Here is a 71,632-nt window from a genome sequence, read left to right on the forward strand (position 1 = left end):
AAGAATGCTCAAACTACCGCACAATTGCACTCATCTCACATGCTGGTAAAGTAATGCTCAAAATTCTTCAAGCCAGGCTTCAACAGTATGTGAACCGTGAAGTTCCAGATGTTCAAGCTGGATTTAGAAAAGGCAGAGGAACCAGAGATCAAATTGCCAACATCCAGTGGCTCATCGAGAAAGCAAAAGAGTTCCAGAAAAACATCTATTTCTGCTTTACTGACTATGCCAAAGCCTTTGACTGTGTGGATCACAACAAACTGTGGAAAATTCTGAAAGAGATGGGAATACCAGACCACCTGACCTGCCTCTTGAGAAATCTGTATGCAGGTCAGGAAGCAACAGTTAGAACTGGGCATGGAACAACAGACTGGTTCCAAATAGGAAAAGGAGTACATCAAGGCTGTATATTGTCACCCTGCTTATTTAACTTATATGCAGAGTACATCATGAGAAACACTGGGCTGGAAGAACCACAAGCTAGAATTAAGATTGCTGGGAGAAATATCAATAACCTCAGATATGCAGATGACACCACCCTTATGGCAGAAAGTGAAAAAGAACTAAAGAGCCTCTTGAGGAGAGTGAAAAAGTTGGCTTAAAGCTCAACATTCAGAAAACTAAGATCATGGCATCTGGTCCCATCACTTCATGGCAAATAGATGGGGAAACAATGGAAACAGTGGCAGACTTTATTTTTAGGGGCTGCAAACTCACTGAAGATGGTGACTGCAACCATGAAATTAAAAGATGCTTACTCCTTGGGAGAAAAGTTATGACCAACCTAGACAGCATATTAAAAAGCAGAGATATTACTTTGCCAACAAAGGTCCATCTAGTCAAGGCTATGGTTTTTCCAGTGGTCGTGTATGGATGTGAGAGTTGGACTGTGAAGAAAGCTGAGTGCCGAAGAATTGATGCTTTTGAACTGTGATGTTGGAGAAGACTCTTGAGAGTCCCTTGGACTGCAAGATCCAACCAATCCATCCTAAAGGAGATCAGTCCTGAGTGTTCATTGGAAGGACTGATGTTGAAGCTGAAACTCCAATACTTTGGTCACCTGATGTGAGGAGCTGACTCATTTGAAAAGACTTTGATGCTGGGGAAGATTGAAGTTGGGAGGAGAAGGGGACGACAGAGGATGAGATGGTTGGATGGCATCACTGACTCAGTGGACATGAGTTTGGGTAAATTCTGGGAGTTGGTGATGGACAAGGAAGCCTGGCATGCTGTAGTCCATGGGGGTCGCAAAGAGTCAGACCCGACTGAGCGACTGAACTGAACTGAACTGTGGGGTCTCTGGGTCCTGGTGCACACAAGGTTTGTTTGAGCCTTCCGAATGTCTCTGGTAGGTATGGGGTTTGTTTCTGAATGCAATTTTGCCCCACCTACCATCTTGCTGGGGTGTCTCCTTTGCCCTTGGACATGGGGTATCTTTTTTAGTGGGATCCTACATTCTCTTGTCGATTGTTCAACGGTGAGTTGTAATTTTGGAGTTCTCGCAGAAGATGAATGCACATCTGTGCCTTCTACTGTGTCATCTTGGAGTCTTCTGAGTCCATCTTGGAGTAAGTACTTGGTGATGACCGTTTTTAAGATGATGGTGATGTGATGTTGATGACCATGACCAACGCCAAGTTATTCATCTTGGCAGATGCACTGTGGCCTCCAAGTGGTTAATATTAAGCAATTCTATTCAACAAGTAGCCTGTCTAGTTTCCTGGCAGCTAGATATTAGGGCCGTGAAGAAGACGGTATTGATGTGTGCTGTGGGGTGGGAGCGGCTGGTCCTGAGTGTCTTCATGTTGTCCATGTAAGTTTGCCTTTGCTATCATTCATGGTGAAGACCTCTGGGGAGCTCCAACCCACTAGGGTGGTCAAGCCTTGGAGAGCATCCAGAGTGACTTTGCAGAAAAGATTTCAAAGACCCTCTGCAGCTCAGCAGAGTCAGAATTAGTGGTGCTGTAGATGAGGCAGAGACCCCAGTCAGACTCCTACAGTCTCACCAAAGTATGTTTCTTTCATCCAACAGTAGAATCTCCCAGCCCAGTGGGTTCATTTTGGAAGTGAATCCAGTGGGTAGGTCTTGTCTGCCATGCAGTTGCTATTATTGAATAAAATTGCCACAATGATGATAAGTCAACTTCTCATCTTCTTTGGTGCCACTTCATGGTACCGAGGATGGGAGTACCAGGAGGGAGTCCCCACCTGAGGAGTGAGGCAAAACCCAAGCCTGGAGGTCAATCCCTAGGAGATCCCAGGACAGACAAATCATTGGATGTCTGTAAGGGGGCTGTGAATGAGAACTGTCCCTCAGCCTGGACCACAATGCCACAAACCCTTTAAAGATGGCTACAAAGGGAATTTTTTAAATCTCAAGGTTATTATATAATTTTAAAAGTTTAATATCATGTACAATAAAACCATAGATTATTAATATTTAAATGCCGACCATTTTCCTTTTAAAGTATCTAGGAGAGAGAGAATGAGAGAGAGAGAGAGGAGGAGAGAGAGAAAGAGGCAAAGATAGAGACCAAAGCAGGGAGAGAGAAAGCTTTCAAATATCATTTAACGCCTAAATGTCACAGGCTTAAAAAATTCAACAGAATTCTCATGAATTCTTTCCCACAGGGGGCTACCCTTTAAACAATGACCTTTCAAAAACCCCAAGCAAACAAACAGCCCTGATTCTGATGACGTGTGTTCTTTTTCAGCCTGGACATTCTGCTGTTGACAGGATGAATTTCATCAACCCAAATGGGCAGTGTTCGGGGTGGTAGATCATGGGATCTAACAGATTCTTATGAACTACATCTGTCTGGAGTAATTGAGTTCCTGGTTCTTTCAAGATAAGATGATTTAAATAATTGTCTTTCCCTCTGGTTGTAAAAATTCCATCCTGCCCTTCTAGCTATTGTGATTTATCTGAAGACTCTAGGGGGAGGCAGGGTTGGAGTCCAGAGTAAGCCATAGGAAAATATATTAATTACATTGCAGGTGTCACTTCCCCAAAGATCTCAAAAAATGGCTCAAAAGGCAGTGTTTTGCTGTGAAAAAAAAGATAAAAAGGCATGGTACTTGAAAATCTGAAGGCCTGGCTTGCTTTGGCATCACTAATAAGCTCCCAGAGGGAGCTACAGAGTGGCCAGACAGAGAAGTCTTTCAGGTAATTGCAGATCTTTTCAAGGCTACTGGAGATAGTAACCCTATTGAGAAAACAAGTAGTAAGAACGCTGCTTAAAATAAGAACTTTGGACAGTTGCAGGGACTTCCCTCGTGGTCCAGTGGTTAAGAATCCAACTTGCCATGCGGTGAACTCAAGTTCAATCCCTGGTCAGGGAACTAAGAGCCCACATTCTGCAAAGTAATTCAGCCGACATGCCACAACTACCGAGCCCATGCCCCCCGGAACCAGTGCCCACAATGAAAGATCCCACGTGCCGCAACCAGCATCCTACACAACCAAAAATCAAACAAATATTAAAAAAAAAATTGCATACTCAGAGACTGATTAATCTCTATAATTAATATTAAATATGTTTATATATGGAAGTGACCTTCCCAACTCAGACCGGTGTAGAATCAGACCACTTTGTGCCAAGTTCAGCAGATCCTACAAATTTACACACAGAAATCCTTTTCCTAGCTAAGGGGTTCACAAGCTGCTGTTTAGGAGGACTGGAACTTAAGTATCTGAATTTTGCTCTGTATGGTATGATTACAATTCTATTCTCAGTCCTTTGCCAATCCTCAAATACAGCAACCCTTTCAGGTATTAAGAGAAAGGTAAGCTCTGTAAATAGTTGTCCCTACCGTCTTCCATTCCTTTCTTCCATCCTCTCTTGAACCCATTCTAATAAACTTTCAAAGCCCCCAGGAATCAGTGATAAATCCAGTGGCCAAGTCTCATGCTCTCTGAACTTTCAAAAGCATTGACTTGGTAGATCACCCCCTTCCTTCCTGAAATACTTTCTCCGCTTAGCTTCCAGGGACCACAGTCTCCTGGTTTTTCTATTGCTCCCCCACCCCACCCGCTTCCCCCATTCCTCCTTAGTGTGCTTTCCTGGTTTCTTTTAACCTTCTTGACATTTAAACTGCGGAGAATGCCAGGGCTCAGCCAATAGACCTTGTCTCTGCTTTGCCTACATCCAGTCCTTGGTGATTGAATCCGATGTAATGGTTTTAACAACCATCTCTAGGTTGATGCATAAGAAATCACCGTTTTAGGCCTTACGTGGTGGTCCAGTGGTTAAGACTCGGTGCTTCCAATGTAAGGGATGCGGGTTCAATACCTGGTCAGGGAACTAAGATCCCACATGTCATGCAGCCAAATAGTAGCAAATAAATAAAAGTAGCAAAAAACTGTTTTAAAATAATAATAAATCTATAGTTCAATAAAATAAATCACCATTTTATAGGTCCAAGTGGTTGAATATTGATACTTCCATATCATTAAACCTAATAACTCCCATCACCACCCATGAACTCCAGATATCGTTACCTATCTGTGTATGGGGCTTGATAGTTTCTGTAAATGTCCAAGATACATTATAAGCATAACACTCTTGCTTACTTCTGTTAAGGACAATTCCACTGTTTTGAGTTGTTCAGCTAAAAATCCTTGAGTCCTTTGTTCCTCTGACAACCAACAACGAATCCACCTGCAAATCCTTTTGATCGAACTTCAAAATATATCCAACGCTGACAACATCTGTCGTCCCCTCCACAAGCTGGCTCAGGGTGTTACAATCTCTCACCTGGCTCATGCTATGTTTTCTAAGTGGTATCCTTGCCCTTTCCTTGCCTGCTATAGAAGTATGGGAACTCTTGTTAAAACACAATTTTGATCATGTCAATTCTTTGCTCAAAACCTCTGACTTAGAGTCAAAGTCCTTGCAATGGCTTCCCAGTCTCTGTAGAGACCTAGCTGCTGTTTTCTCCCTGGACTTAACCTTGAACCTCTCCCTCTCACCCTTTCCAGGCACACTGGTTCCTTGTTCTCCTGGACAAGCTTCTGCCTTAGGACCTTTGCACTGGTTAGTTTTTCTGCCTGGAATGCTTCTTCCCTGGATAGCTATATGGTTCACTGTATGGAAATAGAGATATTTCCACTACCTACTGCTATGTGTCTGTCTGTGTGCCAAGTGCTACGGATACAGTGACAGAAAAGCTATACAGTTCCTACCCTTGTGGAGCTTTTGCTTAATGGGGGAGACAGATACTAACCAAATAATCACACAAGCACGCATAAGTGGAGTTCAGATGAGTGCTGTAAAAGAGAGATACTCCTGCAATGAGAGCTTCACGGAAGACTTCTCAGAGGAGGTGATACCTGAGCAGGAAAGATGGAGACACATGGTTCTCTTGGTGTGTTGATTGGTGCAGATATGGGCATGTGACTCTTGCTGGGCCAATGACTGTTGCCAGGCCTCCATGCCCCGGGGGTTTTCTAACAGGATATGGGAGAAAGTGATCCCTTTTCTGATAGGAAGCTGAGCCTTTGGCTGTGACCCAGAGCTGCTGGTGGCTACATCTTTGTGGTGGGAAAGATGATTCCTTTCCTGCTGGTAGAAAGAATCAAGACCACATTCGAAATAACTTAGATGGGCTGGATGGAGAGCTCTGACAGCTGGGGAGGCTGCTGGTCCAGTGTCCCCAAATACAGCTCTCTCCCTGGGTTATAGGGGACATTAAGCTAGTGGGGCAGCAGGAGAAGGGGACAACAGAAGATGAGATGGTTGGACGGCATCCCCAACTCGATGGACGTGAGTTTGGGCAAACTCTGGGAGTTGGTGATGGACAGGGAGGCCTGGCGTGTTGCAGTCCATGGGGTCGACAAGAGTCAGACATGACTGAGTGAACTGAACTAAAGTTAGTGGGGCATTTTTAGCAAGTTCAGTTTAGGAGTTTCTGTCCCTTGGGATGTGGGCATCCTGACAAATCCTTTTCTCTCCCTAAGAGGAACAGAGGGGCGAGACTCTGGGAGGAAGAGCCCAGCTTGACAAGATCTGGGGCCTCCTTCAGGTCCTCTCCTCCTCCTCGGCATCTGGGGTCTCTTCCTCACCAGGGCTGGGCCAGGAGGGAGGAAGGTCTGGCTTCTGGGGGATTTGAGGAAGGCCCTCACAATGAACATGGACAGAGCTGAACCAGGCTAGGCCTCAGTTGCTTTTTCAAGAGTTCTTACCTTTTCTAAAAGGGGCAGTTAAGGTCTAGAGAAAAAAAACTCTCTGAGCCCAAGATTAAATACTTATCACATCATCTGTGGGTACCAACCCGCAGTGAACAAATGAACCTCCCCGAGCCTATAGCCTGGCCTCAAGCCCACAGTGGGCCCTTCAACCCGCCTTCAACAAACCATCCATTGCCTACACTCTGGTGGGAAAAGGTTAAATAACTCCCACATCTGAATTTCACTCTAGATTTCCTCTGGGTGGGGGAGAACCTAATTATAAAAATGTCCCATGTTTCACTAGACATGGAGAGACATTAGAGGAAACCAAGATAATGGAGAAGTCTTTCCAAATAATCCATTTTAAAAAATTAGGGGTGGAATTGCAATGTACAGATTAACTTCCTTTTAAAATGGAGCTGAATTTCAAAAGTAGAAAGGAGAACCGAGCCAGTCAATTTTAGCAGAAGCTAAAGAAACACTGGGCTGGAAGTAGCAGAAGCTGGAATCAAGATTGCCGGGAGAAATACCAATAACCTCAGATATGCAGATGACACCACCCTTATGGCAGCAAGTGAAGAGGAACTAAAAAGCCTCTTGATGAAAGTGAAAGTGGAGAGTGAAAAAGTTGGCTTAAAACTCAACATTCATAAAACGAAGATCATGGCATCTGGTCCCATCACTTCATGGCAAATAGATGGGGAAACAGTGGAAACAGTGGCAGACTTTATTTTTTTGGGCTCCAAACTCACTGCAGATGGTGACTGCAGCCATGAAATTAAAAGACACTTACTCCTTGGACGCTTACTCCAACCTAGATAGCATATTCAAAAGCAGAGACATTACTTTGCCAACTAAGGTCCATCTAGTCAAGGCTATGGTTTTTCCAGTGGTCATGTATGGATGTGAGAGTTGGACTGTGAAGAAGGCTGAGCGCCAAAGAACTGATGCTTTTGAACTGCGGTGTTGGAGAAGACTCTTGAGAGTCCCTTGGACTGCAAGGAGATCCAACCAGTCCATTTTGAAGGAGATCAGCCCTGGGATTTCTTTGGAAGGAATGATGCTAAAGCTGAAACTCCAGTACTTTGGCCACCTCATGTGAAGAGTTGACTCATTGGAAAAGACTCTGATGCTGGGAGGGACTGGGGGCAGGAGGAGAAGGGGACGACAGAGGATGAGATGGCTGGATGGCATCACTGACTCGATGGACATGAGTCTGAGTGAACTCCGGGAGTTGGTGATGGACAGGGAGGCCTGGTGTGCTGCGATTCATGGGGTCGCAAAGAGTCAGACACGACTGAGTGACTGAACTGAACTGAACTGAAAGGATCTGAAAACAACATGAATATTCTGGATGCCATCTACAGCAGGAAATGGAGAGAAGTCTAAAAGCCAACAATTAATATTAGAGAAGTCACTTTTAAAAAATATGCAAGTATTTGAAACAAGAATATTTTGTCTTGTATTTTCCAAAAAAAAAAAAAAAAAAAATACTTATCACAAAATGTTTCCTTTTTCTTTCTTATCTCTTACTGTAAACCCTTCCTGGTATAAAATGTGAGAAGCTCTAGGGTAAAAACCAAGTCTTTCTTTGTCTCCTCAGGTCATCAGTTCCCCTCCTTGGAGACAGTTTCTCATTAATCCTTGCAGAGGGATTTTATACAGACAAGTGACTACATAAATCTGAGTGTCTCTGTTTCCACACAGCTTCCTGCTATGCACACTCTTCTGTCTCTAACTCTTAGTACTTACTGTATATTGGATATTGTTTCATATAAGTGTGCAGTAAAGCTGCCTCATTCTTCTCATAAGTCCCAGAACATTCCATTGGATAGAGGTAGATGTGCCTAACCATCTTCCCAATTAATGGATTATTTCCATTACCAACGCTTTCCTGAGTTGTCAAAAGGTGATACGCATATCTTTCAGTCTGTGTACCAGGCTCTCTGTAGAGTAAATGGAGGATGTTTTCCCTTTAATTTTCATTTTGTCCTTTTCTGGATCTGCAATACACTCTCTTAGTCCAGAGAGAGGGTGTAATTAGAAGCAGATCATAGAACAAAATATGGGCAAAGTCAGAACCGGGGCTTCCCAGGTGGCACTAGAGGTAAAGAACCTGCCTGCCAATTCGGGAGATCCAAGAGATGGGGGTTGGACCCCTGGGTTAGAAAGATCCCCTGGAGAAGGGAATGGCAACCCACTCCAGTATTCTTGCCTGGAGAATTCCACGGATGGAGGAGCCTGGTGGGCTCCAGTCTGTGGGTTTGCAAAGATCAGACATGACTGAAGCACGCAGCACGCACACAAAGTCAGAATTAGAACTCAGACACTGGATCTCCTCGTCCACCCAGCATGGCCCTGCCCACCTCCACGTGCCCACCCCCATCACCAGCTCTCCAGCGAAGCAGGTAACAGTTGCTGAGCTGGGGAAGGTGTGGGAGTGGGGCTGGGGTGGAGGGTGATTACACTTCAAGCTATTGATAAGACGGCACCAAGGGAGGACTTTATCCAGGGTGTTTAGGACCTGGGGAAGGAAAGGCTGAAGCTGCAGGGCCCAGAAAAGGAACTTAGAAGTGAAAACCAAAGGCAACTATCCATTTTTCTCTTTTTCTATTTTAGCAGAACTTTTAACTGGGTTTATAGACATGGGAGGAAGGGGAGGGTGGGATGAATTGCGAGATTTGCTGTTATTGTTCAGCGACTAAGTCATGTCCAACTCTTTGCAACCTCATGAACCGCAGCAAACCAGGCTTCTCTGTCCTCCACTAGCTCCCGGTATTTGCTCAAATTCATGTCCATCGAGTCGGTGATGCTATCTAACCATCTCATCCTTTGCCACCCACTTCCTTTGCCTTCAATCTTTCCCAGCACGTGTAAAATAGATAGTTAATGGGAAGCTGCTTTGTAGCACAGGGAGCTCAGCTTGGTGCTCTGTGAGAACCCCACCTAGAGGACTGGGATGGAGGGGGGGTGTCTAAAAGGGAGGAGACACATCTAAACATATAGCTGACTCACTTCATTGTGCAGCAGAAACTTCACAAGATTGTAAATCAAATATGCTCCAATTAAAAAAAGAAAACAACTAGTGTGCAAAAGCTGGGGACGTTTTAGGTTTCTTTGTGCAGCTGAATTGAAACTTACCTGATGCCGAAGGCGGGCATGGTTGAGTGTGTTGAGTCTTTATGATTCTGACAATGGATTTGTCCTGGGCTACCTGAGCTCCGTTTGCTAGATGCCTTGGTCAGAGTGTAAATGGAGCCATGAGAGTGCTGTGGGCGGGCCCAAGGAGTCAGGAGCCCCAGTCCTCAGCTGTCTCTGTGGTTGCCAATACGTTAGGTGGATTTATGCAAAGAATTCCCTTTCCCCGGGTCTCAGTTTCCTTATATCCAGAAAATGAGAAGTTTGAATCAGAAAATTTCTAAAAGTCCCTTCCAGCTGTGATGCTCAGAGCTCTGACCCAGATGTTTGATGGGATCTCCCTCTCTTCCCAGCTCTCTCTTCTGAACTCCCCACGGCATTTTAGTGGTCTCACCCCTAAACCACGGTCAGATTTCAACCTTTGTCTCTCTTCCTCTTGAAGTCCTCTGAGGTCAGACTCTCGGGCTTTTTCCTGTCATCCCCTTGTCTAGCTTCTAGAATAGCACCTTGGGTATGATGCGTGCTCATATACCTTGTCAAATAGATGACTTGTGGGTACAGACATGTTCTGGTTCAAGATAGAATGGAGACCAAAGTGTAGACAAAGGTCTGACCATGAAAGAAACACTGTGGGACTCTCATGTGGTTGGTCTGACAGCACTGCCTCCAATGACATATGGGTTCATGGGGGTCCTTGTGTAAAGGGAAGTGTTTGGGGAGATTTAGGAGTTTGGTGGCTGACTTTATTTTTCTGGGCTCCAAAATCACTGCAGATGGTGACTGCAGCCATGAAATTAAAAGATGCTTACTCCTTGGAAGGAAAGTTATAACCAACCTAGACAGCATATTAAAAAGCATAGACATTACTTTGCCAACAAAGGTCCGTCTAGTCAAGGCTATGGTTTTTCCAGTGGTCATGTATGGATGTGAGAGTTGGACTATAAAGAAAGCCTAGCACAGAAGAATTGATGCTTTTGAACTGTGGTGTTAGAGAAGAATCTTGAGAGTCCCTTGGACCACAAGGAGATCCAACCAGTCCATTCTAAAGGAGATCAGTCCTGGGTGTTCATTGGAAGGACTGATGTTGAAGCTGAAACTCCCATACTTTGGCCACCTGATGTAAGAGCTGACTCATTGGAAAACACTCTGATGCTGGGAAAGATTGAGGACAGGAGGAGAAGGGGACGACAGAGGATGAGATGGTTGGATAGCATCACCGACTCAATGGACATGGGTTTGGGTGGACTCCGGGAGTTGGTGATGGACAGGAAGGCCTGGCGTGCTGTGGTTCATGGGGTTACAAAGACAGGACTGAGCGACTGAACTGAACTGAACTGAACTGAAGAGTTTGGTATTAATAGATACACACTCAGTTCAGTCCAGTCACTCAGTCATGTTTGACTCTTTGCAACCTCATGGACTGCAGCATGCCAGGCCTCCCTGTCCATCACCAACTCCCAGAGTTCACGCAGACTCACGTCCATCGAGTCAGTGATGCCATCCAGCCATCTCATCCTCTGTCATCCCCTTCTCCTCTGCCCCCAATCCCTCCCAGCATCAGAGTCTTTTCCAATGAGTCAACTCTTCGCATGAGGTAGCCAAAGTACTGGAGTTTCAGCTTCAGCATCATTCCCTCCAAAGAAATCCCAGGGCTGATTTCCTTCAGAATGGACTGGTTGGATCTCCTTGCAGTCCAAGGGACTCTCAAGAGTCTTCTCCAACACCACAGTTCAAAACCATCAATTCTTTGGCGCTCAGCCTTCTTCACAGTCTAAGTCTCACATCCATACATGACCACAGGAAAAACCATAGCCTTGACTAGACAGACCTTTGTTATTATTATTATTAAAAGAATCTGAAAAAGAATATATGTATATAACTGAATATTTTGTTGTACACCTGAAATTAACACAGCATTGTAAGTCAACTATGCCTGTGTGTGCATGATAAGTCACTTCAGTCACGTCCAACTCTTTGCAACCCTATGGACCGTAACCCACCTGGCTCCTCTCTTCCTGGGATTCTCTAGGCAAGAATACTGGGGCAAGTTTCCATGCTCTCCTTCAGGGGATCTTCCCAACCCAGGGATCAAACCTGTGTCTCTTGCATCTCCTGCCTTGGCAGGTAGATTCATTACCACTAGCACCACAATTAAATTTTCTTTTTCTTAGAGAAAAGAAAGAGTGTATGGTATTCAAATCAGATGGGCCACTCTGTCCCTGTGCCAGCTGGTGGCCTTTGATGAACTTCTTTACACATTAGTGCAAGGAACCTTCTCCTGGGAGAATGTCAATACCTGCTCTCCAGGTTGCTGCCTTGATGAAGAGGCTGATGTCAAGCTTTTATTGCAGCCTCTGGCACATGACAGGGCCTTGGGGAAAGTCCATTCCCTTTCTTCCTATATCCCAAAGCATCCTTGCAACATCTTGTTGGGGGAGAAAAAGGACCCAGAGGCAAAGACCAGAGCTGCTTGCTTTCTCCAGGGGAGGGCTGTGCTCAGTCGTGTCCATCTCTGCAACCCCAAGGACTGTAGCCCGCCAGGCTCCTCTGTTCACGGTGATCCTCCAGGCAAGAATACTGGAGTGGGTTGCCATGCCCTCCTCCAAGGGATCTTCCCAACCCAGGGATCGAGCCCAGGTCTCCCGCATTGCAGGTGGATTCTTTACAGTCTGAACCACCAGGGAAGGGGAGGGTTACTACTACTACTGCTAAGTCGCTTCAGTCATGTCCGACTCTGTGCGACCCCATAGATGGCAGCCCACCAGGCTCCCCCATCCTTGGGATTCTCCAGGCAAGAACACTGGAGTGGGTTGCCATTTCCTTCTCCAATGCATGAAAGTGAAAAGTGAAAGTGAAGTCGCTCAGTCGTGTCCAACTCTTAGTGACCCCACGGACTGCAGCCTACCAGGCTCCTCCGTCCATGGGATCTTCCAGGCAAGAGTACTGGAGTGGGGTGCCATTGCCTTCTCTGAGGGGAGGGTTAGGGTCATGAGTAATCCCTAGAAGGAACCTTCCTGATTCACCTTTGGTTTGCACCTCTACTGGACCTTTTGCAGTTCCCTCTCATACCATGATCTCATGCTTCAACACACCAGCAGACAGAAGAAATTGCATTTAAGATGATCTGGCTGCTAGATCACAGATATGAAGTTCATTCTGGGTCATCTACTTCCTCCTGTTAGATTACCTGCCTTTCTGTCACCGGCGTGGGCGTGTGTGGACCCAGCCAGATGCACGAGCCAGGAGCAAGTAGCATCCAGGGCCAGGAGGTCACATACCTGGCTCCTCCACTGACAGCCCCTGGGGCAGGGGTCTGCACCAGGAATCCTGGGTCCTTGACCAAGGCTGGGGAGTGAGACCAGCCACCACTGGGGATGGGGTGGGGACCCGGGGTAGGGGGGGACTTCCAAGGGGAGAATGAATGACTATTTCTCAGTTACTGTATGGCTCTGAAGTATCAGTAGAGCCCCACACAGCTAGGGTCTGATATCTAGCTGACTATTTACCAGCTGTGTGGTGTGGCCAAGTCCCATAACCTCTCTGCGCTGTTCCCTTCTCTGCAAATGGGGATGAAAGCAGTCATGTGGCAGGGTTGTTGTAAAGATGAATGAAATAACACGCACCCTGGCGTGTCCCAGCAGGTACTATCCTTACAGCTGCATTCTCTCCTTCCAGCTGCTCAGTGAGATAGCTTTTATCATCCCATTTCAGAGATGAGAAAATAAAGGCTCAGTACTGTACAGCACATGGAACTCTGCTGAATGATATGTGGCAGCGTGGGTGGGGGAGGGTGTTTGGGGGAGAATGGACACAGGTGTGTATGTATGGCTGACTTCCTTCATTGTTCACCAGAAACTACACCAACATTATTAATCGACTATGAAAGTGAAAGTGAAGTCGGGCAGTCGAGTCCGACTCTTTGCGCCCCCGTGGACTGTACCCCACCATGCTCCTCTGTCCGTGTTAATCGACTATACCCCAATACAAAAAGAAAAAAAAAGTTCCAAAAAAAAAAAAGAAAGGCTCAGGAAATGTGTCTTGCCTACAGCCACACAGCTGGAACATTATCCCAGATCTTTCATGCCCCATCCCCCCCATCCCAATCCATTGTGGTTTCACTTTGTTCCGGCGGAAACTGGCAGCGAGCAGGGGCCCAGGAGCCGAGGTCTACCCCACCTTCCCCTGCCCCAGCCCTGCTTCCCTCCGAGCTGCACCCACGCAGGGATTCCCGGCTCCACCCTGGTGCTAATTTCAGCGGCATCCCTGCTCCACCCTGTTGCTAATTTCAGCGGCATCCCCGCTCCACCTTGTTGCTGATTTGTCTCTGCGGTTTGGCCCTCCCCCGCTTCACCTTCCTGTGAAGTCCTCCTCCGGCCCCACCTCCTAGCCAGGGCCAAAGGAGGGAGATACCATTGAATTCCCCCCCCTGGAGTGGGGGTTCTTTGCTGAGGCCTTCTCTCTTTCCTTTCCAGTGGTTTATTCCTTCTTATCGTCATCCCTCCCACTTAAGAGCTTTGTGGCCATCCCTTTCTCCTAGTAGGGAGACCAGAAAGAGAAGGAGCAGAGTGGGCGAGCAGCTTCCCCCGGGTTTACACAGTGGGAAGCAGGCTGCCTTACGCAGAAGGTGACAGAATGGGATAAAGACCCCTGATCCCGCGCCCACTCATCTTTGCTCTGTGCCTATGAGAAGCTCTCTCTGTGGCTGGGGAAATGCCCACTTTGGTCTGGCAGGAGGGTTTGGATCTTTCTGGGCATCTACACTTTCTTCCACGCCCCTTCCCCTCTCCTCCTCAAGGCCCACAGATCATCAGTCTAGTCCACCACAGGGAAATTCCAGGCCCTGCCTCCTGGTCTCTGGCCCTCTCTTAACCATGCTCAGTTCGGTTCAGTTCAGTCGCTCAGTTGTGTCCGACTCTTTGCAACCCCATGAATCACAGGACGCCAGGCCTCCCTGTCCATCACCAACTCCCGGAGTTCACTCAAACTCATGTCCATTGAGTCGGTGATGCCATCCAGCCATCTCATCCTCTGTCGTCCCCTTCTCCTCCTGCCTACAATCCGTCCCAGCATCAGAGTCTTTTCTAATAAGTCAACTCTTCGCATGAGGTGGCCAAAGTATTGGAGTTTCAGCTTCAGCATCAGTCCTTCCAATGAACACCCAGGACTGATCTCCTTTAGGATGGACTGGTTGGATCTCCTTGCAGTCCAAGGGACTCTCAAGAGTCTTCTCCAACACCACAGTTTAAAAGCATCAATTCTTCAGCACTCAGCTTTCTTCACAGTCCAATTCTCACATCCACACATGACCACGGGAAAAACCATAGCCTTGACTAGACGGACCTTTGTTGGCAAAGTAATATCTCTGCTTTTCAATATGCTATCTAGGTTGGTCATAACTTTCCTTCCAAGGAGTGTCTTTTAATCTCATGGCTGCAATCAATTTTGGAGCCCCCAAAAATAAAGTCTGACACTGTTTCCTCTGTTTCCACAGTTTCCACTGTTTCCCCATCTATTTGCCATGAAGTGATGGGACCAGATGCCATGATCTTCGTTTTCTGAATGTTGAGCTTTAAGCCAACTTTTTCACTCTCCACTTTCACTTTCATCAAGAGGCTTTTGAGTTCCTCTTCACTTTCTGCCATCAGGGTGGTGTCATCTGCATATCTGAGGTTATTGATATTTCTCCCGGCAATCTTGATTCCAGCTTGTGCTTCTTCCAGCCCAGCGTTCCTCATGATGTACTCTTCATATAATGGGCCACCATTACCTGCGCCGACGGCAGCATCACCATCCTCGTTCTAGAATGAAGGTGCTGATGTTCGGAGACGTCTAGTAACTTGCCCAAGGTCACACCGTGGGTAAGGTAGACAGCCTGGCTCTGAACTCAGGTCTTTAGCCCCCAAGCCCGGGGCTCTCTCCACTGCAGCTGACACCGAGTGGGGGACAGCCGGGCTTTCTCCAACTCCCCCGAGGAGTGGCTTTTCTGGAGAAGAACACAAGCACTGGAGCAGTGGAGCGCTGGCCCTGCACTAGGCTTGGCTTGAGCCCCTTCATTCCTCATGACCCCCTATGTGGTGGGTACCACAATCTCTGTGGTTTACAGCTGGGGAAACTGAGGCTCAGAGAGATGGGCAAATGGTCCAAATTAACATAACTAGTAGTTGGCAGACGTGTGAACTCGAACCCAGGCCTGACAGCCCCAGTCCTTAAGCGGGGTGCTGAGACTGACATCGGTCGCTCAGCCGTGTCCAGCTCTTTGTGACCCCATGGACTGCAGCCCAGCAGGCTCCTCTGTTGATAGAATTCTCCAGGCAAGAATACTAGAGTGGGTAGCTGTTATCTTCTCCAGGGGATCCTCCTGACCCAGGGATTGAACCCAGGTCTCCTGCATCACAGGCAGATTCTTTACCATCTGAGTCACCTAGAAGCCCTGCCTAGAAAGAAATGCATGAGTCTGAGAGAGCTGTAGGTCTGAGTCTGAAGCCTGGCTCTGCCACGTCTAGCTGGTGCCGTCTCTCTTCCCGGGCCTGCTAGATAGGCAACGGGGGTGCTACCCCGCAGTGTGGGGTTGTGTTGACACGAGAGACATCCAGAGGTAAAACTCATGACAAAGTTCTGGCCCTGGGCACGGGCTAGGGGTTTAGCCAACTCGAGTTCCTTTCTTCTCTTTCTAGGCTTCAGCGAGGGCTCATTGGCCTCAGACCACGGAAGAAGGATCTTGAGTGAAAGTGAAGAGGATGTTCTACTGATGTTGGAGCTGGTTCCTCCCCAGCGCCAGGCAGCTTGCTCTTTTCATCTTCCTGGACCTCGCTCCCAGGGGGCAATGGGAGACCCTGTGCCCTGGGTCTCCCTCTCTCTTTTCCAGCCTGAATTATAATCTTCTCGCCTCCTTGGCCACCCTGGCATCCTCTTTGAACCTCCCTAGCACACTACCTGTGAGTTTCCACCATGGAAAGGCCTTTCTGCCTAAACTCCTATCTGCTTCCTGTGGTTAATACTGGGGCAGCTTCTCTGATGGGAACATTTGTCTGAGTCACTGTCCCCTCCCCAGGGCCCACTGACTCAGCATTGCCTTCCCTTCCTGTCCCCATCCCCTACCAAGGCGACCTGCTCCCTGCTCTGCTCTGACCATGGACTCCTCCTTCACCAGACGCCTCTGAGAGAAGGCGGGGCTCAGTTTCAAGACCCCAGTCCTCCTGAGCATCTGCCCTGAGCCAGGCTTTGTGCTAAGCATTTTCCTTACATCATCTTATTTGACTCTCAAAACCTCACTCTGTGGTCACCATCAGTTAGGGACTGTTTCCTCTTAGAGGTTCAGGGAGGTTAAGGAATTTACCCCAAATCACATAACCAGGTAGAGCCACTACACAAACCCATGTCTGGCTGACTCCTGAACCCAGGTTCTTAAACACACTGTCCTACCTCAACTAAGCCCCAGTGCAGCCAAATAAATCAATCAATAAATAAGTATTTTTAAAAACACAAAACACACTGTCCTGTGTGATATTTGGTTCCGAAGCAGAGGGAAAGACAAATAGGAATCCTTCTGCCTGGGAGAATTTGAACGCCTCCTTGCTCACTCAACTTGGGGGGAAACTTTGACTCCTGGACACCCACTTAGAGGCCAGAAATTGCCCTGGGGTTTCCCAAAGACCAGAGAGGCCACCATGTGTGGGTGGGAGAAGCTGTGAATCTCCAGGGGCCAGCAGGGTTCTCAATGCCTGGAGTTCTCAGTGGTTTGGGGCAGGGTGGGGAGAGTTCTCAGCTCATCTGAGGTCTGGGTTTCCTGGACTGGGCTCTTCATTCCCTAGCAGGCCTTCACAGAGGGCCCTGCCCAAACTCGCACTCTGCCATCAGGGCCTTCTGGGTATCGCAGGAGATACACATGGCAGCAAGCATCAGCACGGCTGGCGGAGGAAGGCTCTGGAGAAGGGCAGGGACCCACACTCCCCCAGGCCTAGTGTAGTGTGATGGAGGGTGAAAGAATGCTTGGTTCATATCTGGGCTCTACTGCTTCTGATCTGGGGGACCTCCAGCAAATTTCTCTGAGCCTTGGTTTTGCCATCATGAAATGGGGCTAATCCCATCTATTTCACTGGGGTGTGGTGAGTGTTAAATAAGGTGGGTTTTAAAGCACCGAGAGGTATCAGAGGCTACTCCCTCTTTCCATCCCCACCTTGTCCTGTCATCAAACTAACACCTGCAGGAACGACCTTTCCAGCAGCCAGGGTTGCTGTCAAAGTCAATGCCTTGACCCTCAGGTTAGACAGTAGCCCTGGGCTCTGTTCTTTTGTCCTGATCAGAGGGTTTTAGATAAGAGACTGAGGACTGGGGGCCACTCACACACCCTCTTCTTGAAAACAAAGTGAAAGAAAACAAAAAACCCCAAACCCCAAAAAGGTGAGCGATGCAAGGTCTGCTGATGGAGATTCAGAAACATTAAATCCAAACGATACCACTTAACCCTCAACTGGAAGGCTTACAGGATGGATTCAGAACACAGATTCTAGAGCAGACTACCCAGGTTTGCTTCTTGGCTTCATGATGTTCAAGCTGAATGAAATTAAGCATGCTTCTTAAAGTCCAATATCCTTTTATGGGTGCTTCCCAGGTGGCTCAGTGGTAAAGTATCTGCCTGCCAATAGTGGTGACGCAGGTTCAATCCCTGGTTTGAGAAGATCCCTTGGAGTAGGAAATGGCACCCCACTCCAGTATTCTTACTTGGAAAATCTTATGGACAGGGGAACCTGATGGGCTACAGTCCACAGGGCCACGAAGGTTGGATATGACTGAGCCTCTAAGCACACAAGCACATCCTTTCATTGAGTCTTGTATTCCTCATCTGTAGAGCAGGGATTCCAACTAGTACTATTAGGGTCTTCCCCATGGAGAACACATGAGGACAAAATGAAATAAGATGTGTCAGGATTTAAGCACAGAACCTGGAGTAAGGGAAGCTCTCAATAAACATTAGCTGGTTTGTGACTACTTGGAAACTGCGCCTTAGAGTGTAGCAGTGTTAGCCAGACTCTGGAGTCATCTAGATGCATGGTTTTCACCCAGGGGGCTCCAGGGTATGTGGACATATTCCAGGAGCTCCTTGTCAGAGTCAGAGATGGGGAGTGGGCAACCCACCCATCTTCAACCTCTGCCCCAATCTGTTTCATAGTTTGGGGTTCCCTGTGAAAATAGTTTGGATAAAAGTGTGCATGTGTGTGTGTGTACGTGTGTTGCTGGGGTTGGCGGGTGGCAGTGGGGAAGTACTATTGGTTTTTTAGAAGTCTGAAATCTGCAGATTTGTCCCAGTGATTTCTAGCTCCCTCCACCACATGAGAACTTTGGCTATCTTTTCATCATAGGCCCCGTGGTTTGAAGAGTTTGGTCTACCTCCAAACTGCATGTATTCAGCAATGTGAGATTCAGTGTGAGGTTTTTTAGCTCTGGTCAAGGCAAAATTTTAGAAAGACCTTTGGCAAACTTACAGTTCAGAACCTTCACTGTCTGTTTCAGGGTCTGAGAAGAGACTGGGTCCCTGGATCTGGGACCTGGATCCATCCCCTTCACTCCTTTTCCTACAGGGGACCGTGTCTTGTGAGCGCTTTCGGTGAGCATCATCTTATTTAACTTTCACAAGCATCCTTTATTCTGATCTCCATTTTAGATTCAGAGAACAGAGGCATGGGTGGGTATTGGTGGTGGTGGTATGTGGTCTGCCCAGTATTGCTCATTTGAGAAACATTTTTCAAAGCCCCAGCCCACTGAAGCTTTATCTGTTTTCTGTATGAAAATTAGAGCCTTGTAGGATCCATCTACTCTTTTCCCAAATGGTCCCAACTCTCCTAAACATTTTATTGCTATTTGGAATTTGCTAATTTGTTCCCTATGTTAGCAAAGCTATGCAAGAAGGCATAGATGAAAAATGTGTGTTAAGTCATGATTGGTCTATGTTTGATTTTGATCCTTACATTCACGTCCATGATCCTACACTACAGTTTACACACTTGAGCGTATTCCAAGGAATGTGTGCTCAGAAACTCAACGTTTGCAGCAGACCCCAAGACATATACACTCCACAACACATGTGTTCTTTGAATTATAAACATGGAAGAAGATGCACAGAGATGGTCAGATACTCAGACACATACATGTATCCAGACACACAAAACCATATCCACACAGCATGCACACATATACACAGACACCCCGTGTGTGTGTGCTCAGTCGTGTCTGACTCTGCAACTCTACGGACTGTAGCCACTGTAGCCCTCTGTCCATGGGATTTCCCAGGCAAGAATATTAGAGTGGGTTGTTATTTCCTTCTCCAGGGGATCTTGCTGACCCGGGAATCGAACCTGCATCTCCTGCATTGCAGATGGATTCTTTTATCACTGAGCCAACAGGGAAGCCCACACGGACACGCCAATTGAAATGAATTCTCTTTCAAAGCCAGTTTGACAAGATGTCTTTGGAAAGAAGAAGGGATGTAGGATTTACAAGTAAGGAAAATGGCAACAATAATAGGGTAAACTTACATTCTCAATAAATTGGCAAAAAAAAAAAAAGGCAGAAGGGAAGTGGGATAACGGTACCCAATGCTGAGGACTACCTTTTATAAAACAAGCGTCTTTATACATTACCACCAACAAAGAAATTACTACTTCTTTTTAGAAACATCTTTCCTATTGCTCCAGTAGTCAGATGCGTTGAGACTCTTTTCCTGTAACTCCACTTCTAGGGAGTTACTCTAAAGAAAAACATCAACAAAAAGAAAATGCGCTTATAGAAAAGTAGTCACAACATTATTATTTAGGAAACACTGGTAGCCAGATAAATACCTTCAATCAAATCATATGTCAGTTTCAGGGAATATTTTCTAGCCATCATAATGGCAATTATGAGGACGAGGGGGCATCACAGAAAATAGTTATGATAAAGCCAGTGAAAAAAAGAAAAAAGAACACAAAATTGGGAATCCCTGTGACTGGGATGGGATGAAGATTTGTCTATAAAAAATTAACAAAAGTGAAATATGAACAGTACTTTGAGGAAGATATGACTGTTATTGACTTGGTTTTTTATTTTTGTTTACTTTAAAGTTCTATATAAAGATTTTGGTTCCCAAAGCTATCTGGAATGTAAAAGATAAACCTAAGGTAAGCCAGCCTGATACCTGCAGTAGAGATTTAACCTATTTGCAGATAATGGACCTTCAGCAATTCATCTATGAGGGGCTGTATACCCGACGTATGTATCTCTCAGAATGTCACATGTACATTGGAACTGGTAATCCTCCCAGCCTCAAAGTGCCATTTAAGAGTGTCCATGGTGCTTCACAGGCCCAAGTTCCACTCTGTTATTCTTCTAAGCCCCGGATTGATTATTTTCAGGTAATATATTTAATACCAATATCTGACTTTGCAGCTAATCTTCCCAGCTTGGAAGCTCTTGATCCTTGGAGATAAAACTCAGTTGGTGGAAAAAGTTATCCAGCAGGGCCAGAGACCAAGAAATGCCAGGCCTTTCCATGAACTAGTTCTGTGACCTTTGGCCAAACTTGCTAGAGTCCACTGAGAATTGACCAAGTTGGGTGCCCTACATCAGTGATTCTCAAACCTCAGGGGCACCAGAATCACCTGGAGGGGGTTTCTTGTTGATACAGAGATTACTGGGCCTCACCTCCCGTGATAAGACTCAGTGAGGGACTTGCCTGGTGGTCCAGTGGTCAACAACCTGCCTGCCAAAGCAGAGGACACAGATTAGATCCCTGGTCTGGGAATGTCCCACGTGCCACAGGACAACTAAGCCTGTGTGCCGCAACTATTGAGCCCATGCTCTAGAGTCTGTGCTCTGCAGCAAGAGAAGTCACTGCAATGAGGAGCTCACACAGGCAACTGGACAGTAGCCCTCACTCACTGCAACTAGAGAGAGCCCGTGTGCAGTAACAGGCTCCACGCATCAAAATAGATAAATAATGGATTAAGAAAAAGACTCATAAGACTGGAGTGAGGCCAAAGAATTTGCATTTCCAGGTTCCCTAGTGATGCTGAGGCCGCTGATCTAGTATGGAGGGCCACTGCTCTGTGCATATTCTGCTCAAAATATCCTTGCAAATGAAGTACCTTAAATATTACCTCCACAAACAAAGAGCACAGAAAAGTTGGATGACTTGAAAAGTCATTTAGCCTTCTTGGTATAATAAGATTACCTCCTTCCAGAACTAAAATATAGAATGAATGTGACAATCAAGGTATTAGTCATTTGCTGGGATGTGAATACCAACACACACACACACACACACACACACACACCTCTCCTCTATTATGGAGACTCATTGCCAGAGTGCTTTCTTCTTTAAATATGAACCATCTCCAGGTGTCAGGGTCCTGCCTGTTTTGGGTGTTTTCTTTTTTTTTAATTTGATGAGAATGAATTGACTCACATGGTCAACTTGGACTTAGAAGCTGCACGGTTTCTGCTGTGACCAGGAATCCTCAGCAAAGTGATAGCATGCACTGCCTGTGACTTTGCAGACCAAGGGTTTGTGGTCTCAGGCTTATCAATGTATCCTCCACGCTGCCTGGGTGAGCTGGGTGCTGGCAGCTGCAGAAGCTGCTGCTTTGTAGCTATGGACCAGCCGTCCATCTCTGTGCATCTCAGCTGTAGTATGGGGAAAACAACACCGACCTTCATCGGGTAATGGTGAGGGTTCATTGAGCACGTGTAAAGAGCACAGGCTGGTACCCACCAGAGAGCTTCCTGGAACTTGATGAAATGGCTCCAAATTTGACAAATAAGAATAAAAGGGTGAGCATAGCCAGAACACTTCTGGCTGAAACACACACACACACACACACACACACACACACACACACAGAGGGGGGACTTTACTTAACCAAATACCATGACTTATTATGGTCCGTGCAGTAATAAGCTATGAAGAGAAAGCCTAGAAACAGAACCATGTAGGTCTGATTCAATGGTATGTGATGTGAGGTTCACGTGTCACCTCAGTTCAAGAATTAGGCCTGGAAAATTGGCAGTCGATAAAGAAGAAAAAAATTAAATCAGATCCTCACATTATACCATATACAGAAATCAACTCCAGATGACTACATGTTAAAAATAAGTCCTTGAAAATTTTAATAGAAAACCTTAATAGAAATGTCTTTTGAACTTTGGAGAAGGGAAAGATTTCTTAAACATAAGATACAAAAATGTTGACTCTCAGAGAAAAGAGTGATATATTTTTCTGTATTAAAATTGAGTTTTATTTCTTAGACAACTTGAAAATAAGCTACAAATCGGAGACTGTATTGCAGTAAACACCCTAACAAAAGATTATATAAGAATGTATCAAACGCTCTTTCACATCTGTGAGAGATTATATTCTCATTCAGAATGATTCAGAATATATTGGCTTACATCATTGGCTTTGGTCTTGGCCATATAACTTCCTTGAGTCAACAGAGTGTAAGTAGTTAGGACATGTGTCATAGCTTAGGGGAAGGTTTAAAAGCATTGCATGTCTCTTTTTCCTGCATCTTCCAACATATCCTGCTGCTGCTGCTGCTAAGTCACGTCAGTCGTGTCCGACTCTGTGTGACCCCATAGACAGCGGCCCACCAGGCTCCCGTCCCTGGGATTCTCCAGGCAAGCATACTGGAGTGGGTTGCCATTTCCTTCTCCAGTGCAGGAAAGTGAAAAGTGAAAGTGAAGTAGCTCAGTCGTGTCAGACTCTTTGCGACCCCATGGACTGTAGCCTACCAGGCTCCTTCATCCATGGAATTTCCCAGGCAAGAGCCTTCTTCCCAACATATCCTAAACTACAACTATTCCTTTAGCCTGGGCCTAGAAGTGGGAAGACATGGAGCAAGGAGCTGACCCACAGTTTGGAGCAGAGATGCAATTGACCTGCAGACTTAAGAACAAAAGAAAATACTCCTTGTTATAAGCCACTGTTTGAGGGAGTTGGGGGATTGTTTGTTACTGTAGCGAAAGCTGATCGATATAGAAACTTAGTACCTAGAAGTAGGATGCTGTGCTAACTAAAGAATGGAATGTGTAGTTTTGGTTTGGGGGCTGAATGGCAGACAATGAGGTAATTATTATAGGGGGCTGGAAAACTATGAAGCTATGTAATGCAGTAGTGAGACATTTGGGAAAATGGTCACATGTGATCATTTGGAATGCAGGAAATATACCTGCTGAATTCATGGCTTTGGGAGAAGAAATTTTGAGACAGAATGTTGTTTGTGTGAGTTACTTGTTCCTAACTACATTTCATCAGATACTAGAGGTGACAGCAGATAAGACTGGCGCATTTGCAAGCAGAATTGAGAGAGAACATAGTAAGTCTTGAAATTCTAGAGTTTTCAGAGTGGACAGGTGCAAACATCTGTCATTTCAACTTCTGCAGCCTGCAAAATATCCTCAAAATAGAAACCAGCTTTAGGGGCAAATTTCAAAACAAAAGTATGACCTGGGGTCAAGACCAAATCAAATGCATGACTGTTATTCCATCTGTTAACACCTCTGAGAGGATTTAGATAGTCCCAGGGAATGGACAAGATGGCACAGTGGTAAAGGATCCACCTGCCAATGCAGGAGACGCAAGAGATGTGGGTTCGATCCCTGGGTCAGGGAGATCCCCTGAAGCAGGAAATGGCGACACACTCTGGTATGCTTTCCTGGAAAATTGCATGGACAGAGGAACCTGGTAGGCTACAGTCCATGGGGTCCCAAAGAGTCGGACACAACAGAGCGACTGAGCACACACACACACAGGAAATGGACAACCTCATTTCTTGGAAAAGAGACTGAATCTCATGAGTCCTGATAGCGTTCAAATACTTAGAGTTATATCTAGAGAAAAACAGAGAGGTGTGTCTCAAAGCACATTGTGGCTTCATACACTTCACAGAAAGTTTTTGATTGTTCCATCGCTAGAAGTGCTGCTGGTCTGAATTAAATAAGACTGACTCTTTAGGACATAAAACGGTCTTGAACTCTGGCCTTTACAGGCAGGAAGCACACTGATGGCACTGATAAGAAAAACAAAGATACCCAGAAGAAAAATAGTGACAAACAGGAACAGATATTACACCAAAAAAGGAAACACTTACGACTGATGGACAAGCAAAGACAGTTTAGCTTCATTAGGTCAGGGCAATGCAAACCCAAAGCACAAAGAGATCTCAATTCAAAACAATTTGGCTGGCCCAAATGGGAAACTCAGTGGATACCTAGCGCTGGAGAGAACGTGGATCTACATGATCTCTTACACATGGCTATTTTCATGCAGCTACTTTAGAAAATGATTGAAGCTATCTCATAACAGTGACTATCCTAAAGCAGCAATTCCATTTTTATATATATATGGAGTAAAAGTCTTGTCTATACAAAGATGTTCATAGCTGCACTGTTTACAATAGCAAAGATCTGGGAAAACCCTCAAATGCCCTTAAGAGAGAGTGAATGAATAAATAATGCGTTTAACCAATACATTTAACAATGTATTTAACATTTAACCAATCATTTTAACAGCAGTTAAAATGAACTGCGGTGCACACTCTATAAAATGGATGTATATTATCAAAACATTTTTGGCCAAAAAGTAAGTCCCTACAACTATAAATAGTATAAATAGTATGGTACACTTTTTTTGTAAAGCACAAATATACATAACTTAGACACACATATCGATGAAAAATAAACGAGAGTTTAGGATGTTGGTTACCTTGGACTGAAGGAGTCAGGGAAAATTGTATAGAGGAAAATATGGTTAGAAGCAGGTTATTGTCAAGGTGCTAGCTTTTGTTCTGAGTAGTGATTCATATGGAGAAGGAAATGGCACCCCACTCCAGTACTCTTGCCTGGAAAATCCCATGGACGGAGGAGCCTGGCGGGCTGTAGTCCATGGGGTCTCAAAGTGTCGGACACGACTGAGTGACTTCACTTCATTGTGTTATCAGAAAGAACTGCAACTTAAAAAAGAGATTGTTTTGAATACTTTTCAAAAATATTTTATTTTTTTGCCTTCTTTATAGTATTTTATCTACTTTTTATGTTTAGGTATGATGGGTCTTCGCTGCTGTGCAGGCTTTTCTCTCATTGTGGAGGATGGAGGCTGCTGTCTAGATGCGGTGTCCAGGCTTCTCACTGCAGTGGCTTCTGTTGTCACAGGGCGCAGGGTCTACACGAGGGGGCTTCAGGAGTTGCAGCTCCCGGGCTCTAGAGCACAGGCCTCAATAGTTGTGGTGTAGAGGCTTAGTTGCTCTGCGCCATGTGGGATCTTCCCTGATCAAGGATCGCACCCATGTCTCCTGCATTGGCAGGTGGATTCTCTACCGCTGAGCCACCGGGGAAGCCCCTGTTTTGTGTTTAATTGACGTACTGTTGATTTACAATGTTGTGTTAGTTTCAAGTGTACAGAAAAGTGATTCAGTTATAAATATATACGTATATATGATTGTTTGTTCTAAAATCATAGACTATTAGAGTTAAAAGCACCCTTAGAAAGAAACAGTTCTATATTTCCCAAATGAAGAAACCAAGGACCAGATCGGAGGAGTGACTGTTCCAAGTTACACAATTCTTGCATGGCACAACCCAGCCTGCTCCTCTTGTAATCCTCCTACTTCAGGGCTCATGCTCAAGCCGAGGCTTTTTCTTTTCTCACTCTCCCCCACGTCTAACCCAGCCATTGTTCTGTTCTGCTCTGCTATGACACTCCTGGGTCCATCCCCCTTGCACAGCCCCTCCTGCCACCGAAAGCCTCCATTATCTCTCCCCCTAGACTTCTGCTAGTGCCTCCTGTCTGGTCTTCCTACATTCTCTTTTGCTCTCCAAATAACCTATTTCCCGTGCAACTGAGAGAAGGATCTTCTTTTGTTAAAAAAAAAAAAAAAAAAAAAGTCAGTTCTTATCTCTAACTGACTTTCTCAACTGTCTTCCCAAAACACCTAGAATAAAATTCAAATTCATCACAGCTTCCCAGCTTCACCCGAACTGGTCTCTGCTTTCCTCTCAGGCTTCACTTCCTATCATTCCACCCCCACCCAAGTTTTATGTACCACTCTCACTGACCTTCCTTCTGGAACATTCTAGATGGGTCTCTGCATGTCACAGGTGCTGCCAGTATCCAGCTTACATCCTTCAGCTAGGCTTTTCCATCTTAGTGCACACAAGCTGACTTCAGCCATGGAAGACAGCTCTGTCCATGAGCAGCCAAGGACAGCAGTGGCAGGGAGCAGGTCTCACCAGTGACAGACGGCAACCGGAGGATAAATACCCCGACTCCCCTGCTCTTAGGGGAGATAATTCAGCTGTGTGCCCTACACTGCATCTCCAAGAGCCCTGGGGAGTCAGCCCCGCCACTCAAAGTAGCTTGCCTGATAACATGCTCTTTATTAAGTCCTTGTTTTGCTCTCTGGTTCCCTTATTCATCTTTCCTGCACTTCCCAAATACGTTACTTTCTTCAAATCTCTGTCTTAGGTCCTATTCAAGGGTCATGTTAAGATACCACGTTAGATCTTTGCACTCCCCATTCTCTCTGCCTCGAATATTCTACCCCTCCAAGTCCCAGCTCAAATGCCAACTCTTTAATTCCCCCTCTTGTCATATCTCTTTGTTATGTGTCTTCACTGACTTATCCTATTTGAAATTATCTTGTTTATATAATTAGCTGAAAAATTATGTCTCTCCCAGGGGATTAGCTCTACAAGGCAAATGTCTTGAGTATCTTGGTTCCCAGCACAGGGGGAGGGTCTGGCACATAGTAGGCTCCCTTGAAATATTTGTTGACTTAGTTAATGAGTAGTTTTTGCCAGGAGGGATGTCAAACACAGCATCAAGGGTAAGATTTACAGTAGCTGTTTGAGCTTATGCATTTCTAATTGGCAAGCAAATGGTTGGCGTGTAAATGGATACTGCTATTGTGTTTGAGTGGTTGATTCTCTTTAGTGGGTTTAATCTGCTTCCAACTACTCTAAAGTGTTTGCAATTGCTGTGCTAATTACGAATCCTGATAAACTCTCCATTAAAGTCTATCTTCTAAGTACCTTCAACACAATAATACTGTTAGAAGGAATTATATATGGTTGGCAGTCAGAGAGCCATATTTATTTAGTAACGGTCTTAAACTCAACTTGCCTTTCCATTGATGTACCTGGATAAGTGAAACTAGACTACGTTTACCTGCTTGCTTATTTATGCAGGGGAGATCTTGGCAGAGGCTTGCCCTAGGGGAGAGAGATGTGGAGGCCAGAAAGAAACTCCATGTGCAGTCCTTCGGAGAAAACTCAATTCTTATGTGGCCTTGGTCCATCTCATGCTCGCCTGGCACGAACACAAGGCAAGCAGCCATTTGGATTCATAGGGCCCAACCCTTTGCTGGGGGCATTTGGGGGCAGACCAGGGTGTGTATGTGGTATTAATAATAATCTCTATGTTTTTATTTCCTCATTTGTAAAATTGATTTATAGCAACCACTTCATACCTTATTGTGAGGCTCAAATTAACAGAGTGTAAAGAACCAAGGAAGCTATAAATAGCTGTGAACACATGAAGACCTATTGTTGTAATTGGCAGCCACTGATTCCTATTTGGAGACGGTTCTGTCTGTGAAGCATGTCCCCGCTTATCTCTTGTTTATAGAAAAGCTTTAGTCTCCCCGGCCTCCACTGAGTACCAAAGGCTGGCTCAGGAATTACTGACTGGAAGAATATGAACATGTAGTAACAAAAGACAGTAATTGGGCCAAGAGAACAGGTAATAATTTAAACAACAGATCAACTATATAGTAGAATTACATAATCTTTATTTCCTCCCTGATGGACTTAGGTAACAGTGTCTGACTCATATTCCTGATTTGTCTTACAGATACTAAAACCCCCACTAGATGGAAGGAGATAACTTCATGATAACAATGAACACAGAGCCCCAAGATTGGTTGGAATTGGCAAGTTGATGATATTAACTCCTGATTAACCACCACCGACCGATCAGAAGAATGTCCACAAACTAATCAAACCTCACAAGCCTCTTCCTTAAGGATAAGGGATCTTTAAAAACATTTTCCCCAAATGAGATCTGAGGCCTTTAGAACATTAGCTCCCCTCATACACCTTGCTTGCCTTTCAATAAATGCTGCACTTTGTTTCACCACCACCTTGTCAGTAAACTGGCCTTACTGAGCTTAGGAAAATAGACCCAAGTTTGTTTTGGTAACATCAGGTTCCACTGAGACATGGGCCAGATCTTTAGTTCACCTAAACATTCATCAGCAGGATCACATGCCTGTGTTAAGCCAGGAGCTCAGAGTCTGGACAGGAAAGCAGGCTCAGGAATAGACAAATTATATCAGAAGGCAGTCTGTGCAAGCCCAGAAGGGGAATCATGATGCCTGGGATTCAGGAATCAAGGAGGGTTGGGAGAAAGGGGAGAAGGCTTCACTGAGGAGGTGATTTTGAACAAGAGTGTAACTTACCGCATGAAAAAAACAGTTCTTAAAGAAAGGAGCATGTGCAAAGACCAGAGTGTATCTGGCAGGAGGGTGTGGAATCCAGTGTAGGGGCACTGAGTGTAAATATGGGGTTACAGATGGTATAGGTTGTGGCCACATTAGGAGGCCGATTGCAGGATAAGCTAAGATGCTCAGGCAGCATCTGGGAGTGAGTCTGCCGAGAGGCGGTGCAGAGTGCTGGTTCAGAACTGGAGCCAGACTGTCTGCTTTTGAATCCCACCTTCCCAGTTGAGTAATCTCGGACAACTTTTCTGCAGCTTGGTCTCCTCATCTATGCAATGGGTGCTAAGAGCAATAACTACTCCCAGGGCTGTGAGGAGGAAAAGACAGCTTAAAACACATGAAGTGCTTAGAGTAGCGTAGCACATGTGAAGTACACAGAGTGGTGTTAGCTCACAACTGCTGTTTTTCTATGGAGTGGATCACAAGAAACTGTGGAAAATTCTGAAAGAGATAGGAATATCAGACCACCTGATCTGCCTCTTGAGAAATTTGTATGCAGGTCAGGAAGCAACAGTTAGAACTGGAAATGGAACAACAGACTGGTTCCAAATAGGAAAATGAGTACGTCAAGGCTGTATATTGTCACCCTGCTTATTTAACTTCTATGCAGAGTACATCATGAGAAACGCTGGACTGGAAGAAACACAAGCTGGAATCAAGATTGCCGGGAGAAATATGAATAACCTCAGATATGCAGATGACACCACCCTTATGGCAGAAAGTGAAGAGGAACTAAAAAGCCTCTTGATGAAAGTGAAAGAGGAGAGTGAAAAAGTTGGCTTAAAGCTCAACATTCAGAAAACGAAGATCATGGCATCGGGTCCCATCACTTCATGGGAAATAGATGGGGAAACAGTGGAAACAGTGTCAGACTTTATTTTTTGGGGGGGCTCCAAAATCACTGCAGATGGTGACTGCAGCCATGACATTAAAAGACACTTACTCCTTGGAAGGAAAGTTATGACCAACCTAGATAGCATATTCAAAAGCAGAGACATTACTTTGCCAACAAAGGTTCGTCTAATCAAGGCTATGGTTTTTCCAGTGGTCATGTATGGATGTGAGAGTTGGACTGTGAAGAAGGCTGAGAGCCAAAGAATTGATGCTTTTAAACTGTGGTGTTGGAGAAGACTCTTGAGAGTCCCTTGGACTGCAAGGAGATCCAACCAATCCATTCTGAAGGAGATCAGCCCTGGGATTTCTTTGGATGCTAAAGCTGAAACTCCAGTACTTTGGCCACCTCATGTGAAGAGTTGACTCATTGGAAAAGACTCTGATGCTGGGAGGGATTGGGGGCAGGAGGTGAAGGGGACGACAGAGGATGAGATGGCTGGATGGCATCACTGACTCGATGGACGTGAGTCTCAGTGAAGTCCGGGAGTTGGTGATGGACAGGGAGGCCTGGCATGCTGCGATTCATGGGGTCACAGAGAGTCGGACACAACTGAGTGACTGAACTGAACTTAACTGAGAAGCCTCGAACTAAGTCTCAGAAGTAACAACATAGATGTGGGAGGAAAACCATGAGGGCCACCTGTCGTAGAAGCCACGGCAAGGGGATGTTTCCAGAAAGAAGGGTCAACAGGATCAAGGGTGCTAAGATGCCAGGCAAGATGAAAGCCAAGGTGGCCATGCATTTAGCAGCGATGAGGTCACTGGTGACTTGAGCCATTGCAGTTTTTGGTGGCATGGTAGAGACTGAAGCCAGTTTGCAGTGTATTGAAAGCATAGGCAGGGAAGAAGTGGGGCGAGTGGGGCCAGCACTTCCAGTTGTTTGCCTGAGGATGGGCACAGGTGAGAGACAGCAGAGGTAGAGAGACAGTAAGGTTGGTCACCATGTGCTTTGCCAAATGCCCATTACATCCCACCATTGTCTCCTGTGTGGCTCACAACCTCTGGTCGGTTAGCTAGGAGAAAGATCAGAATCAATAACTCATAGATGAGGACACTTCTGGTAGACAGAGATCAAGAGGGGGCAGAGCTGGGACTTCCCTGGAGGTCCAGGGGTTAGGAATCTGTCTGCCAATGCAGGGGACATGGGTTCAATCCCTGGTATGGGAAGATCCTGCATGCCGCAGGGCAACTAAGCCCAAGGGCTGCAACTACGGAAGCCTGCGTGCCCTAGAGCCCATGCTCCACAACAAGAGGAGCCCCTGCAATGATAAGCCCATTTATCACACGGTAACTAGAGAGCAGCCCCTACTCAGAGCAATTAGAGAAAACGCCTGTGAGCAGCAATGAAGACCCAGCACAGCCTAGGGTAAAACGATCTCAATAAATAAATAAATAACATTAAAAAAATTTTTTTTAAAGAGTGACAGAGCTGGGACAAAGTCCAGGTTACCCATTTCCTCTCTTTTCATGATGTCATTGTGGGCAAGGGAGGGCTGGGCAAGAGGAGGCAGGATGCTCAGCACCATCTACCTGCTGTATCACATCCGGATCTAAAGGATCCATCTGTTGAAGGTGGATGGAGGCAGAAGAGATTGATGACAGAGTCCTTTAACCTAACACAGGCTGGTTAAACGTGTCGCATCCTACTGAATCACCTGTTTGGGGGTGGTGGGAGAAATCTCTGGTTGAGATCGGTTCCAGCTGGGAACAGTGGGGGCAGGATGGATCCCAGATCAGCAGAGGGAACAGTGTCTATTCTCCACACCTGCCCCTTCTCCACAATCAATTCTTGGGCCATTTTAGATAAATCTAGGTTTTCTTTGACTCTGCAGCTGGGGAGTTGGGGCTGAGTGGGGCCCTTTGGTGAAAGAGATGCCGTCTACTTACCATGACAGGTTTCTCTTTTTAACCAGCTGTTTGGGGACAAGAGCCAAGTCAGTTGGCTCTTCTGGTAGGGTGAAGATCTTATTTTCAGGACCTTATGACAGTGAATAATGAGGGCTAGATCATGCTTACATGCTTAATTGGGAACTGTTTTCCTTTAATATCTTACATCATACTATAGTTTTTTTCCTGTTGACGTGGGTCAGAGAAATTTGTTTATGGTGCAACCAATTGTGTTCTCCTCATTAGCATGAAGAATAAGTCCATGTTTTATTTCGTTTTCTTAATTTATTTTCAAAAGTGTCAACACTACTCAGAACAGTGTGACAAGTGTGGTAGGGAGTTATAAATCATTTAGTCAAGACTTTCCTTTACAATACAATTCTATATAGTTGTGCAGACATGCTAGTGATCTTTAATTTTTGACTCTGCTCTTTTCTTTTTATGTTCCTATTGACTTTATTCCAGGGAAGGCACATTAAACTCCTAGGGTCTATTAAATTATTTTTTTTCTGATAAATATTTTAGATGCTAACTTTGAGAGTAGTTTAAGCAGTAACATTTTCACTAAGACATCTCGGAAAATTTTACAAGCTTATTACAATATTCCAAGAGTGTTTTATAATGAAAGCTTTTTAAAAGGCTTTTGATTAGTCCATGACATGTTTTATTTATTTATGCAAGTTAGTACCATAACCAATGAAATTTATTGTTAAAGTGTAAAGTGTATAGCTTATTTTTTTTTACTAAGATTTTGACAATTGTATTTTTTTTTTTCATGAAATTGAATAGAGAGCCAAGGTCAATGAAAACATAGTTTAGTCAGAAAATAATGTATTATATTGTTAGCACCAGGCTTTGGTGATGTGGAAGACATAAAAGACAGTGTTTGAGGCTAATAAACCAAAAAGGAAGACAGTCTCCAAAAATGGAAATATTTTCTTTTCTTTTTTTTCTTTTATATAGTAGTAGTATTTGGGGGCTTCCTTTGTGGCTCAGTTGGTAAAGAATCCACCTGCAATGTGGGAGACCTGGGTTCGATCCCTGGGTTGGGAAGTTCCCCTGGGGAAGGGAAAGGCTACCCACTCCATTGTTCTGGCCTAGAGAATTCCATGGTCCATGGGGTCACAAACAGTCAGACAGAACTGAACGACTTTCACTTTCTTACTTAGTAGTAGTTAGACTAGTAAGTTGGAGAAGGCAATGGCACCCCACTTCAGTACTCTTGCCTGGAAAATCCCATGGGTGGAGGAGCCTGGCGGGCTGCCGTCTATGGGGTCGCACAGAGTCGGACACAACTGAAGCAACTTAGCAGCAGCAGCAGAAGCCTGATGAGTCACTTAGAACAACAATGATTGTGGGAAGAAAATGCATCCTTCTGATTCGCTTGGACAATGCCTTTAAGTCAAAGACTTTGGAACGAGGAAACCATAACAATGGGATTTTGGAAAATCATGTTCCAAACCAGGGCAGAGGAGACCCAAAGAGGGCAGTGGGAGGTTCCAGGGAACAAACCAATGGATGGCCATCCAATATGAGGCCAAAATATCGCAGGAGGGCTGAGAGGGGCAGGGCAGCCTTCAAGGCCTATAACTTGCGCAGTCTCTGCTGCTGCATACTTGAAATGTTTAGTTTTTAAACAAGGGATTCCCTCATTTTATTTTGCACTGGACCCTGCAGATTATGTGAACATCCTGGTCAGGGATGCAGGCTTGGTGGAACACATGGGCTACAGACTTTTTCTAGGGCTAGCAGTCAAGCCCTGACTTCAGATGCTCCCATGTGAACTTGGCTCTTGAAACTCACCCACCCCTGAAAAAGTTGAGCCAGCCAGCCAGAGTTAAGAGAGAGGACCTTGCCAATTTACAATCAGAGCATTGCAAAGAGCAGCTGTAAGATGTATTAGACAAACCAAGCAGGGAGGGAGGAAACACGGATTACTCTCAGAAACCATAGACAATGAATGGGGCTCTGTGCTGCAAGCTTTCTCTAGCATTTCCATGTTAAAAAGATCCTAGCACAGAGGCATTGGGAACCCAGTTTTAAGGATAATAGCCCAGAGGTTCAGGAAGATGATCAGAACCAACGGTTCTAGTGTTAACACAAGTTCGTGTGCCCGACGCATAGTGAGGCCAAATAAACTGAAACTTTGGAGTTTTGAGCAGAAAAAGGTTTATTGCAAGACCTTGCTAGGAGACAAGGTGGCTTGTACCCTCAAAAGCCAGGTAGGTGGTGGGAGGGAGGTTCAGAGGGAGGGGATGTATGTATACTTATGGCTGATTCATGTTGATGTTTGGCAGAATCTAACAGTGTTGTTAAGCGATTATCCTTCAATTAAAAATAAACACATTAAAAAAAAAAAAAAAAAAGCCTGGAGCTCCCCGAAAGGTTTTGGCAAAGCACTTTTAAAAGCAGATGAGGATACCTGTTTTAGAAAGTGTATTTTCTTCACTTAACAAAATGCCATCTACATTGCTTGTTAAATCACTGAACTCTCCTTAAGCTGTGGTCTTTCTGATTGTTCCTTTTAGTAGCTCAGCTTCTCAAGATACTCTGGAGTGTGAGGTAGAATTTCTGTGTCAGATTCAAAATGCTGTACACATTTTAAAGAAAAATCCTCTAATTTACTTATTCCACATTCCACCTTTTAAATGAATAAAGTGATTATTATGCCTAAGTGTGAATAATGTTTAAAAAAAATAAAAAGCAGGTGAGGTGGCGGAGGGGTGCAGCTTACAACTTGTGCACAGCTTGTGCACAATTCTCGGATTGGCTGATGATGAGGAAACAGGGCGGAGTCACGGGGTTAACTTTGTCAGTCCTTGGGCTGCAGTCCATGGGGTCGCTGAGGGCAAATAGGCTCCAGGAGGCCTGGGCCTATGTGCTCCTGGTCAGCACGTAATTAACATCTTTCATTAGGTGAAGTGGTGGGAGAGAGTTCACATCTGCAAAACAACTCAGGAAATCTGCATCAAATACTATTATCAAAGTACGTCAGAAAGGAGCTAAAGCAGAGGACAAGGGGGAAGGCCCCATAGGCTCCTGCTCAGTTACGCTAGTAAGTGGTGACCTGGATTAAAATGCAGGTGTCTGGACCCCAAGTCCAGTGCTTTCCCCACTACGCCAGAGGACAGAGGGGAAGGCCAGGGGACCCAGATGTCCAGACTCTTCAGGCCAGAACATCCCAGGCCCAGCTCCACCTCTGAGCTGAATACACTGTCTGTGACCAAATCAGTTCACTCCAGACACCAGGAGGCCAGACCAGGCAACAGGGGTGTCTCTTTGGGTGGCCAGCTCTCAGCTGAGCCTGGGAGCCAGGCCTCAAGGGTGCTGATGGAAAAGTGTCCCTGCCTGGGCTCCCCTGGGCTCCCAGGGCTGTGGTCCCAAGATGCAGTGGGAAAAGGGCAGTGGCCGAGGTGAGGCCCGGGCTGTCCAGCCACTGCCCCAGGGGAGAGGGCTCCTCAGGGGACTTTCCTAGCAGCCTGTGGACGGGAGGCCTTGGTGGTTTGGGGGGACATATTTTGGGGTCAGACTGTCGCCACTTCCTGCCCCTGCATCCTTGCTGTGTGGGGTGCAAAGGCTGGGGCTTTTTCCCACCAGTCCCCTGCAGAGGGGGCACCGTGCCCTGGCCTCCAGGTGTGCCACGGGAATCCTGCAGCACTTTCTGCTATCTTAGGGGTCCCTATTGAGTCCCGCTTCTCTCTCTGAGCACAGCCCAGCTCTGTAGTCCTGAGCATAAAGCCAGAAATCACAGAGGAAGAGCCCCGTCTGGGAGTTAAGGCGGGGCTGTCTTCAGGGGTCCTGGTGTGGCAGCTCCCTTGTCCTTGACTTCTGGCTCCTCATCTGTAATGTGAGATGAGATGTGTGTGTGCATGTGTGTGTGTGTGTGTGTGTTAGTAGCTTAGCCATGTCCGACTCTTTGGTACCCCAGGGACACGGCTCCTCTGTCCTTGGAATTCTCCAGGCAAGAATACTGGAGTGGGTTGCTATGCTCTCCTCCAGGGGATCTTCCCAACCCAGATATTGAACCCAAGGCTCCTGCATTGCAGGCAGATTCTTTTACCATCTGAGTTACCAAGGAACCCAGTGAGATGCGATGGTTCACCCCAGTTGTCCTGGTAGTCCTCCTGAGGGCCGGCTGATTCGGCTCACACTTGACCCCTGAATACTCACAGGAACTTTACAAAGCGCATATTTTGGGTTCAGGGCATGACAGCTTAACAACCACAAAACTGAGGTGACAAAACATTCAAAATCCAAGTCCAGGTCTTGCCTACCAGGCCTCTGAGCTTCTGGTTTTGTGGGAGCTTTCTAAATTTTAGATGGGCCTGGCTCCTAGGGTGAGTGGTGGGTGCTTGACTCCACAGACTGTAGCCCACCAGGCCCCTCTGTCCATGAGATTCTTCTGGCAAGAATACTGGAGCTGGGTACCATTTCCTCCTCCAGGGGATTTTTCCAACCCAGGAATCAAACCTGGGTCTCCTGCATTGGCAGGTGAATTCTTTACCACTGAGCCACAGGGGAAGCAGCTCCTAGGGTGGGTGGGATCCAAATCCTTAGAGGCTGCGATGAGCCCTGCTAAGCTCTGTTTCCCTTGATCGTCATCAGAAAGGGCAGGGGGACTGCCCCAGCAGTTCCCTCAGCAGTTATGGCCTGTTAAGGCCTGATCCAAAAGGCTACTGTTCCATGTCGGATGGAAGAGGGGGCTGTTTAGGATGTAGCTTGTGGCTGGGGCTCTGTTTGCACTTGGAGACCGAGAACGTCATTTAATGCCAAACCAGAGAGGGTCTCAGTAGCCATCCAGTGAGGCTAGCAGTAGGGCTGGATTATCTGGAGAGCCCTCTCTTGATACTCCAATGACCTTGAACTCAGAATACAATGGTCCACAGTGAGGTTCAAGCAAGTGTCTTTTGATAAAAGCTTCCTGAGTCATCCTAATATGAATCACATTTCCAGGGAAAGAGTCACTGATTTAGGCCAACCTCCCCAAGTGGCCCAGTGGTAAAGAGTCCACCTGCCAAGCAGAAGACATGGGTTCAATCCCTGAGTCGGGAAGATCCCCTGGAGAAAGGAATGGCAACCCACTCCAGTATTCTTGCCTGGGAAATCCCATGGACAGAGGAGCCTGGTGGCTACACTCTAATGAGTTGCAGAGAGTTGGACACGACTTAGTGACTAAACAACAACCCCACATTTAACTTATTTTTCAACAGTGTTTTCCCCTTTAATATAGTAAATAGGTTACTTCTCCAACGGAAAAAAAGTTATAAAATTGGTTTGATCAAGCATTATCTTATAAATTTTCTTACTAAGAATACAATTAATCTACAATTGTAAATAACTTATTTCAATTCACCATTATATCAAAATTAAAAAGACAAGACCAGTAGTTTTTTTTTCAAAATTATATATTTTTATTAAGGCATTTTTCCCTCTATGACTTTTCCCACATTCACTAATCTCAAATATATCTGTTAAAAATTTGTTTACGTAAAGAACTGAAATACATCATTTTGTGTATTGGTTAGTATTTCTATTGTGTCTTTTAAAAATCCTTTACATGCCCACATTATCCATGTTCGATTATAAATCTATTCTAATCAGACAGTGAGACTGTGCTTGTCTAAATCTCTTTGTAGCAGAATTGGTTAGTGATGCTAGTTATCAAAAAGTTATCTCTCTATATACAGAAAACCATATCATTTTTATCAGCTCAGTAGACCACAGAGCTTTCCACAAATAGCTCTGGGCCCCAAGGCCAGTCTGACTATTGGTTAATGCAAATAAGCATAGAAAGTGGAGAACATAGGCAAAACACTCTCTGACATAAATCACAGCAGGATCCTCTATGACCCACCCCCTAGAATATTGGAAATAAAAGCAAAACTAAACAAATGGGATCTAATTAAAATTAAAAGCTTCTGCACAACAGAAGAAACTATAAGCAAGGTGAAAAGACAGCCTTCAGAATGGGAGAAAATAATAGCAAATGAAGCAACTCACAAACAACTAATCTCAAAAATATACAAGTGACTCCTGCAGCTCAATTCCAGAAAAATAAACGACCCAATCAAAAAATGGGCCAAAGAACTAAAAAGACCAGTAGTCTTGAAAGAAGATAAAAATTAAGTAGAAACAGCATAGGAATGGAAAGAAAGATAAAGCTCACCAAAGATAAATAAAAATGACTGTTACCAAAGTCCAACAAGAGAGCCAGCATAGTGTGTTAAGAGTGTGGGCTCTAGTACCACACTCTTAACAAGGTATATATACAGTGTTATGTATATATAACATAGAATGTATAACATAGAATGTATAACAATGCCACATTTTAGGTGGGAGAACTAAGGCCCAGAATGGGGAAGTGACCTGCCCCAAATTTCACAGAAAACCAACGGCAGAGCCCAGAAACCCTGTCTCCTGATTTTTGACCCTTTTTCTGCAGAAGAACCACACCTCCTTACCTGTCACAATTCCTGGATTCTTTCTTTTTTTTAGATTTTTAAAAATAAATTTAATTAGAGGACAACAATATTGTCTTAGTTTCTGCTCTACATCACCATGAATCAGCCATAGGTACATACATATGTCCCCTCCCTCTTGCACCTCCCTCTCAGCTCCCATCTCATCCCACCCCTTTGGCGGCAGTTTAGTCAATAAATCGTGTCCGACTCTTGCAACCCCATGGACTGTAGCCTGCCAGATTCCTCTGTCCATGTGATTCTCCAGGCAAGAATACTGGAGTGGGTTGCCATTTCCTTCTCCAGGGGATCTTCCCGACCCAGGGATCGGACCCAGTTCTCCTGTATTGCAGGCGGATTCTTTGCCAACTGAGCCACGAGGGAAGCCCCTCCCACCCCTTCAGTTGTCACGTAGCACTGGGTTTGAGCTCCGTGATAAATATAGCAGATTCCCATGGCTATCTATGGAGAAGGCAATGGCACCCCACTCCAGTACTCTTGCCTGGAAAATGCCATGGACAGAGGAGCCTGGTAGGCTGCAGTCTGTGGGGTCGTGAAGAGTCGGATACGACTGAGCGACTTCACTTTCACTTTTCACTTTCATGCATTGGAGAAGGAAATGGCAACCCACTCCAGTGTTCTTGCCTGGAGAATCTGAGGGACAGGGGAGCCTGGTGGGCTGCCGTCCATTGGGTCGCACAGAGTCGGACACGACTGAAGCGACTTAGCAGCAGCAGCAGCATGGCTATCTATACATATGGTAGTGTATATGTTTCGATGTTACTCTTTCAATTCGTCCCTCCCTTCTCCTTGGCTCTTTCAAACCCCCTGGTCCTACCACCTTCTTCCATTCATTGAGTCCTGCAGGCTCCGGCACAGGCCTTCTGTGCAAACCACAAACCTGGCCTCATCCCAGGCCTGAGCAAAAGATGACTTAAGGCTTCCTTAAATCATGACTTAAGTCATGACTTCCTCCACTGACAACAGGCCCAGGTCCCAAGGCTCGAGCCCAGGAAACAGGGGCTTGTGAATATGGCCCAGGTCCTCCAGGCTCCATTTCCAGACTCTCCCTGCAGGCCCATTTCCTTCCCCACTGCCAGATGCATCCGCTCCACGTCATCCGTTAGCAAGTCATCCAACAATTATTCAATTTTCCTTAAGGGATACGCCACGTTTAATTCTCAAACAAGCCTGTGAGCAAATGGCATTATTTCGAGATGAGGCTGAGAGGTTAAGAAAGGAAAAGAAGTCACACAGATGGTGTACAGAGGAGCTGGGGCTGGGGCCAGGCAGAGCCCACTCTCGTAACCACACACAGCATGCTATCCAACCCCCACCCCCCACCCCCACTCTGGTAAATTCCACCTTCATCCTTCCAGGCCCAGTCGAGATGCCACATTGCACCCCAGTGAGCGCCTCCTTCCCCCATCCTGGACACATGCAGAGCCTGGTCTGCATATTACAGCAGCCCTGACCATTGGTACCCACTTGTTGGTTGGCATATCTGTTTCCCTTTCGAGACCCTGGCTATGTGGTCAACTCTCCTTTCTCGCCTGACTGCCTGAGTACCAAGCAGGCCCTCAGAAGATGTTTGCTGAGTGACTGAGTGAGTAAGTGAATAGATGAATGAATCAGCACATCAGAAACTGGGATCTGTCACCAGCATCCCACGTGTGGAATGGTGCCCATCAACACACTCGGGAAGTGGTCCGATTGCGTGTGCTACGGGGTCCAGAGAGTACAAACCAGCAAAGGGTTTGGGCCAGAGCTGTTCACCCTAATATTGCCACTTGCTCCCCGTAGGACTCCCTTCACCTTCAGGGCATCAGCTACTCGTCTGCGGCAGGGGGATGACAAGAGTCACTGTGAGTCCACCCTGGACGGGGTGCTGGGGCATGAAATGGGAACCATGACAGAGGCACTCCTGCCCTTCAGGAGCTTCCAGACAAGAGAGGGGTGTGGACCACCAGGCAATTCCTAGAGTGCAAGGTGGCTGCTGTGGGAAGTGAGCCTGCTTCATGCTGTCACTCGGTGGTGGGGTGGGGTCGGGGGCAGCCTGCACAGGGTCTGCCAGATAAAACTGGAACAAGCATCTCAGGCAGACGGGGCAGTGAGTTCCCAGCGTAAGTGGGGCTAGAGCTCTGGGGACCACATCGTCCAGGACTGTGTAAGCTGAGCCAAGACATTTGGACCTCACTTCTGAACAATGGGTTGGGTGGCTGTCACTCAGGAGCTCCATGGCTGTGGACACAAATTGAAAAGCTGGTACATGGATGGACCTGGAGACTGTCATCCTGAGTGAAGTAAGTCAGACAGAGAAAGAAAAATATCATATGACATCCCTTATGTGAGGAATCTGGAAAGAAATGATACAAATGAATTTATCTACAAAACAGAAACAGGCTCATAGGCACAAAGAATAAACTTATGGCTGCCAGCAGGAAAGGATGGGGAGAAGAGATACTAGGCAATTTGGGATGGACTATACACACAGCTATATTTTAAATGGATAACCATCAAGGATCTACTGCCTAGCACAGGGAACTCTGCTCAATGTTACGTGGCAACCGGGATAGGAGGGGAGGCTGGGGCAGAATGGATACATACATATATGTACAGTTGCTATCCAACGGGACAGGTCCCTTTGCTGTCTACCTGAAACTATCACAGCATTGTTAATTGGCTACTCCAATATAGAATAAAAAGTTAAAAAAAAAAAAAAAAACAAACCTAGTGACCATCTCTGCTGTGTCATTCTTTGGGCATCCCCGGGTCGCGGCTGCTACAAGAGACGCTTGATGCCTCGTTCGCTTTGTCCCTGAGAGCTGGTTCACACAGGCCTCCTTAAAAGCACAAAGGGGCTGAATGTTAGAGGGACGCTGGGGGACAAGGGAACCCAGGCAGAGGGTAAGAGATGCTGGAAAGCACAAGAAAGCGTTTTCAGTTCAAGGGTTTTAAGTGCTGGGGGCACTGTGGCTGGGCTTGTGCTTACGGGAAGCAGCTGGGTGCAGACATGGGATACTGCTCCTGGAGAGGACACTGAATTCCTGGGCACCCAGTAACCCAGGATTAGAAAGAAACCAGGATGGGGGTCTGGATAGGGAAGTGGTGCCACTGCCTGGGTCCTATAATGACGCCCCAGATGGTCCAGGACTGAGGGACAGAGAGGGAGGGGGTGTGGTTTTATTGAGCCTCTACAATGTGTCAGGCCCCGGGGTAAGCCCTTCCCTGTACTCTGCAGCTTGCAGGACACGAGGTCTATTCTCAACCACTGACCACAGCTCCCAGGATGTGCCTCCTGCAGTGAGCTATAAGCCCCAGGGGGCAGGCCTGGTATCCGTCTTGTGCCTGCTGTGTCCCCAAGACCTGACATATTTTAGGTACTCTACGGTGATTTTTTTTTTTAATTTTAAACTTTTAATTTTGTACTGGAACATAGCCAGTTAACAATGTTGTGATAATTTCAGGTGGACAGCAAAGGGGCTTGTCCCTACATGTACATGTATCCATTCTCCCCCAAACTCCCCTCCCATCCAGGCTGCCACATAACATTGAGCAGAATTTCACATGCTCCCCAGTAGGTCCTTGTTGATTGTCCATTTTAAATAGATCAATGTGTACAGGACCACCCCAAACTCCATAACTATCCCTTCTCCCCGCCCTTCACCCCAGGCAATCCTAAGTTCATCCTCCAAGCCTCCGCAGTGATTTTGGATGATCCAACTTTCTTTTCCTCTCTCCTCCTTCCTGCCCTTCTTAGTTTTCTCTCTCGCTTCCTTTCTTCCTCCTGTGTTCCAAGACAAGTTGAGCCATCTCATTGAATCCTTTAAAGAGCCCGAAGTTAGGTTATGGTTGGGGAGTTTATTTTGAAAACAACAAAGAGTTTTACCAGACCCGTTAGGCAGTAGATTTGAAGAAGGAAGGAATTAAGACTCGGAAGTGTTAAGTTACTTACCCAAAGTCACACAGCTAAAAAGGAGTGGGGCTGAAATCTGACCCAGTTGCTTCTGAGGCCAAACACACTTCCTCCCTGAATGAGAGAACTCAGAAAATTTGGCCCCAGACATGGACAATGGGAGGCCAGGATTCCCACAGGTGTGTGATGTCAGGCAAACGACACCTCCCACCATTGGTTTCTACCAGGTCTGAAGAATCAGGCTGAAAAGTAACTAGAGAGGTGGGATGCAGGGCCAGGCTCCAGTGCCCCCAGGCCAGCAGGGTTTAGGCAAGAACCTGGGGAGGAGGGAGGAGGTGATCTTAAGATGAACTCACACCATTTGAGCTCTGTCTGACCTCTACCCATCCTCAGTAAATTGGTCCCCACTTCACCAAAGATGACTAATAAGAAAACCTTTCTACAGGCACACTGTTAGTTTTTAAACTTCTAACTAAGAAAAGGGTCGTTCTCATGAGAAACTGATTCAATGCTGATGCTGCAGACCATTTCTTATCTCTCCATCATCTATGCAGTTCTGACCCATCTCATTCAAGGCCGTGAATTTTTTATTGAGTTATTACTTGGCCTGTACTTTGTGTCAGGCCTGGGCAAGAAGAGATGGCATTGGGGTTGGGGAGGTATCGTGTGGGATGCTAGATTTCCGTGTGGTAGGCACCTCAGGCGGTACCTTTTACTGCTGCGGGAGCTGGGAAACGGGGAGGCGTGACTAAGTCTTTCTGTCTTCTCTTTTCCTGTCCTGGGTTTGCGGTGGCCACAATGAGGGGGAGGAGGGGAAGTGAACTGCTGGAGGGGCAGCCCCGTCCTTGTCTCGAGTGGGCTGGGCAGCAAACCCAGAAGGAGGGGAGAATGAAAAATTTCCTGGGTGGCCACCTGGCTCCTCACTGTGTCCCAAGTGAGTCTAAAGGATCTGCGGTTACCTTTGGCCAACTGACGACGTCCCTTTATCTCCTTCCTCTTTGAGACCCACTAAAGTGACAGTCAAGAAATAAAAAAGGATCAGTCTGTGAGGGCACAGGGAATAGGAGAGCGACTACAGTGTCTTCGAGATTTCAGCTGCTTTAAGTACTTTTTGGGTAGCAAGCAGCAGCTGGTCAATGAAAGAACTGATGGAGCAAGGCAACCATTAGCTCTGGTCCTTCATGAAAGTGTGTTCTCAGAGGTGGCTGCATGTGGTGGTCAGACGGCCAGATGCTTCGGGGTCCACCATTCCATCTGTGCAGTGAGGTCTCAGTATAACCTTGGCAAAGTCAGTTTCTTCCTTCTGAGACTCATTTTTTCCCATCAGTAATAGGAAGAGACCTTACTGAATTCTTATCTGCTGGTGCCTGAACTACCTTGAGTTTCCCATTCCCGCCCCCCAACATGTACAGGCACATTTGTTTTGATGCCGCTTCTGAAATGGAGTGAAGGTATTTTTGCATTTTTTTTCCTCTCCCAGGACACTTTTCAAGCCACCTGCTGCAGGTGGTCTTCAAGGGGAATTTCATCTCTGACACGCCAGGACTCCCACCCAGGTGTTAGGATGAAGAATACATGGAATGGAGGGGTTGTGAGGATGTAAGACCTTCATGTGGAAGAGCCAGGCACAGAGGGGCTTCAAAGGCAGCCAAATGACTCTTGGCTGGGGATGGCAGAAGGGGCTTTAAAGAGATGCTGGTGTTTGCAATGGGTAGAAAATTCACAGAGGGAGACAACGAGGAGGGCCCTGTGGGTGGAGCTTACAGTGGCAGCAACTCCTGGAGATAAGAAAGCATGTGACATCTGCAGAGAGTTGCAAATATTGTCACTACAGGAATCCATGGAGACATCCCCTGAGTTACAAATGGCCAGGTCAGCAGTTTGCACTTCAGCCTACTGACCATGGGAAACTGTCAAGTTGGCATCGTGATTTTTTGAATAATTAATTAGTTCATTAACTTGACTGTAATGGGGCTTAGTTGCAACACCAGGATCTTCGTTGTGGCCTATGGACTCTCTAGTTAGTTGCAGTGCATGGGCTCAGTTGCTCCACAGCATGTGGGATCTTAGTTTTCTGATCAAGGATTGAACCCTGATCTTCTTAACCACTGGACCACCAGGGAAGTCCCAGCCTTGTGACTTTTAAAAAATTTATTTATTTTTAATTGAAAGATAATTGCTTTACGGTATTGTATTGGTTTCTACCAAACATCGACATGAATCGGCCATAGGTTTACCCATGTCCCCTCCCACTTGAACCTCCCCCCGACCTCCCTCCCCATCCCACCCCTCCAGGTTGTTACAGAGCCCTGGTTTGAGTTCCCTGAGTCACACAGCAAATTCCCATTGGCTATCTATTTTACATATGGTAATGTATGTTTCATGTTACTCTCTGTACATTCCCCCCTCTCCTTCCTCCCCCCACCCCCACCCCCGTGTCCATAAGTCTATTCTCTGTGTCTGTGTTTACATTGCTGCTCTGCAAGTAGGCTTATCAGTACCATCTTTCTAGATTCCATATATATACGTCAGTATACGATATTTGCTTTTCTCTTTCTGACTTACTTCACTCCGTATAATAGGCTCTAGGTTCATCCGCCTCGTTAGGACTGACTCAAATGTGTTCCTTCTTATCAACCTTGTGATTTTAATACACAGATATGGGCCAGCTACCTTTCTTGAGCACCTAGTATGTGCTACTTATTCCATGCATCTGCACCGCACACCAAGTCTTCAAGACCTGGCCACTCGGTCGCTGGGCAGTCACATATCTCTCTGGCCATTTCCTCACTGTCCTTCATGCCTAGCTGTGTTTACACAAGCTCCTTCCTCTATGGACAGGCCCCTTTCCGCTTAACAGCCTTCCTGCTGGAGACTTTGCTTGAAGAACATTCCTCTGGGAGGCCTCTCTGCTGTGGGCAGTTCCCAGGCCTCCCCTGCGCCCTCCACATGGCACATGCCCTACTGTTCTTGCACCAACTGGCTTTTCCTTACTTATCTGTGAGTCAAAGGGCAATGACTTTCATTTTCTTGTTAGCTGTCTTCCCTGAGGCTACCCAAGGACCGAGAACAGGGCAGGCTGTTGAAAATATTGTGATTGGGAAAATAGAATTTGCAGCTATCTGGGCCAGGCCCTTGACATAAAACATAGCAGATCTTATTTTTTAAATTTACTTATTTTTTAAAATTACTTATTAGTACTTATTTGGCTTTTTTGGGTCTTAGTTGCAGCACAGGGGATTTTTAATCTTCATTGAGGCGTGTAAATTCTTAGCTGTGGCATGCGGGGTCAGATTCCCTGATCAGGGATCAAACCCGTGCCCCTGGAACTGGGAGCACAGAGTGTTAGCCACTGGACCACCAGGGAAGTCCTAGCAGATCTTACTTAATGCTCCTGCACACCCGTGAGACTTGAGTTGCTCTTCCCATTTTGCATGAGAGATGTGACTTAGGTGAGTTTATGCATCCGCTGATTTGCAGATGTGGTATTTAAACCCAAGTGTGTCTCCTCTGTGCTGCTGCAGAGCTCTTCTGCTCCGTCATGTTCCTGGGACAGTGACTCCATTGATGGATGAAAAGACATGAGGTCAGAGGAGACAGAGGCCACTTCCTCTCATTCAATGTTCTCTAGGCCCTACTCAGCTGGGACAGCTTCTACTCAGCCTCTCAAGATCCTTATCTGCACCTGTGCCTGGGGAATTTTTCCTATACCTCTCACACCTCCCAGGAGAGTTGGAGAAAGGCGTTTTCCACGTGGTCACTGGACGTGAGTAACTGTGGCTTCCCCACCTCTGCACCGGGGGTTGGAAAACCCCACCCAGGTCTTCTGATAAAAGCCCTGGGCCCTGAAGGATAGACCAGAGGAGAACTCTTTGCTTCACCAGACTCACTGAGACCCTTGCTGTGAGGTCTGAGCCGGACAACCCGAGATGAAACTCATCATCGCCGCACTGGTGTGCCTGCTGCTGGCCGGGATGTGGTTACAGGATGTGGACGCCAAGAGCAGTGAGTTTGACTGGAGTCACTTAGGGGAGGGCGGAGACTCAGGCGGGCACTCTGGGGTTGCAGGGTGGGGGAACAGGTTCACCTTGAGCTCCCTGCCTCCATCTCCACTCCTTCGGGAAGAATTCTCCCCGAAGAGGAGGAAGGGAGGTCTTGGATGGGGGCAGGGGGCCAGCAAAAGAAACGTGAATCTGGAGTCCACACTGACCACTGAGCAGCTCGCTTCAGTCAAAGGAGGTCTGCTTCGTCTAGACCCTGCAGCCTGATGGATGGAAGTGGTGAGGTCATTTAGGCCAGCTGGAGGCCTGAGGTCCAGAGGAGGGACTGATAGGGGTCTTGCCTCCACCAGGCAGAATCTGAGGTCAGGACAGATTGGCTAACCTTGGGCAAGTCACTTGACCTCCCAAACTCTGGTTTTGCCATCAGTAAATTGGGATTTGATTATGCCTACCCTCTAAAGCTGGTGAGAGAATACTGACCTAACGACAGACATATGACATAGGCTTTGCAAGCAGTCAAACTAGGAGGTCCGAAATGCAAGTCCTTTGAGGGGGTTGCAAACCGGCAGAGTGGAACTTGGGGGTCAGAGCTGTGAGCAGGGTAGAGGACCTTCTGGAGTGGCTGGGGGTGGGGGAAAGCTTGGCGGTTCCCAGAAGCTCTTTCCTGATCACTTCTTCAAGTTTAAGCTCCTAGCACAGTCTCTAATCCTGCCCCAAATAGCAGACTGCTGTTGAATCAGACTCACCAGGGCCCCAGGGCCCTTGAACCCAAATGTGGGGGCAGAACCATGCTCTAGCGGGGGGATGTCATAGCTAGAAGAGCCTTTAGAAATCAGTTTTAAAAGTCTTGTTTTACAGCTGGGAGGTCTGGAGTTCAGAGGAAAGGCTCATCTTGATCAAAGCCACACAGCTGTTTTGTCGGAGCCTGGGATCTGAACCCCAGTGTCCTGATTCTGCCTGAATACAGAACGAGGTGGCTGATAAGACACTAGGGTCCTTTGGATGTGGCCCCAAAGCCTGAGCCTGTCCTGGAAGCGTTTTTTTCCCCCTCCATCCTGGGTGAGAGGAACTCAGAATGGGTTGAGAAATAAATGCAAGCCATTCTTGTGCTTCTCTTCTAGTGCATGTGCCATCCTCCAATTGCTGTTTCAGAACGGTGAAGGGAAAAATTTCTCCCAAGAAAATCCAGTGTTACAAGAACATCAGCTCCACCTGCTCCTACAACGACCGTCTGATGTAAGAAATGTATCCTCTTCCGTCCCTAACTTGCTTCTCCAGAGAACAGAAACTGGCCCACCTGGGATTAGAGCAGCAGACGCTAGATGGCGATGTTCCACTAGATTAAGGTTTTTTTTTTAACCACGCCATCGAGCCTGCCAAAACCTTGGGTGCAGAGCCAAGAGTGGACTCTAGGGGGAGCACCTGTGCTCCCGCAGTGACATGGGTTTCTTAAAGCTCCAAGGCGCCAAGTATTGTATCTTAATATTTTATGCCCAGAGCTTAAAAGCTCCAGGCACCACTGTGTGATGGTACGAGTGAGGGAGGTCTCAATTAGTTCCTGTCTCTAGATTTGCCATCCTATAACCTTGGGTGACTCCGGGCAGGTAACTTTTCTGAACCTGATTATCTGAGTAGCTCTCGGCACTCCTGAGCTGTGAAGTGGCATAACCACGATAGCTGCATCACAGGGTCCTTACCAAGCTCCAAGGAGGTATCTTACGCTTGACACGCAGTGTCTGTGAGACATGAGACAATTTCAAGTGTATTATCTAAGTCAGCTAACTCTCCTGGGGCACGCATTTTCATCATCATGAAAACTGAGGTTCAGGGAATTAAAGAAATTTGTCTAAGGTCGTGCAGATAATTAAAGGCAGAACTGATCTATGGTTTTTGGACAACAGCCAAGTTTGGGAGGTGGACAGATCAGAGAAGAAACACATGCGCACATACACATCCCCCCAAAGCAATGATTGCTGCTAAGTCGCTTCAGTCGTGTCCAACTCTGTGCGACCCCATAGACAGCAGCCCACCAGGCTCCCCCGTCCCTGGGATTCTCCAGGCAAGAACACTGGAGTGGGTTGCCATTTCCTTCTCCAATGCATGAAAGTGAAAAGTGAAAGTGGAGTCGCTTAGTCGTGTCCGACTCCTAGCGACCCCATGGACTGCAGCCTACCAGACTCCTCCGTCCATGGGATTTTCCAGGCAAGAGTACTGGAGTGGGGTGCCATTGCCTTCTCCGAAGCAATGATTAGGGGGTTGCAAATGGATACAGACACATGAAAAGATGGAGCAGGTGAACTCTCAGAGATATTCCAGGAGAGGATTTGTTCCCATGCTAAGAAGTTGCCTACAGCCTTTGCTGTTCCCTGATACACTGAATCCACCAAAAGGGTCCAGGAAATGCGATTTAAAGAACTACCACCCCACCCCACCCCCGCTGAAGCTTGGGTGTTCCTCCCAGTGTCCACATCATAGATCTTATGGAACACTTCATTCTACAGGAGAACAGCTCAGGGGTGCCCAGGAGCGATGTGGGGGTCATGGGGTGGGGCGTGATGTGTGTGTGGCACCCAGGGCTGACTCAGGTGACTCAGTCCCTCTTCTATTCTCTGCCCACAGATTCAAGCTGACTGGAGGCCTACAGTCTTGTGTCTTGCAAAAAGATTTATGGGTTCAGGCTTATTTAAAGAGGATAAACCTCTGCCAGTGAAAGGAAATGTGAGCTGATCCCTTCTCATCCTGGACTCAGGACACCACGTGGCTTCACTTGTCTAACTTCACACCAGTCCTTCTTCCCCCATCTTCACCCGGTCACGCCAAAGGGTCTGCTGGGTTCTAATAAGCTATGTTGTTGCACTTTATATATTTAAATTCTAGAATCTTTAAGTTCTGTCCCCCACCCCCTCTGTGCCTCTTAGACCCCACAGGGATTTCAAGGTGCAAAGTTGATTGACATTGAGGGGCTGGGCCCAGGGGGTGGAGAGGAGGGAAGCAGGTTGGAATTGGTGCCCTGGGAACTGACTTCTTTTATTATTATTTAATTTTTGTTGGAGTATAGATGCTTTACAATGTTGTAGTAGTTTCTACTGTACAGCAAGGTGAATTCTTGACTCTGTGGAACTGACTTCTTGTCAATAGAAGCCAATAAATGACTCAACACAACTCTGCTGACTGCCTTTGTCCTGGGGGAATAAACGTTGATTTGGGTTGTGATGTAGATGCTCTGCGGGGCTGGGTCCCCATTTGCATGCTCTCCGCCCCTGCCCTGCCCTGCCCAGAGGGTTTGGAGGCTATTGTTATCCAAAAGTCACAGCTGCCCTAGCTGGGGGGGGGGGTGGGGGGGGGGGCGGGGGGCGGGCGGCGGGGAGGGCATGCAGGGGGGTTGCCATCTGCCTGTTGCTAGCTAGCCCTGCTGTAGAGAGGAGGTGGCTAAGGGCTGGAGAGATTGACACCTACAGGCCTGAGGACACGTAGCAAGTCAGGAGCAAATCTGGCCTTAGAGCTCAGGGTCCCTGCTGTGGTCAAGTCATGTCCTACTGCTTGCTAACTGCTAAGTCGCTTCAGTCGTGTCCGACTCTGTGCGACCCTATAGACGGCAGCCCACCAGGCTCCCCCGTCCCTGGGACTCTCCAGGCAAGAACACTGGAGTGGGTTGCCATTTCCTTCTCCAATGCATGAAAGTGAAAAGTGAAAGTGAAGTCACTTAGTCGTGTCAGACTCTTAGCGATCCCATGGACTACAGCCTGCCAGGCTCCTCCGCCCATGGGATTTTCCAGACAAGGGTACTGGAGTGGGGTGCCATTGCCTTCTCCGTCGAATATGCCTTTGTTGTTCAGTTGCTGGCAATGCTCTTGGTAAGTGCCCGTTTGTAGTTGACACTGGTCTCCCTAGTCTCCCTAGAGTCGCAGGTTACACACGTTGGAGCATGTGATTGCCCCCTTTAAAGGGACAGGGCCCCTTCTTCCTCTCTGTCCCCTGGGGGTTCACCTGTTTCTTCTCGAGACTACCTCCCTCCTCTGGATGACCTCTGCTGGCATCTCCATCAGACATGGACCCACCTGCCTGGACCCTCCCCAGAAAAGATCCTGCTAATTAACTCTCCAGGCCCTGTCCAGTGGACACAGGGTCCCTCTGCCATGCTGTGCCAGGCAGTCACTTGGCACATGGGGACTTGGAAAAGAGTTCTACCCTGGAAGGCAGTGTAAGCAACTTTTGGCAGAAAAGAGCTCTCTTCAGGAGGCCACTTTTGTCTTGTCACTATCCTTAAACCAGGCATCCCATGCTCTATCATCTCCAGCCTTAGCACACCTTTCAAATCTTTTGATCATACAATAGGTTACCTAACTTGTTGCTTTTTCCATAGATCAGAGAAGTAGAAATAAAGAGTAAGTAACAGATAACCAGATCTCTTCCCCAGTTCTTCTCATTCCTTCAGGCATCTCGAGATTCGATGTCAAAAGATAGCATCTAAAAAAAGATCATGAGCAGTCGACAAGCATTGCACACCATGGGGGATGGTGAGGACTCTGACTGCCATCCCATCCCAATGATTAATTGAGATGACTTTCCTGTTTCCCTTTAGAAGCTTTCATGGCTGAGCAGAATCTTCCGAGATGGTTTTGGGGGGGACCCTGAGTCCACCATCTCCCCAGATTGCTGGCATGCTGATTAAAGGCAATTTTCCTTTCTGTCAACACTTGAGAGTTTGGTTTTGTAGGCAGCCTTTGTAGGCAGCCCTTTTGTAGTGGCTCGCAGTCTCAGGTTTCATGGTGATGGGATTAGTTTCCGGATTGTCTTTAACCAATCATTCTGACTCAGAGTCCTTCCTGGTTCAGCCAAGATGGATGCCAGCGAGAAGGATTCTGGGAGGTGGTCGGACACGTGGTGTCACTTTTTGACATTTCCTGAACTGACTCCATGGACGTGAGTCTGAGTGAACTCCGGGAGTTGGTGATGGACAGGGAGGCCTGGCGTGCTGTGACTCATGGGATCGTAAAGAGTCAGACACGACTGAGCGACTGATCTGATCTGAACTCTCCCAGTTGGTGGTGGCTTATTTGTTTTGTGTTCCTTACTGCAAATGGTTACTATGGTGCCTGGCCAGGGTGGGCGGTTTCAGTAAGTGTGCTTTCCCTAACACCCTCTAGCCAACACTGTCCTGCCCTTGGGCCCTGCTCCAGACTACTCTTCCTAGCATCTCCCACCCTCCGCCCTCCCCATTGCTCCAAGGCCTTCAGAGCTGAGTCCAAACTCCCATCTTGACATTCCAATTCCTCTGTAAGCACGTCTCAACCTTCCTTTCCAAAGATCTGCGGCTTTTCCTTTCTGAATCCTACATGCCAACTATCTAGGGGTGTTCGCTGCAAGCCCTCTCCCCTCTTTTCCATCCTGCATCTCTTCCACAACAGTCTCTGCTCTGCCAGTGCTACACCATCCTCCAAGGCCCATTGTCTCCAAGTCCCACGTTAGATATCAAATCCGATACTAATCAGGGCTGTGTCATCTATTTCCCCCTGGGACTCTAGTATACTTAATGGCTGCATTACTCCCGGGTGGAGGACTACTCAGAGCTGGGAGGCAGGGGCGCAAGGAGACCCGTTGGAAGCTGATGCTGGGGACGGGAGCTATTGTTCTAGAATATCCTGAGCTGGTGAGCCAGACCCTCCGTGACATACAGATGAGCCCAGTTAAGTCACACAGTCAGGGAGGGTCTGGCTACACCTGTTAAGTAGCGCGCCTCAAAGCGCCCCCTACTGGATGGGAGTTATCCCTGAAGAAAACACTACTGCTGTATTGGAGATTTTATTTATTTATTTATCTGGCTGCACTGGGTCTTAGGTGCACTGTGCAGGGTCTTTAGTTGCAGCATCTGAAATGCTTAGCTGTGGAATCTGGGATCTGGTTCCCTGAGCAGTGATCGAAACCAGGACCCCTTGTTGTGAGTATGGAGTCTTAGCCAATGGATCACCAGGAAAACCGCTGCATTTGAGGTTTTAAACAAAATGTATTTTCTGCAAAAAAGTCAGTGGTCCTAAAACTGTACACATCTTTCCATAATAACTTCCCTGTTGGCTCAGGCAGTAAAGAATCTGCCTGCTAATGCAGGAGACCTGGATTTGATTCCTGGATCAGGAAGATCTCCTGGAGAAGGGAATGGCTTACCCATTCCAGTATTCTTGCCTGGAGAATTTCATGGGCAGAGGCGCCTACAGTTCATGGGGAGGCAAAGAGTTGGACATGACAGAGTGACTAACACTTCCACGCTTTTCCATAATAATATATTAAGCAATACCTCACACTCACCAGGCACTGTCCTTCTTAGATTGCAATGGCCCTTCAAAGCCATGGCTCTCTAGGCATGTTCACTCCCCACTGGGGAGGTAAGCAGGAGGGAGACCCACTGCCCATAGCTTACAGGAGAAGGAGTTGGGGCTCCTGACAGGAATCAAGTGGCTCAAGACCTTACTTTAAAAAAAGAGATCACCAATATTCAAAATAAGTCCTCAACCAGCCACAATCCAAATAATACTAAATATTATTTAAGACATGGTATATTTTGTATCAGGAAACCAAAAGGACTCCATTTGAAAATTAAGGTCAAATTAGTCCAGGGTAGGCACAGGAGGCCCTGGGGACTGGGGAACATTTCTCATCTTCTGGTTTGGTCTTAGTGTGGCCAGAAGAGTTCAAGTCTTCAGGGTATGATTTTTTAAAAACACATTTAATATTTGAATATTTAAAATATTTATTTATTTGGCTGTATTGGATATTTGTTTCCCCATGAGGGATATTTCATTGTAGTGCACAGACTCTCTAATTGTATTGCACAGGCTCAGTAATTGTGGCCTGTGGGGTTAGTTGCTCTGTGGCATGTGGATGTGGGATCTTAGTTCCCGGACCAGGGATTGAACCCATGTCTCCTGCATCGCAAAGCAGATTCTTAACCACTGGACCACAAGGGAAGTCCCGGGTGTGAGTTTTTGATCCAGGCTTTTCACATAATTCTCCTTTGGGTTGGCACTGGTTGGTTCTGAAGCTGTGGATGAGGGTGGGCTGGCAGGGTCAGGTGACATGCTGGAGGGTTTTATCTCAGGGATGACTCCTTAGACGCTAAAACCTGTCAGGCCCACCTGCTACAGGGGAGGGGCCCTCTCTGGGACAGGAAGTCAGAGGGGAGTAGTAGGGAGAGACCCTCTGGAGGTGGTCACTGTGCTTGCCAACTGCCCTCCCCCCAGGAGAAGCTGGCCAGGCATCCACCACAGTAACCACAGAAGTGTGAGCTGACACCCATTCAGGGAGCAGGATGTGGGATGTTACCAGCCCTCTCTGGGCCTGTCCCTGGTGTAATAATAGGAAGTTTTGGATTACATAGTCTGGTTGGATCTTATCCCCTGAGTGTAATGCCTCAAATTTGTCTGATGTCTGTCTGGTGAGGCAGAACTTAGACTGAGGGGATAGAGAAGAGGATGTGGAGTGGGGGAGGGGTAAGATAAGGTGGGAGTGGAGGGGAGCAGAATTTTTCTACTTACATGACAGCTTCCCGGGGACCCTGGCTGCTGACAATGCGATCGCTCTTCAGCTTCTGAGAGGGAATCTTCTGAGGTTTCTTTAACCAAGAGGAACCTGCTGTTTCTTATGGTTAAATGGGAAACAGCAGGTGACCAGGACATGGAGCGTGTCTAGAAATAAAAGTCACAAAGAAAAAGCATTGGAGGAGATGCCAGGTTGTTCTTAGCTTGAATGCGGCAGGGGAAGGCGAGCACAGAGGTAGAAGTGGGTCTCATCCACCCGAGGTCCAGTGCTCCTGCCCACCGCCCTGAAGGCAGGGTAAGGCCAGGAACACGTGCCTCAAGATTTCTGAGGTTGATCCGCATGGAGGGGACACATCATTGCTGATTGAGGAAGGTCGGTGTGACGGGACTCGGATATGGACCCTAACCTACAGGGTTTGGAAAGAGTCATTGTATCTAGATGCCAAGTTATGTCTGACTCTTTTGCCACCCCATGAACTATAACCCACCCAGCTTCTCTGTCCATGGGATTTCCCACACAAGAATACTTGAGTGGGTTGCCATTTCCTTCTCCAGGGGTTCTTCCCAACCCATGAATCCTACCCGCATTCCTACAGTCACAGGTGGATTCTTTACCATCTGAGCCACCCGGGAAGCCCTTGGGAAGATTAGCTGGCATCAAAGAACAGGCCTTGGATTTGGAGTGGGCAGTGTAGGCTTTATTCTGGCTCTGCCGTGGCCTGGAGGTGGGAGGGGGCAGGCAGGATGCCTGCCGTCCCCAGCATGGGCTCTCGCTTCTGTCTCCAGAATTAGAAGTTGAAACCTTGAGGGTCCCTGGTGCTCTGATAGGGTGGGAAGTGAAGGGCTTTGTTTTAGGCTTTCCTAGAAGACGAGAAACTGAGAATGAGAGAGGAAGGGAAGAGGGAAGAGAGATTGAGCTGACCTGGCTGAGTCAGCACCTGGGTGCTGAAGGCATCTGCTGGGAGCCGCAGACCCAGAGATGCTGTGGAGACCTTCCCGTGGGAAGGGGCGGATGCCAACATCACCCTGAAAGCTATTGGTTTCTGATTTTGTCTGATTTTGTCTCAGCCCTGCGGTAGCTCTGGCTGTCCTGCCTGCCTGTGTAAGTAGCAGAGAGGATGGGGTAGCAGGGATCGCAGAGGGATGTTTGCCTGGCTGGGGTCATGGTCAAGTCAAGATGGAAAGGGTCTTGAGTCTGCTAAGCTGGAGACTGAGCTGCCAAATTGTTTTCCAGGAAATGCAAGATGGAAGTTGTGAAAGATGTAGCCGGGTAGGCACTGCCTCCGCCTTAGCTGCTCAGACTGCAGAAAGGAAGATGGAACACGTATGTGCTGGCAATAGCCCTAGGAAGTGACCCTAGGAGCTGCTGTCTCCAAATGAAACGGGAAACCATAGAAAATACCTCTGGTGCTAGGGACTTTCCCCTATTACGTATTTAGTCCTGACAAGGTAAGTACCATTTATAGATGCGGACACTGAGGAGCAGAGAGCTTAAGTAACTTGCCCAAAGAGTCATGGGGAGTAAGGGGTGAGGTTGGGAGAAACAGCTGTAAGTTTACATATAATCACCAAGAGTTTCATGTCACTGATGTCTTTTTCCAAGATAAGTGCTAAGTAGAAGTCTCTTGGGCGTGCTCAGTTGCTCAGTCATATCCGACTCTTTGCGACCCCACCGACTATAGCCCGCCAGGATCCTCTGTCCGTGGGATTTTCCAGGCAAGAGTACTAGAGTGGGTTGCCAGCAGGATTTGTGGATTCAATCCCTGGGTTGGGAAGATCCCCTGGAGGAGGACATCTCATACTGGAGAAAAATTAAAGCTGGCCCCTGGTGACTGGGCTCCTCCCATCACATATAGGTGCTCCCTTCTCCTGCTCAGACCTAAAGGGATATGGTTTGAAAACCACTGATTTGTCTAGGTCCCTTGTTTTCAGGAAGGTTTGTTGATGGGAGAGGATGGGGAACTGAGCAAAGATGTTGGCTCCTTGCTCCTGAACCTAGCTCCCTCCTGCAAGGAGTCTGAGCTAGGAATTTGGGAGTTGGGTGAGCGGGTGGGGAGTTCCAAAAGGCTCGGTGGCAAAGAGGGAAGAGCTTGGACTCTAATGGAAAACCTAGCAAGTCTCTTAGCCTGGATATTTCTATCCCCACGCTCACTCCTGCCTCCCAGATTTTGCTTACCTTTTGTACCTGCTCGGAATAGTCTCCCGTCCAACCTCCGTTCTTGCGAGTCTTTCTACTCTAACAAAACAAGCCCAGTGACGTTAAAGGAAATGAAACAAACAGCTAAGATTAGTGAGAGGAAATGAAACAAAGAGCTAAGATTAGCAGAGGAAGGTGGTTCTTTGACAAGCCTATGATGAAGATGCAAGTCTCCTGAGGCTGATCAGGAGAAAAGGAAAAAACAGCAGCACCAGTAGGGGCGGTTCCTCCAGAGTCCACAGATCCCAGGAGGAAAATAAGAACCTTCTGCCAGTAACTTTAGTTTCGATGAAGTGGATGGATTTCTTAAAATCTGACTTACCAGATTGCAAGAAAAAAATGTTTAATTCTTAAACTATTTAAAAAGTTGAGTAATGAAAAATTTTCCACAAAACATCCTCCAGTCTCGGAAAGCTTTAACAACTCTTTCTCCAAGCATTCCAAGAGTTACTGATTCCTGTCTTACACAATTGCTTCCAGAGAATATCAAACGTGTGCGCTCTTCAACTCATTTTGTGAGTCTTGGACATAAAAACGTGTCAGGAATTACGTGAGAAAAGATTGCAAGCTTGTCCCGGCAGACACACGTTCCATTTCTAATATTCCATCCTCTTCTCTGGCCCAGAAAGTCAGCCTGTGTGGATCGCATCAAAGAGCTTGCAGGTCTCCTGGCTTCAGATTGGGTTTGGACACGGGAGCCCTTCAGGGTGCTGGCGAGAGGGAGTCATTAGGGTGAAGAACTGATTTCTCTGCTGCCTTCCTGTACCTCTCCCTGGATGCAACCCTTGATCAATGGTTTTCCCTTTCTCTCCAGGTGACCCTCTCCACTCTCTTCATCCATGTTTGGGAGAGCTACATTGTCCTTGCGCCTTTGGGTCCAGGGGTGGTCACCATGCTGTTACTAGCCTCAAAGAACCAAGCAGCTTTATGGTTTCGCCACACTCAGCCAAACATTCGATTGCATTTTTATTATTAAACTCTCCTCAAATCATTCCAATATCAGTGTCATTCACTTCTTCCTGACTGACATAGTTTTGGGTACCAGAAGTGGCTCCTGGCAACAGAACGTCCAAATAGGATTCTGGAACTGGGTTGCTCATATATTTTAGGAGTATAATAATGGCATGTGCTGGCATCATGATTACTTAAATTATCTCCAATAGTAGGATGGCAGACTGAGTTGTATCAAGCCCTCCAGGTGATTCTTAATGGGCACTAAGATTCGAGAACCAGGCGACTACAGCATATCCCATGGCCATCCCTGATCTACAGAGAATAGATACTAGAGGGCTCTTAAGGACAATGCCCTTCTCTCATGGCCCCATCAAGGCATCTCTTAATCCATGTAGTCAAAGCTATGGTTTTTCCAGTAGTCGTGTAGGGATGTGAGAGCTGGACCATAAAGAAGACTGAGTGCCAAAGGATTGATGCTTTTGAATTGTGGTGCTGGAGAAGACTCTTGAGAGTCCTGTGGACCGCAACAAGAACAAAGCAGTCAGTCCTAAAGGAAATCAACCCTGAATATTGATGGGAAGGACTGATGCTGAAGCTCCAATCCTTTGGCCACCTGGTATGAAGAGCTGACTCACTGGAAAAGAGCCTGATGCTGAGAAATAGTGAAGGCAAAAGGAGAAGGGAGCGGAAGAGGATGAGACGGTTGGATGGCATCACTGACTCAATGGACATGAAATTGAGCAAACCCCAGGAGATGGTGAAGGACAGGGAAGCCTGGTGTGCTGCAATCCATCGGGTTGCAAAGAGTCAGACATGACTGAGCGACTGAACAACAACAGAGAAAGTGTCCTCTGGCCTTCTCATGGAGTGCAGTTAGGGATGGCTGGGTAGCTTGCACATAATAGATACTTTTCAATAGCTCCACTTTTCGGAGCCTTTGGACACCTTCCGAATGACCCAGGGAGTTCTGGTATTTCAACTTCATCAACTGCAGGCTTCTTTTGAAGTCTAGATTCCAATCAGCCAATGTAGCTAAACAGTTGTCACTCCCAACTACTTGTGCTAATGCACTGAATTGTGAATTCTGGAAAAGCACATTCATACCAATGAATTTGACAAACTGAGTCTTATATGTTAATGTCCTCTTACAGTGTAGTGCTCCACATGCCCCGCCCTCAATCTTTCCTCCAAATTGAGTGACTGGGGGGACTTTCATACCCTTCCAGCAGGATCTCCTGTCTGTCCTTCCCTCTGTTTCAGGACCTATTATCTTATAAGAGAATACGTTTAGGAACCTGGGGTCTGGAGTCAGCCAGACAGGGACCTAAATCCTGTATTCACTATTTACTTGTTATGTGGTTTGGAGCAAACTGTTTACCTTTCTGAGCCTCTAAGAGGAACTGGTTGTTAATTATTACATCATTGTGATGCTTCAAGAATCTAATAAATAATGAATGCGTGGTAAGTGCTCAGTCCAGTGCCAATAATTTTTATTTAAAAATTAAAAAAATTTTTCATTAAAGTATAGTTGATTTATAATGTATAGTTTCTGGTACACAGCAAAGTAATTCAATTATACAGATATATAATACATATAATATGAAAAAGAATATGTAATTATTTTATATTCTTTCCCATTATGGTTTATTTCATGATATGGACTATAGTTCCTTGTATTATATAGTAGGAGCTTGTGTTTATTTATTTTATATATAGCACTACTAATTTCACTACTAATTTACTAGAAATTTTTATCTACTAATTTCACACTCTTATCTCTCCCATATCTTTTCCCTTTTTGTAACAATAAGTGTGTTTTCTGTGTTGGTGAGTCGGTTTCTATTCTGTAAGTTCATCAGCACCATATTGTCGATTCCACATATGTGATAGCATATGGCATGTTTTTCTCTTTCGGAATCATTGCATTTAGTATGACAATCTCTAGGCACATCCATGTTGCTGCAAATGGCATTGTTTTATTCTTTTTTACGGCTGAGTGATATTCCATTGGGTGTGTATATATATGTGTGTGTGTGTGTGTATACTTGCCACATCTTTATCCATTCTTCTGTCAATGGCCATTTAAGTTGCTTCCAAGTCTTGGCTACTGAAAATAGCACTGCTATGAACATTGGGGTGCATGTATCTTTTCAAATTGGGGTTTATTCCAGCTACATGACCAGGAGTGGGATTGCTGGATCATATGGCAACTCTTATTTTTATTTCTTTAAGGAACCTCCATAGTGTTCACCACAGTGGCCATATAATTTACATATCCCCCAACAGTGTAAGGAGGGCTCCCTTTTCTCCATACCCTCTTCAGTATTTGTTATTTGTAGAATTTTTAATGATGGCCATTCTGACCAGTGTGAGTTGATACCTCCTTGTAGCTTTGATTAGCGTTTCTCTAATGATTAGTGATTTCAGTGTTGACCACCTGGTGATATCCATGTGTGGAGTCTTCTCTTGTGTTGTTGGAAGAGGGTGTTTGTTATGACCAGTGTGTTCTCTTGGCAAAACTCTATTAGCCTTTGCCCTGCTTCATTCCATACTCCAAGGCCAAATTTGCCTGTTACTCCAGCTGTTTCTTGACTTCCTACTTTTGCATTCCAGTCCCCTATAATGAAAAGGACATCTTTTTTGGGTGTTAGTTCTAAAAGGTCTTGTAGGTCTTCATAGAAACATTAAACTTCAGCTTCTTCAGTGTTACTGGTTAGGGCATAGGCTTGGATTACCGTGATAATGAATGATTTGCCTTGGAAGCGAACAGAGATCATTCTGTCGTTTTTGAGATTGCATCCAAGTACTGCATTTTGAACTCTTTTGTTGACCATGATAACTGCTCCATTTCTTCTAAGGGATTCCTGCCCACAGTAGTAAATATAATGGTCATTTGAGTTAAATTCACCCATTCCAGTCCATTTTAGTTTGCTGATTCCTAGAATGTTGACGTTTACTCTTGCCATCTCCTGTTTGACCACTTCCAATTTGCCTTGATTCATGGACCTGACATTCCAGGTTCCTATGCAATATTGCTCTTTACAGCATCAGACCTTGCTTCTATCACCAGTCACATCCACAACTGGGTATTGTTTTTGCTTTGGCTCCATCCCTTCATTCTTTCTGGAGTTATTTCTCCACTGATCTCCAGTAGCATATTGGGCACTTACCGACCTGGGGAGTTCCTCTTTCAGTATCCTATCATTTTGCCTTTTCATATTGTTCATGGGGTTCTCAAGGCAAGAATACTGAAGTGGTTTGCCATTCCCTTCTCCAGTGGACCACATTCTGTCAGACCTCTCCACCATGACCTGCCCATCTTGGGTGGCCCCTCAGGGCATGGCTTAGTTTCATTTAGTTAGACAAGGCTGTGGTCCGTGTGATCAGAAAACTACTGTGATTATGGTTTCAGTGTGCCTGCCCTCTGATGCCCTCTCACAACACTTACTGTCTCACTTGGGTTTCTGTTACCTTGGACGAGGGGTATCTCCTCACCACTACCCCTCCTGACCTTGAACGTGGAGTAGCTCCTCTAGGCCTTCCTGTTCCCACTCAGCCGCCACTCCTTGGACTTGGGGTTGCTCCTCTCAGCCGCTGCCCCTGACCTCGGGAGTATGGTAGCTTCTCTCCCAGCCACCCCTGACCACAGGGGTGGTGTAGCTTGTCTCGGCTACCGTCCCTGACCTCTGGCACGGGGTCAAAGATGGAGAAGCTCTATACAGTCAGCAAAAACAAGACCGGGAGCTGACTATGGCTCAGATCATGAATTCCTTAATGCCAAATTTAGACTTAAATTGAAGAAAGTAGGGAAAACCACTAGACCATTCAGTTCAGTTCAGTTCAGTTGCTCAGTCGTGTCCAACTCTTTGCGACCCCATGAATTGCAGCATGCCAGGCCTCCCTGTCCATCACCAACTCCCGGAGTTCACTCAAACTCATGTCCATCGAGTCGGTGATGCCATCCAGCCACCTCATCCTCTGTCGCCCCCTTCTCCTCCTGCCCCCAATCCCTCCTAGCATCAGAGTCTAATCCAGTGAGTCAACTGTTCACACGAGGTGGCCAAAGTACTGGAGTTTCACCTTTAGCATCATTCCTTCCAAAGAACACCCAGGACTGATCTTTAGAATGGACTGGTTGGATCTCCTTGCAGTCCAAGGGACTCTCAAGAGTCTTCTCCAACACCACAGTTCAAAAGCATCAATTCTTAGGCACTCAGCTTTCTTCACAGTCCAACTCTCACATCCGTACATGACCACTGGAAAAACCATAGCCTTGACTAGACAGACCTTTGTTGGCAAAGTAATGTCTCTGCTTTTGAATATGCTATCTAAGTTGGTCATAACTTTTCTTCCAAGGAGTAAGCGTCCTTTAATTTCACGCGGATGTGACTGGTGATAGAAGCAAGGTCCGATGCTGTAAAGAGCAATATTGCATAGGAACCTAGAATGTTAGGTCCATGAATCAAGGCAAATTGGAAGTGGTCAAACAGGAGATGGCAAGAGTGAACGTCGACATTCTAGGAATCAGAGAACTAAAATGGACTGGAATGGGTGAATTTAACTCAGATGACCATTATATCTACTACCGTGGGCAAGAATCCCTTAGAAGAAATGGAGTAGCTATCATGGTCAACAAAAAAGTCCGAAATGCAGTACTTGGATGCATTCTCAAAAATGACAGATTGATCACTGTTCATTTCCAAGGCAAACCATTCAATATCTCGGTAATCCAAGTCTATGCCCCAACCAGTAATGCTGAAGAAGCTGAAGTTGAATGGTTCTATGAAGACCTAGAAGACCTTTTAGAACTAATACCCAAGAAAGATGCCCTTTTCATTATAGGGGACTGGAATGCAAAAGTAGGAAGTCAAGAATCACCTGGAGTAACAGGCAAATTTGGCCTTGGAATACAGAATGAAGCAGGGCAAAGGCTAATAGAGTTTTGCCAAGAGAAGACACTGGTCATAGCAAACACTCTCTTCCAACAACACAAGAGAAGACTCTACACATGGACATCACCAGGTGGTCAACATCGAAATCAGATTGATTATATTCTTTACAGCCAAAGATGGAGAAGCTCTATACAGTTAGCCAAAACAAGACTGGGAGCTGACTGTGGCTCAGATCATGAACTCCTTATTGCCAAAATCAGCTGAAATTGAAGAAAGTAGGGAAAACCACTAGACCATTCAGGTATGACCTAAATCAAACCCCTTATGATTATACAGTAGAAGTAGAAGAGAAATAGATTTAAGGGACTAGATCTGATAGATAGATTGCCTGATGAACTATGGACGGAGTTTCATGACATTGTACAGGAGACAGGGATCAAGACCATCCCCATAGAAAAACACCATTTAGGTATGACCTAAATCAAATCCCTTATGATTATACAGTGGAAGTGAGAAATACATTTAAGGGACTAGATCTGATAGATAAAGTGCCTGATGAACTATGGACGGAGGTTCGTGACATTGTACAGGAGACAGGGATCAAGACCATCCCCATGGAAAAAAAATGCAAAAAAGCAAAATGGCTGTCTGAGGAGGCCTTACAAATAGCTGTGGAAAGGAGAGAAGCAAAAAGCAAAGGAGAAAAGCAAAGATATAAGCATCTGAATGCAGAGTTCCAAAGAACAGCAAGGAGAGAAAAGAAAGCCTTCCTCAGCGACCAATGCAAAGAAATAGAGGAAAACAACAGAATGGGAAATACTAGAGATCTCTTCAAGAAAATTAGAGATACCAAGGGAACATTTCATGCAAAGATGGGCTCGATAAAGGACAGAAATGGTATGGACCTAACAGAAGCAGAAGATACTAAGAAGAGGTGGCAAGAATACATAGAAGAACTATACAAAAAAGATCTTCAGGACCCAGATAATCACGATGGTGTGGTCACTCACCTAGAGTCAGACATCTTGGAATGTGAAGTCAAGTGGGCCTTAGAAAGCATCACTACGAACAAAGCTAGTGGAGGTGATGGAATCCCAGTTGAGCTATTTCAAATCCTAAAAGATGATGTTGTGAAAGTGCTGCACTCAATATGCCAGCAAATTTGGAAAACTCAGCAGTGGCCACAGCACTGGAAAAGATCAGTCTTCATTCCAATCCCAAAGAAAAGCAATGCCAAAGAATCCTCAGACTACTGCACAATTGCAATACTCATCTCACACGCTAGTAAAGTAACACTCAAAATTCTCCAAGCCAGGCTTCAACAGTACGTGAACCATGAAATTCCAGATGTTCAAGATGGTTTTAGAAAAGGCAGAGGAACCAGAGATCAAATTGCCAACATCTGCTGGATCATGGAAAAAGCAAGAGAGTTCCAGAAAAACATCTATTTCTGCTTTATTGACTATGCCAAAGCCTTTGACTGTGTGGATCACAATCAACTGTAGAAAATTCTGAAAGAGATGGGAATACCAGACCACCTGATCTGCCTCTTGAGAAATTTGTATGCAGGTCAGGAAGCAACAGTTAGAATTGGACATGGAACAACAGACTGGTTCCAAATAGGAAAAGGAGTATGTCAAGGCTGTATATTGTCACCCTGCTTATTTAACTTCTATGAAGAGTACATCATGAGAAACGCTGGGTTGGAAGAAGCACAGCTCGAATCAAGATTTTCGGGAGAAATATGAATAACCTCAGATATGCAGATGACACCACCCTTATGGCAGAAAGTGAAGAGGAACTCAAAAGCCTCTTGATGCAAGTGAAAGAGGACAGTGAAAAAGTTGGCTTAAAGCACAACATTCAGAAAACTAAGATCATGGCATCTGGTTCCATCACTTCATGGGAAATAGATGGGGAAACAGTGGGAACAGTGTCAGACTTTATTTTTCTGGGCTCCAAAATCACTGCAGATGGTGATTGCGGCCATGAAATTAAAAGATGCTTACTCCTTGGAAGCAAAGTTATAACCATGAAAGTTATGACCTAGATAGCACATTGAAAAGTACAGACATTACTTTGCCAACAAACGTCCATCTAGTCAAGGCTATGGTTTTTCCAGTGGTCATGTATGGATGTGAGAGTTGGACTGTGAAGAAAGCTGAGTGCTGAAGAATTGATTCTTTTGAACTGTGGTGTTGGAGAAGACTCTTGAGAGTCCCTTGGACTGCAAGGAGATCCAACCAGTCCATTCTAAAGGAGATCAGCCCTGGGTGTTCATTGGAAAGACTGATGCTAAACTGAAACTGCAATCTTTGGTCTCATGCAAAGAGCTGAGTCCCTGATGCTGGGACGGATTGGGGGCAGGAGGAGAAGGGGACAACACAGGATGAGATGGCTGGATGGCATCACCGACTCGATGAACATGAGTTTGAGTGAACTCAGGGAGTTGGTGATGGGCAGGGAGGCCTGGCGTGCTGCGATTCATGGGGTCGCAAAGAGTTGGACACGACTGAGTGATTGAACTGAACTGAACTGAATGATTAGTGATGGTGAGCATCTTTTCATGCGCCTATTTGGTCATCTGGATGTCCTCTTTGCAGGCACTAACTGGCATTCTCTGCCCCTCAGTCTGGGTATCTCCATAGAATGGCCAGATTACAGAGGAAGGGAACATTGACATTGTGACTGGGGAGAAGGAAGTCCATCCACCACCCCTGAACACGATGCAGGTCAACTTTCCTCCCTTCTTTCTTCACACCACCTTCTCTACTATTTCTGTCTTGACTTATAATATCTCATCCACCTACAACTTTCATCTTTCTTTTTTTTTTTTTTTTAATGAGCAATGCTTTTATTTATTTTTGGCTGTGCCGGGTCTTCGTTGCCACACAAGCTTTTCTCTAGCTGTAGTGCGTGGGGGCTACTCTCGAGTTGTAGCGCGTGTTTCTCGTTGCAGTGGCTTCTCTTGCTGCAGAGCACAGGCTCTAGAGCAACTGGCTCAGTACTTGTGGGGCTCAGGCTTAGCTGCTTCGAGGCATGTGGGATCTTCCTGGACCAAGGATCGAACCTGTGTCTCTTGAATTAGCAGGTGGATTCTTTACCACTGAGCCACCAGGAAAGCCCCCAACATTTGTGTTTCTGTCTGACCCATATAGGAATTACTTGAGGTCTGGCTTATGCTGTATCTGGCTTCACAGATTTCGTAGGGGATCAAATCTTGCTCTGAGATGGATGGCTGATGACCTTCCAGGTCAAACTCTCCTACGTCTGCTCTAGAAAACAGATTTCTTGTCATGTTCTCGACCAGCATATTGTCAAAATGAATACTTACCAAGGATCCAGGGAGCCTAAAAAGACATAGTGGGAAGATTATCGTGTAATTGATCTTTCTAGCCAGACAGGGGTAAAGCAGGATTGTCATAGGCAAGCTGAGGTGTGCAGTCTCCCTACCCACTGGGCTGTTAGTTTTAACCCGTCATTGCTTTGCTAATTGAGGTGCTTATAGTGTTTAGTTTTTGCTGCCTTCTTTTTGGGAGAACTCCTAGGATAAATACTTGATGCTGTCCCTTCCCATGACTAAATAAAAAGCGCAGGCAGGAAAGACTTCATATTTGGCACACTCTCGTGCTGTGAACAAAGAACGGGAAATTTTTCTGTCCACAGGCTGGTGGAGCCAAGTTTGGTTCAGTAACAAATTCTCCTCCCTGTTCAATGTAATCCCAATTATTAATACAATCAAAACAAGAATTTTGTGGAGACTGATAAGCTAATTCTGAACTTTTAGAGGAGAAGTTAAAAAAACAAAACAAAACAAAAATAGTTAAGACAACTTTGAAGAAGAACAAAGTTGTTGGGCTTACACTCCCAGATATTAACAGTTTTTAGAAAGCATTAGTCATTATGACATAGTACCATTGCTCTAAGAATGGATGAATGTGCCAAGGGAACAGATTAGAGTGCAGAAATAGAACCATATGTATACTGATGTTGAATATATATATATCAGAGTTTGCCCTCTGGAGTAGCTAAGGAAAAAATACCCTTTTGAATAACTGATCAATCCATTATTCAGTGTGCTGAATCAATTTGATATTTATAAGGAAGAATAAAATCTTGATCCGTAACTTTCAGCACACTGGAAAAAAAAATATATATGTATAAAATCGTGTTCAGGTAGATTGTAGCTCTAAATGTGAATGACAAAAATAATGCTTTTTGAAGACAACATAAGAGAATATCGTTGTGACATCTGTTTTGAAAAAGTTTGCTTACACAGAAAACAAAAGCACTCACCATAAAGGAACATGTTGATAAATGGACTGTTTTAAAATCAGGAAGCTGTATCATCAAAAGATAGTGAAAAAGAAAATCACAGATTATGAGAAGATGTTTCAGTTCACATGTTTGTCAAAAGATTCTGATACAGAGTGTAGAAAATGCTTCCACAATTTCATAATAAAAAGACAGGCAATCTAAAAATAGACAAGATCCACCAAGTCTATCAAAAATGGGTATAGGATATGATGAACTGGACCTTCATAAAAAAGATACCCAATAAACATTTAGCAAGATGTTCAAGCTTATCTGTCATGAGTAAAACACAATGGAATGCCCAGCTAAATTAAACCATGATTTTATGGAATTATACACATAATCAGAATGGCTAGATTAAGAAGAATGGCAGTACCAAGTGTTGCAATATCAATGAACTGACTCAAACTCTCATACATTGCGGGTGGGAGTGAATGTAAATTGGTGAAACAGATTTGGAAAATATTTAAGCCATATCTGGAAAAGTGTTTGATGGCTGAGTATATGCTTAATATATACATATCCTGTCAACCATGTATGTATTTCTGTCTTTTTTATTTCTGTCTTTCTTATCTATATATCCATATTTATTTCTATCTATCTATCTATCTGCCATCTACCTGCAAAACTGTAAGTTCACACTGATAACTTTTAATTGCAGTCCAACCCCACAGAGTTTTTCTAGCCTCCAGCATTCTATATTTCTCCATAGAAGCTTCTCCAACAGTAAAGGAGTTGGCTTCCACTATCTTCAATACATCTACTTATTTGCTAAGTCCTTCTTCAGGTCACCATTCTCTTAAGTACACGGCTAACTCAGTCCTGGTGCTATGGATCCTAACTTGTGGACTGCTCTCCTGAACCCAGTCCTACCGAACATGCTGGCTGAGTGCTCCACAGTCTTGGCTCAGCCCTGGTCCCAAAGAACTTACTGGGATACCTGATCCTGGTCCCAGCTTCAGTCTTGGTAAACACACCAACGGAATGCTCAGCTAAATCCCTGGCCCTGAGCTAGTGAACTTGCCTGGAGAAATCCAGGCATCGCCTGGAGGAAGGAGAACAAATATTGAAGGTAAAAAACAATGAATCAATAAGATAGAGCTTGAGATGAAAATGTCTGTCCAGGTAGCTCCTTTGAGAAGTGACCCCAGGGATGAGGACTGAGAGGCAGCCCAGTGAGATGGAAAAGGAGACAGCAACACAAGTATGCATAATTAAGGTCAGAATAGTGGGCGATGAGGACAGCTTCTCCTGGAAATACTCGATGAGTGTACAGAATGGCTCCCAGAATCAACTGCTGGAAGGAAGAGTGGCAGAAGCTTTTAAACATCTGCTCTGTACTTCCCTGGTGGTACAGAGGATAAGAATCCACCTGCCAATGCAGGGGACACAGGTTCAATCCCTGATCCAGGAAGATCCCACGTGCCGCAGGGCAACTAAGCCCATGTGCCACAACTACTGAGCCCAAGCTCTAGAGACCAGGAGCCACAGCCACTGAACCCATGTGCTGTAACTACTGAAGCCCTCGCGCCTAGAGCCTGTGCTCTGCAACAAGAGACGTCACCGCAATGAGAAGTCCGTGCACTGAAATGAAGAGCAGGCCCAGTTCACCACAACCAGAGAAAGCCCACATGCAGCAAAGAAGACCCAGCACAACCAAAAATAGACTAATTAATTAATTAAAAAAATCTGCTCCACTCTTCACAGGTGGAAAGTTGTCACCCACGGCGTTTGTTCCCCTGAACTGTGAGTATCACACAAATGTGTAGGCTGAGCCAGCTCCTGACCTGAGATGGCATCCAAGGAGAAGCCGGTGGACAGGAAGCAAGAAGCGAGGAGACACAGAGCAGATGTTGAGAGAGTGAAGTGAATCCAGGCCTGCAGCAAGCTGCCTGCCCGAGGCATGGATGAAATCAGTAGTGAACCCAACAGGATGCTCGCCAGCTTCCTGTGACCTCACCAGTTCTTTGCCCCCAGCTGACAAAGAAATGAGTTGTGTTCACAGAAATGAACCCATTAGTAGAAGGATGTGGATTTTCAAAACACAACTATTCCAGTTGAGGCACATAAAGCATCAATACCTTAAATAAGGTGACATATCACTTACCACATTTATGTTTCATGTCATTAACAAAGTTCACTGTGATTTGAAATACGGCGACACGGTCCCGGAGTGCCTCTGGGGAAGTGACACTTGGGGAAGACAAATGGACTGTGTCTTCTGCTGTAGCCTGGTGACAGTTTAAGATGAGTCTCATGCCTTTGAAATTTAGGACTTGTGTCCAGGGAGTTCATGAAACCCTGGGCCCAGATCTTTGGAGCCAGCTTGACTTTGAGACTGCGAAAGTGCGTGGTTAAGAATCAGATGGAGCCTTTCTGGTTGGAAAGCACTCTTTTTACCCAGCTGACATTTAGATGCCTTACTTTAGGCACCTGGGGTTTCGGTGTGCTACCTTGGGCTTCCGTGGAAAGCTTATTTTCAGACAGGTGATATATCTGACTTGGGAGTTTTTGCCACTAGGCTGGGCTCATGGTTGGCTCGGTGGTTTTAATTCTTGGCACTTTCTTCCTGACCCTTCCCTAGCCAACAGGCATGACCAACTTCCCAAGAGATATGGCTCCTACGGTAGGAAGTTTATGAGGTCATCTCCCAGATCCTCTTACTTCCTGCCTGTGATACAGAGCTACTTTCACTTTTATATGGAGCATCTTAGTGCCAGAGAGAGAAACTGACTTCCTGTAAGTGACTCAGAGAGTCAGAACCAGTTCTGGGATCAGAACCCAGGTCTCTTGCGTTGCCACGCTTCCATGTTTGTACTGGAATCAGGGCATCTCTCCAACCTGTGACAGGCTCCACAGACCTGGATAAGCTGGACAAGAGTTGTCTTCCTTCAGGAGGGGTCTTGCTGTTTGTGCCTCAGTACAATGGGCCTCATGTCTGAAAAAGGAGCCAACTGTGGTGGCTCAGATGGTAAAAAATCCACCTGCAATGCGGGAGACCTGGGTTTGATCCCTGGTTTGGGAAGATTCCCTGGAGAAGGGAACGGCTAGCCACTCCGGTATCCTTGCCTAGAGAATTCCATGGACAGAGGAGCCTGGCAGGCTACAGTCTACGGGGTTGCAAAGAGTTGCACATGACTGAGGGACTTTCACTCACTCACTCATGCTCATGAAGTACAAGAGAATCTTGACCTTAAGAGGCTGTTAAGGAAAGGAGATTCCATGCCTTCAAAAGGATTTTGCAAATTCTTGGGACTGGGGTTGAGGGTATAGTGATGGAGATGAATTCATTCTGTATCACAAAGGTAACAGCCCTGTGGATAGTCGATTTGCAAGATCATAAAAGAAGGGTCTATGTTTTGGTCAATTACTCTCTTCTTCTATAGCATTTAACATATCACTCTATCTGGCCCATTCTTCCTCACCTCATCCCACTCCCACCGTGCACCATTTATAGTCCCACCATTTCTCTGCTCCATGGCAGCAGTCTGCTCTCAGACCTTCCCTCTCATGCTCCATCTTGTATTCAAACACGAAGTTATTCTTCCTGATGCTCACCTCTGCATGTGAGATTTTCCTTCTCTCCTATTTCAGAACTCAGTGCATCTCTATTATCTGCTGAAGTTCTAATCTGAAATTCAAGAGCCACTACAATCTGGCTCCAAACTGTATTTCTAAAACCTCAACTCCTCTGTTTTCCTAGAGCCCAGCCAGGTGGGATTCCTTCCTCTGGCCCACTCCCCTCACCTCCCTCCTCTATCAGCTCTGAAGAATCCTTTCCTTTTCCATCACATTCAAATCTCTCATGAACTGTCTGGTTGAAGACTTATATCCAAGGAATAGTCTTAAGTGGATCTCTGGGCTATAGGCATCTAGTTTCCTCTTGGATTCGATTTCATTCCTGGGATGTTATTCTAGGTTTGAGAATGAACGAAACAGAGAAAACCTGGGGTTGTGGGAAAATGGTTAAAGACTGTTGCAAGAGATCAAGAGAGAGACCAGGCAGAGGTCAATGCGCAGAGAAAAGAATTGGGAACCTAGATGCTATTACGGGCGGGTGACTCAGGGACTGGAGCCAGAAGACTGGAACAGCTTGGTCATTCTAGGTTCTCCCTAATCCTAAATTGAGTCCAAAAGATGTATTAGAGGATGACTTTTACACTCCAAATTGTCATTCCTCACTACCATTTTCTCCCTCCCCACCAAATGTTATCCCATGAAAAATAAGACCAAGTAGCTTGAAATTATATGTATTTTTTTATTTGAAAATTCCATAGTCATGTAATAACATTACTTTCCATCACAATACTACATAGCACACATCCACTTACAGGAGCACTGATTTCCTAAGATTCCAAAAGTGTTTCACTCTGATAATCAGTGGAAGGACCTCACCATCCTACATGCAGTAGGATGGGAAATAGCACCATCTTGCTATGAACTTAATCAAGCTCACAGGAAACTCATCACCAGATGTTGTATCTTATATTCATTAGGATTTATGGCAGATAAAGTAAAATAACAATAACTTAAACATAATTAAATATTGTTTAAGAAACTACGTGTTTAAATTATTAAAAAAAAAAAAAAACTCTTTTTGGCCATTATAATACAATAATACACCTGGGGAAGGTTGGGAAGAAATAAATAAGATTTTCCAAGACTCTGTCTCTCAGTCTAGGTATGAAGGTTCAAGGCTTCGGTGTTCGGGACTTTTGGTCCAGGAGCCTTATGGAAGTCTGGACCCACTTCTGCTTGGGGTCAGCACAGACATCCCTGTCCGCTTTGGTCTTGAAGCTGTGGGGAAAAGAGGGCAGAGTTAAATGGAGTGTCTTGAGGATTTTTCCCAGGAGTTTGATCCATTGGCCCCTAAAGCTGATTAGCCCTTGCTCCCTGGTTGAGGAGCCTGAATGGGGACAGGAAGAAGGGGAAATAGGAGGAAGAAACTTCTTTTCCAGAAAAGAAGTTCTGCTGTTACTGCCCCAGGGGAAGCCCTCCAGACCCTTGGCTAAAGGAACTTGGATGATCTGACCAAACTCCTAGAAGAGGAGCCCGGAGTGTGTATATTTTCCTTCTTGTGGGTTCAGTTTGTCTATGGAGTAAAGGGTCCTTTGGCTTAGGTGTTTCATTTATCTGACTCATTTGGACGCATAGAAGTCAGATAGAGCTTTTGGCTGTGGGTGCCAGGGCATGGTCCACTTACATCACAGCTTCCTGGGGACACTGGCTGTTGGTGATTCTCGTGTAGCTGTCCAGCTTCTTGAAGGGGATCTTCCCATTGATCACACTAAAGCAGCAGGTGATTGGGGTAGAAACTGAATCTGAAAAACATTTTGCAAAGAACCAAAGAGTTATGATGTGTTGTAAGTACACATGTGTCAGAGAAAATAAAGAAGATAGGAGATAAAGCTAGTGCTTGAATTCTAGCTAGGACCCACCACTCCCACGTTCAGAGCCTTAGTCCAGATCCCGCAGGTAAAATGGTACCTGTGAGTCAGTTTCTTCTACTGAACTGTGGGGTCTCTCATTGTTGACTGTAAATGGGGAAATCTTGAGTAACAAGATTAATCCTTGTAGTGTGATTTCAGAGAGTCTGTTGATCCAAAACCTCTGAACCTGGGAAGATACTTTCTAAGAACTTGCTTCCCAGCTCTGTCTCCATGGGCTTAGAGCCAACCTATGTCACATGCTGAGATAGATGCCTATGGGTCTTTATCCTTCACAGCCACCATTCTGGAAGTTACGCTGGACCGT

At 46.0% G+C, this 71,632-nt stretch overlaps 2 protein-coding genes across 2 annotated transcripts in view; one reads left to right on the forward strand and one right to left on the reverse strand.

Moving 5' to 3' along the window:
* Positions 1-44,546: 44,546 nt before the first annotated feature.
* CCL1 (C-C motif chemokine ligand 1) lies at positions 44,547-49,151 on the forward strand. The gene is made up of 3 exons (XM_027519059.1): positions 44,547-45,993; positions 47,111-47,225; positions 48,609-49,151. Exons 1-3 carry the CDS (start codon positions 45,918-45,920, stop codon positions 48,697-48,699), a joined length of 282 nt encoding a protein of 93 aa, XP_027374860.1. The 5' UTR covers positions 44,547-45,917; the 3' UTR covers positions 48,700-49,151.
* A 20,965-nt stretch (positions 49,152-70,116) lies between these two features.
* The window catches only part of LOC113878193 (C-C motif chemokine 8), a 2,040-nt gene continuing 524 nt past the window's right edge, over positions 70,117-71,632 (reverse strand). Inside the window, exons 2-3 of the mRNA XM_027519105.1 lie at positions 71,082-71,199; positions 70,117-70,675 (exon numbers count right to left, since the gene is read on the reverse strand). Coding sequence (XP_027374906.1) covers positions 70,570-70,675; positions 71,082-71,199 — 224 coding nt within the window. The 3' untranslated portion in view covers positions 70,117-70,569. The remainder of the gene's footprint in view (positions 70,676-71,081; positions 71,200-71,632) is intronic.

Source organism: Bos indicus x Bos taurus, chromosome 19 (assembly GCF_003369695.1).
Source record: "Bos indicus x Bos taurus breed Angus x Brahman F1 hybrid chromosome 19, Bos_hybrid_MaternalHap_v2.0, whole genome shotgun sequence".
NCBI classification, from domain to species: Eukaryota; Metazoa; Chordata; class Mammalia; order Artiodactyla; family Bovidae; genus Bos; species Bos indicus x Bos taurus.

Coding starts and splice junctions, on each gene's coding strand:
- CCL1 (XM_027519059.1), top strand. CDS start 45,918: ATGAAACTCATCATCGCCGCACTGGTGTGCCTGCTGCTGGCCGGGATG. Junction 45,994..47,110: donor GGATGTGGACGCCAAGAGCA/GTGAGTTTGACT, acceptor CTTCTCTTCTAG/TGCATGTGCCATCCTCCAAT. Junction 47,226..48,608: donor TCCTACAACGACCGTCTGAT/GTAAGAAATGTA, acceptor CTCTGCCCACAG/ATTCAAGCTGACTGGAGGCC.